Consider the following 72,089-nt stretch of genomic DNA (forward strand, 5'->3'; position numbering starts at 1 on the left):
TTTTTTCAATTTTTTAAATTTACTCTGATTGCCTCTTCACAGTATTTGTATTTGTTTGTTCAATGCTTTCTTCTCCATTTCAGATCATACGCCTAATTTAAATTTATTTTAGTAGAGCAAATGGATATGTCCCTCTCACCAGTCTACAGCAATAATGAATGAATAAGATAACTTAGTACTTAATTATATGTATTTTTCTTCAACATTTTTAAAAAAAGATTTATTTATTTATGAGAGAGAGAGAGAGAGAGAGAGGCAGAGAGAGAAGCAGGCTCCATGCCAGGAGCCCGACGCGGGACCCGATCCTGGCACCCCAGAATCGTGCCCTGGGCCAAAGGCAGGCTCTAAACCGCTGAGCCACCCAGGGATCCCCTTTCTTTGACATTTTTATGAAACTTTTATTGTTACAGCCAAAATGTAAACCTTATATAATAATAATGCTTTCTTCTCATTCTTTGTTATCTCCTATCTAGTATATCCTGATAATCATAATACAGTAAGCATGAAAATACTTATTAATAGAGTAGTTTGTGGAGGAAACAAAACACAAAATATATGCTCAGAAAACACATTGTGTTATACATTAAGCATTTAGTAAAAAGAGGATCCCCATGTTAGTCTAACAGTTTGCTGTGTGTCACCAAAGACAATGCAAAGAAGGATATCTTCCAAACTCCTAGCTTTGTGTTCATGCGTTAAAATGGAAGCAAATATTTTTGTTAGTTAGGATTTTGTTTCTCTTGATTCAATTGTACTAAAACTAATGCCTTTAGGAAAGAGACTTGGAAGCCAGGGTTACTTCCCTACCCCAAATTTTGTCATAATATTTAGTTATCTTGGATTAGTCATTCCTTCTGTCTGCATGATAGAATATAATAAACATAGCTATCACAAGTATATTTTGAATATTAAATTTTGTATGCGTGTCAGGAAAAATAAAGCAAAATAATTTCATTACCATTTAGAGTATAAATTGAATTGAATTTAGATTAAAACTATATAATGTTAACTCATAAAACCTAATTGCACAGAACCTAAATGAAATTCAGAATGATGTTTCATTTCCATGTGGCAGGTGTTTGGGTACCTAGTATTTTCTAAGCATTTGGCTGAGAACTAGTCAGAAACTTCAAATGTAGAGAATGTAGAGAAGACTTTAAATGGACTTTTTTTCTTTTTTAATTTTATTTATTTATTTATTTATTTATTTATTTATTTATTTATTTATTTATTTATGATAGTCACAGAGAGAGAGAGAGAGAGGCAGAGACACAGGCAGAGGGAGAAGCAGGCTCCATGCACTGGGAGCCCGACGTGGGATTCGATCCCGGATCTCCAGGATCGTGCCCTGGGCCAAAGGCAGGCGCCACACCGCTGCGCCACCCAGGGATCCCTAAATGGACTAACTTTATTGTTGTTATTAATGTTAGTAGAAAAGAAAAGGAAGTTAAGCATTGAATGAAGAGATTATCAGAAGGGTTTGCCATGTGAATATATATATGTCCTTTAGGACTGGGAAGCTTATTCATGATGACAGAGTCCCTGCTTAACCGGAATTTTGGTGAAATTTAAAATTATTTCAGAGCCATATTTGATATAACTAAAAGTAGGGAATAGTGTGATACATGGTTGCATTTTACTTTTTTAAAAATTTTTGCTGGGATAGGTACGTTTTAAACTAATCAGCATTCCTGAGGCTCTAATATCTTGTCAACCCACAAAATCCATGTTGACTTTTAATATATGTTAAATTCAGAAAAGAAAAATATGGATGTATAGTGATCATTTGTAACATGAAAATATACTACCATTGTTTTTCCTTACTATTTTAAAGAGTATAAATGTTTTAAATCATGAAAAAAATCTATAGAACTGCATGATCTGGAAATAAAAAACTTTAATACAAAACTGGTTATATAACTTGTGGTCATTTGCAAATAATATATCATTTTAGAGTCAGCTATGTCATATGAAAATTGTGAAAGAAAATATTATGTTATTATGTTATAAACTGTACAATGTTATATAAATATCATCCGTGAGTGCATATTTATGTGAGGGGGTGAAACTGGTTGATATAAACCACATAAAAATAAAAATGAATGACTAGAGGAAGGATGCATCGTATTTCTTTTATCTGTAAATACTTCTGCACATTTTATACATCGCTGAAGAAATGGTCTGTGATGACTAATTTTCATGAAAAGAGATATATAAACACCAGTTGGAGGATCCACAAGGGGTATATATTTTGAATAGGTTTCTGAGAATCTGGGCAATAGTGAGTGCTACAAATATGGTATAGGTCTACTGTAAACAACAAGCTGTAACAAGTCCTGCATACACATGAATCGGGACAACTCTATTAAGAAATAGGTGTTTAAAAAAAGAAAAAGAAATAGGTGTTTAAAAGCTCAGTGGCCTCCATGCAGTTGGTTAAATGTTAGTTTTTCCAAACTCTGATGGGAGGGGGTCTTCCTCCTAGGAGAAATGTCTGGCATATATATCCCCATCTTCTAGCAAATAACTTCTTTGCAGATGACATCTTTGTTTACCTTGTGTTGCAAATAGAGAGGCTGAGTTGAAAGTAGGAGGAGATATTTTGATTATGTCTACTCTTACTGGGTCCAAGTTGAAATCAAAGTAGGAGCATGGCCATGGGTCAGTTGGAAGTTTCTATATGTTTGAAAGGGTATGATCTTTCAGAATTAGATAGTACTGTGTTTCAATCATGCACACTGTATTTATTAGCTGTGATACATTGGTCAAGTGATTCAGTCCCCTGGATTTTGGTTTCCTCATGAAATCGAGGTTTTGTAAAATTTTAAAAGTTATAATGAGATAAAATATGTAAGCTTCTCTTATAATGTCAAAAAATGAATAAGCTGGGGATCCCTGGGTGGCTCAGTGGTTTAGCGCCTGCCTTAGGGAGTGAGCCTGCTTCTGCTTCTGCCTGTGTCTCTGCCTCTCTGTCTGTGCCTCTCATGAAAAAATAAATAAAATCTTTTAAAAAATTGAATAAGCCTTCAAAATCAGGTTATTCTCATACACTTTGTTTTTATTTTCCACTTGGATTTATACTTAAAACTGACCCCACATGAAGCAGTGTTATTAGCATGTATGCCCTGCCATACTGTGAACACAAACCTCTAGTCTTAAAGCTACGTTAGGTTAGGCTACTGTTTGCCTTGTTCACTGATTTATTTCAGCATGTAGTAAAATGCTTGAAACAGAAATGTGTAAATACCTGACAAAATGATTGAGTGAAAGAATATGGTACCAGAGATCGATATTTAATTGCTGTTATATACAGGAAAACTCTCTGGATTTTATTACAATCTATCAGTTATGTCCTATGTCAACTGAGCCAATGACTTAATGCTTGTACTGATATCTTCAACTATAAATTATGTTGTTGAATAATGTCTACTTCAGAGGGTTGTGTGGCAATCAAATGATATAATGTGCTGTAGCCCACAATTAGTATAATAAGTTTTATTGTCATCAGTATGAGCTGTTTATAGATTTGCATCAGGTTTAAAAGAAAACTTTTATTAAATCATTGTTTTTTCTTCACTTTCACTATTATATTAAGAGAAACCTTCTTTTGTGATTCATACAAGACACATTTAAGTAAGCAATTATTTGTATTCGGCCCTGTGCTGGATGCAGATGCAAAAATGAATAAAATAAGTAAGCTCCTCATTCCCCAAAGTAAGCCAATTTTTGTTTGGAAATGAGGACGTAGAAATTGTATGGTTCACTTGCAAAGACAATCCTGAGGTATGAATAAAATGTTCTCAAAGCATAAATTAAAGAGCCATACCCTGGAAAAGTCTATTTTACCACCACTACCACAACAATTATCAAAAGCTATACTTTATTCGGTATTCATTAGGTTTCAGGCTCTTTACTAAACAAATAGTATTCATTATCTGACTTAATGCTCTAATAATCTTATAAGATAGGTATAACCATTCTCATTTCACCTATAAGAACAACTGAAGTAAAAAACTCTGCACAGGGTTTCAGAAAGAGTAGAAGTGTTGAGTGCTTCAAGGTTACTTATGTTGGACTCCAAACAAGTGTACCCTTCAATCATTTTACTGAGGAGGGGACCTTTAGCTGCACCTTGAAAAACCAATAGCATTATTTCTAGGAATTGAGGGGAAGTACTTTCAAGCCATATATATTAATCATATTAAACATGGATATGGTATCTGAAATAATTTGAGATGTATGGAGAACGGTGTGACTTTTAGCAAGACTGAGGAGATATGGGCGTGTCAGAAAACAGGGATGGCAAATTGGGCACTGGTGACACAAGACTGCCACAGCTGAGGCGCTGAATATTCTCGTAAATAGAATCGTGAAACTATGGAAATGTTAGGCACCATCTTCCCTTTAAGGAAGGAATTAGAGAAAGTTTTGTAGCAAGGAGGCTATATGCATGTTTTTAGAATGTTCTAAGTAAGAAATAATGAGAAAGATAAGTTAATGGAATTTCGAACGAAAAGAAGAAAGTGAGCATGGGAGATACTTGTGACTTAGAAGCAGCCCAATTTGGTAACTTTGGGATTTGAGGATAAGAGTACCAGGAAGAAGAGCAGCGATAAGTGTTTTAGCCTTTGATGCTGTTTACTTGATGTTAACAATTAGTGAGGGGGCGGGGCAAGCAGGCGGAGGAGCAGGGCCTCACCCCACGCGCCCCACCAACTCACTAGGTCACGTCCAAACCATCCTGCACACCTACGGTTCGACCTGAGATTTAAAGAGAGAAGCTGGAACGCTACAGAGGCAAGGGTTTGCGCTTCTAGCAAGGTGGGAAGGAGGAAAAATAAAGATAAAAAAGAATCCAGTGGGGGAGGGCCCCGCGAGGAGCCGGGCTACGGGGGGCGGGAGCCCCGGGACAGGAGAGCCGGCTCGGGAAGCGGGAACTTTAACAATCCGCACCGGACTCTTCCCGGAGGGAAAGGCGCTCAGCGGGGAACCCAGGCAGGACCGCAGGAGGGCGGTGGGGCCCCCAGCCTCCCGGGGTCACTAACAGAGGAGGTGCCCTGGGGGGAGCGCCCCACACCCCGCAGCCGAGCGCGGTAAAGGGCTGGAGCGCCCCGCGGGGCCTCGGGGAGAAGCCGGGCGTCGGGGGCTCTGGGCGGAGGGGGCTGCGCCCTGCATGGCGCCCTGAATGGCCACTTGGCCCAGGTAGAAGTAGATGAAGTGTTTGGTTTCATGTGTCACATAACTACCGAAGTTCCTCCCCACGATGCAGTGCCAGGTGGGGTTGTACTTCTTGTCAAACTCCTTCTTAATATGGGCCGCAATGTCCTTCTCTATGTTATATTTCTCCAACGCCTGAGTCGCACACTCCACCGAGTCCACTGGGGGTCCACTGCCCTGGGAGCGATGCCAGCGGCGCAGGCACCGGACCCAGGGTGCTGGGGACACAGCGGGGATCCTGCACTCCCCCCGATAGGCGGAGGCGGGGAGGACACAGGACGTTGAGGACGCTCCTGCCATGGGAGCCCCCGAGCTGTGCAGGTCAGCGCCCCCCGCCCGTCCCCGGAGCATCCAGGCCCCTGCGGACTGGGAGCTGCGGTGGTTACTGCAGGAACTAACTCTAGGGCTGGAGGGCTGGCCGCCGCCAGTGGGGTTGTTCCTCCTGGTGTCACCCTGTGCCTGGGAGGGGGGGAGCCGCCAGGGGACAGGGGCCTCATGGGTAACCAGCTCCGACTGAGCCCGGTACCCGGTGGGGGGGGCAGCTCCCCCAGGTGCACACACCTGAGAGCCAGCACAGCAGCCCCTCCCCCAGAAGACCAGCTGGAAGGACAGGGAAGAGCAAGTTCTGGACAGAGCAGCGCTGGAAAGCTCCAGGAGAAGTCGAGGGATTTACAGTATATAGAACCAGAGGATACCCCCTTGTTTTTGTTGTTGTTGTTGTTGTTTGTTTTTCTTTTTTTTTCCTTCCTTTTTCCAGTACAACTTGTTTTTAGCCACTTCACACTGAGCAAAATGACTAGAAAGAAGATCTTACCACAAAAGAAAGAATCACAAGGGGTGATTATCACAAGAGAGTACAAACAGTACTCTCTGCCACAGAGTTACAGAATTTGGATTACAGTTCGATGTATAAAAGCCAATTCAGAAGCACAATTATAAAGCTACTGGTGGGTCTGGAATAAAGTATAAAGGATTCAAGAGACTTCATAACTGTAGAATTTAAATCTAATCAGGCCAAAATTAAAAATCAATTCAATGAGATGCAAGCCAAACTGGAGGTCCAAACGACGAGGGTTAATGAAGTAGAAGAAAGAGTGAGTGACATAGAAGACAGGTTGATGGCAAGGAAGGATGCTGAGGAAAAAAGAGAAAACAATTAAAAGACCAGGAGGAAAGGTTAAGGGAAATAAATGACAACCTCAGAAGGAAAAATCTATGTTTAATTGGGGTTCCAGAGGGCGTGGAAAGGGACAGAGGACCAGAAAGCATATTTGAACAAATCATAGCAGAGAACTTCCCTAATTTGGGGAGGGAAAAAGGCATTCAGATCCAGGAGATAGAGAGATCCCCCCCTAAAATCAATAAAAACTGTCCAATAGCTTGACATCTAATAGTGAAACTTGCAAATTCCAAAGAGAAAGAGAAAATCCTTAAAGCAGCTAGAGACAAGAGATCCCTAACTTATAAGGGGAGAAATATTAGATTAACAGCAGACCTCTCCTCAGAGACCTGGCAGGCCAGAAAGGGCTGGCAGGATATATTCAGGGTCCTAAATGAGAAGAACATGCAGCCAAGAATAGTTTATCCAGCAAGGCTCTCATTCAGAATAGAAGGAGAGATAAAGAGCTTCCAAGATAGAAACTGAAAGAATGTGTGACCACCAAACCAGCTCTGCAAGAAATATTAAGGGGGACTCTGTAAAAGAAAGAGGAAGTCCAAAGAAATAATCCACAAAAACATGGACTAAATAGGTATTATGATGACACTAAATTCATATCTTTGAATAGTAACTCTGAACGTGACTGGGCTTAATGATTCCATCAAAAGATGCAGGGTTTCAGACTGGATAAAAAAAGCAAGACCCATCTATTTGCTATCTATAAGAGACTCATTTGAGACTTAAGGACACCTCCAGCCTGAAAATAAAAGGGAGAACCGTTTACCATTCAAATGGTCCTCGAAAGAAAGCAGGGGAAGCAATCCTCATATCAGATAAATTAAAGTTTATCCCAAAGACTGTAGTAAGAGGGAGGGGCACTATATCATACTTAAAGGATCTATCCAACAAGAAGACCTAACAATCATGAATATTTATGCCCCTAATGTGGGAGCTGCCAAGTATATCAATTAATAACCAAAGTTAAGACATACTTAGATAATAATACACTTATACTGGGAGACTTTAACACGGCCTTTTCTACAAATGACAGATATTCTAAGCACAACATTACTAAAGAAACAAGGACTTTAAATGATACACTGGGCCAGATGGGTTTCACAGATATTTACAGAACTTTACATCCAAATGCAACTTTATTCCTCCAGAATAGACCGCATACTGGGTCACAAATCAGGTCTTAACCCATACCAAAAGATTGGAATTCTCCCCTGCATATTTTCAGAGCACAACGCTTTGAAACTTGAACTCAATCATAAGAAGAAATTTGTAAGAATCTCAAACACGTGGAGGTTAAAGAGCATCCAGATAAAAGAAGGGTCAATCAGGAAATTAGAGAAGAATTAAAAAGATTCATGGAAACTAATGAGAATGAAGATATAACTTTTCAAAATCTATGCGATACAGCAAAAGCAGTCCTGAGAGGGAAATACATCTCAATACAAGCATCCCTCAAAAAACTGGGAAAAAAATCAAATACAAAAGCTAACTTTGCACCTAAAGGAACTGGAGAAAGAACAGCAAATAAAACCTACACCCAGGAGAAGAGACAACTCAATGAAAGAGACCAGAAGAACTGTAGAACAGATCAACAAAACCAGGAGTTGGTTCTTTGAAAGAATTAATAAAATCATGAATGAAAAAGGAGAGATTGCAACCAATACCAAAGAAATACAAATGATTTTAAAAACATATTATGAGAAGCTATATGCCTATAAATTAGGCAATCTAGAAGAAATGGATGCATTTCTGGAAAACCACAAACTACCAAAACTGGAACAGGAAGAAAGAAAACCTGGGAGGAGCCCAATAACCAGGGAGCCCAATAACCAGGGAGGAAATTGAAGATGTCATCAAAACCCTCTCAAAACACAAAGTCCAGGGCCAGATGACTTCCCAGGGGAATTCTATCAAACGTTTAAAGAAGAAATCATATCTATTCTACTGAAGCTGTTCCTAAAGATAGAAAAGGATAGAATACTTCCAAACTCGTTCTATGAGGTCAACATCACCTTAATTCAAAACCAAAGACCCCACCAAAAAAGGAGAATTATAGACCAATATCCCTGATGAACACAGATGCAAAAATTCTCAACAAGATACTAGCCAATAGGATCCAATAGTACATTAAGAAGATTATTCACCATGACCAAGTGGAGTTTATCCCCAGGATGCAAGGCTGGTTCAACATTCATAAAACAATCAACGTGATAGATCATATCAACAAGAGAAAAAACAAGAACCATATGATCCTCTCAGTAGATGCAAAGAAAGCATTTGACAAAATACAGCATAGATTCCTAATCAAAACTCTTCAGAGTGTAGGGATAGAGGGAACATTCCTCAGCATCTGTAAAGCCATCTACACAAAGCCCACAGCAAATAATCATCTCAATGGGGAAAAACTGGGAGCCTTTCCCCTAAGATCAGGAAAATGACAGGGATGTCCACTCTCACCACTGCTATTCAACACAGTAGAAGTCCTAGCCTCAGCAATCAGACAAAAAAAAGAAATAAAAGGGATTCAAATTGGCAAGAAGAAGTCAAACTCTCCCTCTTGCAGATGACATGATACTATACACCCAAAAGACTCCACTCCAAGATTGCTAGAACTCATACAGCAATTCAGCAGTGTGGCAGGATACAAACATCAATGCCCAGAAATCAGTGGCATTTCTATATACTAACAATGAAACTGAAGAAAGAGAAATTAAGGAGTCAATCCCATTTACAATTGCACCAAAAAGCATAAGATACCTAGGAATAAACCTAACCAAAGAGGTAAAGGATTTATACCCTAAAAACTACAGAACACTTCTGAAAGAAATTGAGGGAGACACAAAGAGATGGAAAAATATTCCATGCTCATGGATTGGCAGAATTAATATTGTGAAAATGTCAGTGCTACCCAGGGCTCTATTTCGGATATACTGAGATTAAGGAATTTGGAGGCCAGGCAGATAAGTTCCCCAGCCAGAAATAAATACAACTTTATGGTTTGGGAAGATTGAGAAAAAAATATTTGTTGATCACAGAAGTCATTACAGCAAACAAGATAATCTCAGGAAAGCATATAAAACAAGAAGAAAAGGGACTCAGGGAAAAGGTACTAGAAGCCACTCCATCCATTTAGAGACCATCTAATAATTGTCAGATACTTGTCAAAACAGTGATCAACTTGAGCAGTGTGCAGCAATCCACAAGATGAAGAATTAAAACATCAGTAAGAAGATTTTCAGTTAATTGATGGGTGGGTTAATGTATGGGGCAGAGAGTGGAGATTATGAGTCCTGGCTGTTTTTCAAGAAGGCTGGTGAAGAATAGAATAGAGCAGATTAGAAAGTAGGTTAAAGAAAGAAAATCTTTCATGAAATATGGCTAATTCTACTTTTAAAATATCCAGAACCCTACCATTCCTCATTGTTTTTATTGTTAGCACCTTGGACTGAGCTACCATAATGTATGATTTATATTACATTAATATCTCCTAACTCAGGAAAGCATTTCGGAGGCTTTAAAAAACAAAACAAAACAAAACAAAAACGAAATTCAATTCACGTTTTTCCTCTGGTTAAAGTCCACTCAGAATAGAAGACTAAGATCCCTTCTCATTCCTAAAAAAACTCTGGGTAATCTGCCAAAACATATCGTTTCTGATGAGCTCACACAGGACTCTCCTCCCAACTCATTCTTCTCTAGGCCTCTTCACAGGCATTCTCCATCAATCTCATGTGTGTTTCCATGATGCTTCTTGGCCTCTGTCAATTTTAAAAATCCTATTTAAAATGTCACTTTTGAGTCCCTTAACTCTCTAACAGAAATTTGCTTATTTACTATCTTTACTGTCTACATTTGTCTCCACTTCTAGAATATGAGCTCCACAAAGATAGGAAATATTGTCTGTTTTGTATATTGATGTATCCCAATCTTATTACATTATAGCTACACATAGTAGGTTCTCAAGGAGTACCTATTGAGTGAGTAAATAAATGAGATATGGGGTGTGGAATGCAATCTCTAACATATTGTCAGTGTTATGAATTGACATTGCTCTTCTTGGAAGCAGATCTCATGTCTTACTCATTTTTTTAACTCTATCAAAGTGTATAGTTACTTAAAACTCAGTTTGTAATAAGTAAATATCAGTTCCTTAAGATAGGAGCTGTAATTTTTTTTTATTTTCAAATGCCAACCTGCAACATCATACCCAAGAAGAAGCAAGCTATTAGTCAGATGTTATCTGAGTAAATTACTATTAGAATTAGACTTTGTCCTTGTCCAAGGACATTGAGATGAAATAAATACTAAAATGGAACAGATTTGAATGTGTGATATCTTCTGCTCCTAGTCCTATATGGGAATATGATGATGATAGACCTCATTTCAACAGCATGCTTTTAACTGATTCAGGAGTGTATTGAGCTATTAACTACAATAAAAATACCCAACACCTGGTGGTGTTGACCCTATTTCATCAGGGTCACTACAAATCGAGATTCATAGAAAGCTAAAACTGAAGGAAAATACACTGCATGAAAATTTCAAATCTGGACTAAATGAGAGAAAAATGTAAAACTTTCAGCTCTTTAGAGCTAACTACAATTGACCCTTGGAAAATGCGGGACTTAGAGGCATTGACCACCACCTCCCATCTTCCCACACTGTTGAAAATACACATATGACTTCTGACTCCCCCCAAACTTAACTGCATATAGCCTACTGTTGACTAGAAGCCTATGGATAATATAAAGTCAATTGACATGTATTATGTATGCCATATATATCATATACTGTATTCTTACAATAAAGTAAGCTACAGGAAAGAAAATGCTATTAAGAAAATCATAAGGGAGACAAAATACATTTGTAGTGCTATAGTGTATTTATCTTAGAAAATACACATATTAATGGATTCATACACTTCAAACTCATGTTGTTCAAGGATCAAATGCAGTTTAATATTATCTAGTTGTTTTGTCAGTTAATCCAATGAAAGTTACAATGCATGAGCAAGAGATTTGCCAGAAATCTTTCCTTATGTATTACTTACTTATGTAAGTATTTAGCTTTTGTCCTTTTATGTTTCCTTTTTAGTTGTTGTAAACAAATTCTGAGGTCAATATGAATAATTAGTGACGCCTCTTTCTAAGTAAATAGGATGCAGAACTTTATCAAAAGGGCTTCTAGAATGTTTAGTCAATCTCACAGACAGCACACAGTTAAAAGGTTTCTGCAGGGAAGACTATTAATGTCATAGTTGATGCCCATAGGTTTATATTCTCCTTCAAGTTTGTCATATTAATTCCTTGGGCTGAAGGAAGGCTGGCAGATTGAATATACACTGAGCCATACAAGGAGAGACCAGTTCAGAAATGTAGATGGTTTTGGTTTTCTCTTTTAAGCACTGAGGATTGGAGGGTCTACCAGTACAGATTAGTTCAAATGCAGAGATGTCTTGGGTATCTCCCAGAAAACCTCTTATCATCTACTGCTTCTTGGTGGCCAATAAAAAACACAATTCTTTTTCTTTTTCTTTTTTTTTTTAAACTGAAGCAGCTTTTACTATATTTACATCCAACAAAACTTTGCAAGGAAAAAAACACAATTCTTATTTGTTCCATATTAATATTATATTAAGCTTCTCAATTCTACATGATAGGTCTTGATACAATGATAGTCTGGTTGGGTAAGTTAAAATCAAACATTTCATTTCTTCTCAATATGGCTACTATATTTATTATTCAAAAGTTGGGCTAATTTTTTTCAGGATCACCAATATATCATCTCTATCCCATATGTAATAAAATATGAAAATTTCAAATAGTTTTTATAAGACACAGAAAATGTGCTGCCTGAAAACATTATTGATTTTTTTGTTTCCATTTTTTTTTAATTTTTAAATTTCTGTGAGAATGGATGCTTATTTATAAGCTAGTGTTTCTAAATCAGGAGTGATTTTTGCTTCTAAAGGGGATAATGGAAAATGTAGATAGACGTTTTTGATTGTCACAATTAGGGGAAGAGGTGCTTTGGCATCTGGTAGGTAAGGGATAATAAGAAACATCCCATTGCTGCAGATACGTGCATAGGATAGCTGCCACAACAAAGAATTGTCTGGGTCAAAAAGTCAATAGTTTTCAGGTAGAAAAATTCTGTTTAAATAAATACTATAAAATATTTTTGAATACTTTTTTATTTATTATACTTGCAATATAAATATTACTGCAAGGAACACATTGATAACTCAAAGTCTATTTTACATTATTAAAATATGTGAAAGATAATGCATGTGAGTCTCCAATGTGTGCTTAGAAAGTAATTGCTTCATAATGGGAACTCATATTTTTATTGAAATAAAACAAAAAAAGTAAATAGCCCCTTATGATGGAAATATATAAAAAAACTTGATCTAAATAGTGAAAAATTCTTCCTTTCTCTGTGCATGTCACCATAATACATAATGCTTAGTATGAACACGAACCCCTGTATCTCATATTTGCGTTTAGAAGATGTAAAGAAATGCCGTAATAAAAACATCAAGAGATGGCAAATGGCAACTACACTACAGTAAGCACTTTGTGATGTCAAATTGTCAAATCACAATTAGTTTTACACCTGAAACTAATATAATACTGTGTGTCAACTATACCTAAAATAAAAAGAAATAAAAGAAAAAGTAGAAAGAAAAGAAGTAAGGATGATGGAAAGAAGGAAGGAAAGAAGAATAAATATATCCAGAGGGTGAGGCCTGGAAACTCTGACTTCTCATCTCCTCTGAGCCCAAGACTGGGTCACATATATCCACAAAATAAATTTCATTTTACTTAGTTAAATGATCAAAAATATGTTCAATTTTATTTTGGGGGAAGAGAAGTTACTGTTTTATGTCTTTGCTATGCTACTGATGATTTTTTTTTATAAAAAAAATAATTCCAAATTAATACCAATAACTAAGGTGTATTCCTAAACTCATAAAAGAAGTAGAATATGCATTTTCTAATAGCAACTGTATGATACATATGCATTGCTAAGAATGTTGTAGGGGAAAATACTGTGGCCCTTCAGAGGAAGTAGCAAGAGGAACTCAGGCAGAGTGGAGCTGAAAATTCAGGTTACTCCTCCTTTCTGTCACTGGGTGTTTCCTCAGACAGGATCATCTCAGGACTGAGGAGCCCAACTCAGTTGTTAGCCATAGTTTCTGTCTTTCTTCATCAAAAAATGTAATACCTTCATGGCACTCTTCTCTTTCATTTTTATTCACTCTTTTTTTTTCTGATACACATTTTTTTTCTCCACTAAATAATAAATAATCAGAGGGGTGCCTGGGTGGTGAAAAAAAAAAAGAGTCTGACTCGTGGTTCCAGCTCAGATCATGATTCAGGGTCATGAGATAGAGCCCCTCATTCAGCTCCATGCTCAGTGCAGTCTGCTTGAGACTCTCTCTCCTCCCTCTGCTCCTCCACTCGTGTTCTCTCTCTTTCTCAAATAGACAAATCCTTAGAAAATAATAAGGACAGAAATTGGACCTCATTTTGATTTAGCTCTTCTGTTCTTATACTGAGTCTTCTCTTTCTCTCATGCGCAGGATCTGCACTCTCAATATCTAGTCTCACAAGCCCTATGGATTTATATTGTTTCATGGAAAAATCTATAGAGCAGTGTTTAAAGATAAAATTAAAGCACATTTCTATTGGAGGCTTGCAGAAATACATTTCTCCCATTTCTTTGACCTAGGGTTTCTTATGGTATTACTTATGTCGACCAACACATAGCACATAGAACTTTGAAGAGTTCTTGAGGAACTTGCATAAAATAAATTCTGCTTACTTCTGGCACCAAGAGATCAAGAGAAAATGCAATATAAAGGCACCAGATACATGTGTGACATAGAACCACATCTGAATGGCTCGATATTAAATTTTATTTAATTGAGATACACAGGCCTTGAAGAATATTCTGAGAAGACTTAGTAACACTGGTTCTTTCTTCTTGGAGCATGTATCTCTTTCTTGTCTTCTGTCAGCTTTACTTCTGCAAGCAGCAATGAGTTGCAGGTCGCATGCAGAAAGCAATTCTAATTTCACTTTCATGGCACTCAAGTCTACATCGGCCATTACCCTTTCTGCACTGTCTCCTCAAATCCAAGCTACCATATTGGGGATATTTCTTTGTGGCTGTAAGAAGGAAAGAATGACTGAAATTAACAATTTAGCTATAACACACCTATATTTTAAAGGGAGAAAGTCCAAGAAGTAGAAAATTATTGTGTAGGCCAAAGGAAAATATCTCCCTTTTAATTAATGACTGGGAAAATCTTAGTGAGGAAAGTTTAGGTGAAGGTACCATCCCTTGGTGCAAAAGAAAATCCTGAAAATCAGAAAGTGTCTTGGACCTAAGTTAGACGTGCCAGCTTGCTTCCTTACAAGTCACTGTGTAGTAACTCAAGTATAGTTCCCCAAATCAACAGTTTAAAAAGTGCTCATAATTGACCTTCTCTCCACAATTATCCAATTGAATTTGAGCTCCCCTTTTCTGTTCTCACAAACATTATTTAGACAAAATGTTTTACTTTCTTGGTTCTTCGACAGATTTCTACTGCAGCTTGATTTTACTTTGCCAAAATGTTGAGTGGGAAGCAATGTTAAGCAATTTGTCTGAATTCGTACAACTCTCCTGGGTATTTTGGGATTTACTTCACCACAGAAATTATCTACCTTAGACACATGTCTGAAGACAGCATTGGTTAAAAAAATGGGAATGATTAGAAGGTGAGGCCAGCCATTATTGGGCATTACATGATTTCTAACATTGCCAGTGCTCTGAACTACATGTTTTATCTTGTAGCTTGTAGATTGACTTTCACTTAAGGTTAAAATTAAAGTAGCTGGAGATACTTGGGGAATTGGAAGATGTTGGTCTAATAGATTGTAAGATTCATTCCAAACCAAAAATACTTTAATTTTATATTTCACCATATGTGTTGACCCATGTGTTTTCAGAAAACCTATGTTTTCAAGTATTTTTTTAGACATATCACTTTTGATAAGAAATCATCTTACTCCTATAGTGAGATTGAGGGGAACTGGTGAGGGAGAATTCTAAATATTGCCAATAACTGACCAAAAGGCAGACAAATATTTTTTTATGTTCATAGTATGAAAGCAAATAAATTTTGCCACTAATTCAAACATTAATTAGGTTTGGTGTTCCAATCAGTAACTTTAAAGACCCAGCCTTTCTACCTAGACATGTAGTCTATGTTTCCAAGAGTTGGCGATGAGTTGTGATACTTCTTAGTGAATACCTAGACTCAGAGCTACATTATCTATATTATTAGTATAAATAGCTGATATAAAACTAGTTCTTCTATTAAAATTAGCTCTCTTCTTACTATAATTGAAGCAATGAAAAATATGACACAATTAACAGCAGAAAAAAAGTTACTTTGTGCAGAGTAAATGTTAACTTCTAAATGTCATCATTTATTGTACAGTTTCTGAGGAGTTACTGTTTTCAAACCGATGTATGAATTGCCAGTGACAGAAACCTGAATTATACTCACTTTAGACAAGAGGGCTATCACACTTATCACCATGTTGTTCAGTATTCCACCCTAAATTGGCCTCACTCCTTCTCTTATTCATTCTTTGGCTTTTTCACCTTTCTAAAAATATTATCTTCTTTTTCTCACTTTGAGCCCTACATATGTGTATTCCTCAGGCCTGTGTCTTTGAATCACTAATATTCATCCTTGTAAGCCCCCACCCACTCATTCAACTATAATATATATTCCCTGTTAAGCTCTAAACCAATCCCTAAGTGCAGGGTTTCTCACCCTAAACACTATTGAGTTGAATAATTCTTTGCCGTGGGATACTATCCTGTTGATTTAAGAATGTTTAGCAACATCCTTGGCCTCCACTCACTAGATGCCAATAGTACCAGTTGTGACAATTTAAAAAGTCTCCAGACATTGAACAATGTCCCTTTGGGGGGAAAGTTGCCTCTAATTGAAAACACTGCTTTAAGTGATTAAAATTACTTTTCTAGTGATGCCGTGATAAGCCAAACATATTATCTCCATCTTCAGATATATTGTTCAAATACTGTCTTCTCTGAAGTCTCTTCTGATCACTTTCAGGAAAGTAAGTCTCTTTACACTGCTTTCATAAAATCACTTCATACGTATCATTCAGATTGCATCTATCAACATGTTCATATGCTAAGGAATTTCTTTAAACAAAACATAAGGTTTTACCTAACATATAAGTTAGAAATGGGCAAGATATTTCCTAGAATATTTTTCAACCTATACTTTCTTTTTATTTTCACTCACCTGCTATTTTGTTCTTTAGGCTACCATTAAGCTTCTTGGAAAATGGGGGACAGGGGTGGGGAATAATCACTATTCTTTCAACACAAAATTATACTATCCTAGGGGCACCTGGGTGGCTCAGTCAGTTGGACATCTGCTCAGGTCATGATTCTGAAGTCTTGGGATCAAGTCCTGCATTGGTCTCCCTTTTCAGCAAGGAGTCTGTTTTTCCCTCTCCCTCTGACCTTCCCCACTGCTCATGATCTTGCTTACCTGCTCTCTCTCTCTCTCAAATGAATAAATAAAAAAATCTTAAAAAAAAAGCTATACTATCCCACATTCAAATTACATGTCAGATTTGAAGAGAAGTGATTATTGGCAATAACAATTTTTTTCAGTGTGGCAGATAAACTAAAACAATAGATGAGAGTGAAACAACATCCCAGTTCTAGACATTTGGTGCATTTATAAGCTCTCAAAATGAGGAGGAAAGTGAAGTGACTTCAGTGGAAATTTTCCTGTGTAGACAGTTTAGTGGCTTATATCTGGACATCTCTTCATCTGTAAGCATCCAAGTTGGAAAAAAGAATGAGGTTTACTACCTCAATTTTGAGTAAGGACTTCTATACTTTGCAGGTGAGATGCGAAAAACAACTGAAGAACTCTAGAAGAGTCATACATATAACATTTTATGCAATTTAAATCAACCACCATATGATGAACTGTAAGTTGAAAGACAACATCCTTATTGCTTTATTATTTTTTACAATGTCTATATTTCCTATCACAACTTTTCTAAAGTTGTAGAAAAAATATGTAACTTGACATATATATATATTTTTTTACTTTGAGATTTTTTTTGTCAGTAATGGTGGTTCTAAAAGTTTGGTTGATATGTGATTAACAAGTACAATGGCTTTCCTTTGAAAATAAAAGAAAAAAACATACAAAAAGTTAATAACACTGATGTTGTAATCTATGTTACTGTATCCCCAACTGGTTTTTAATCTCTAAGTCTACGGACACATGATTTTTCCAGTTTGTTGATGTACGAATAGCTTTCACTATTGGTAGATACACCTGATATAGCTCTTACAAAGGAAAAATAAGTTACTAAAACAGAAAAAAGCTTGACATAATTATCTATTCATGCTAGCTATTGTTGAAATTAAAAGAAGAAAAAGATTTATCACATGTTAAAAGCTGTATGAATCTGTATAGAATTTCTTTTTGGCCCTTTCTAGAAAGAGCTGGGAAAAAAATCCAGAGATCTTTTTGAATTTTTGAGTGGAGGGAATTTTTGAACAGAGAGAAAGGAAGTTATATTCTCTTAGTTAGATGAACAATGGATTGTAATTTTTTGTTACTTTAGTGATGCTGGTCTCTATTTAGAATTTTACCCACTTGCAATTTTTAAATGATATTTATCATTTAATTGTGTATATATTTTTAGATCATCAATATGATTATATAATATTTATAATGAAAGAATAAGCTAATTTACTCTCCTAGGCCTCTATTGTGATGTCTATTGGGGCTAAAGAAATCAGCCAGGAACTAAAAAGAATATTTTCTGAAAGTAGTAAAATTTGAATCTAATTTTAGTGCCAATTAGGTAAACTTGAGCTAATCCTTTCATCTTAATTTCTTTAAAAAAGAAGGTAGTAGACTCCATGATCTCTTCTTTTCCAAAATGTATTATTATATTTCCTTACAAGTCATACTTACATATTAACTCAGGAGGAGAGAATCTTGTTACATAATTGGTGTGAAAAGGTAGCCTTTGAGGGTAGAAAAAAAACTCATGAGAAACAGCTTGTGTACAAGGTGTTATACTCAACATCCATGTGATCTATAGCACTCAAAGACAGAGAGGTAGTGACCAGGACTGTATATATAAAAGCTAACAAAGGACATGATTTGTCTGTATACCTAGAGCAGAAGAGTAAGAAAGGCTTCTGCTCACTGGAAGTATTATACTGGTATAGAACGAAAGGAAGGAAAAGCTAAATAGATCTTTCTCTGGCACTGAACCATCTATCCCTTATCTGTTGTTTATCATACAGAATATTTTTCTTCCAGTAAGAATAAATTCTAACAAATTGTTTCAGGATAAAGCTGACAAGACTAATGTATTTATCTAATTGTTTTAAACTTTTTATTTCGAAGTCAGTTTAGATTTATAGAAGAGTTGCAAAGGTAATAGAGGCGAAACTCTCATTATGGTAACATCTCACATAACCATGCTTACATTATCAAAACTAAAAAAATGAACATTGATAAAATACTATCAACTAAATTGTAAATTTTATTCACATTTCACCAGTTTTCCCACTATTGTCTTTTAAAAACATTTTTTTTCCTCTTCTGGGGTCCAAGCCAGAGTACCACATTGCAGTTCATATAAAAATGTTTTAATCCCTATATTATTACTATACTTTTAACAAGAAACAACTTATGTCTCCTCAAATTCATTAGCACAAATAAGTCCATAAACATTTCATGTTACCTGGTAAAATTGTGACCCAAAAGAGCAGAATAAAGAAAAAGAGATGAATCTTCATGGTGGAATTTCTTAGGAAAAAAAATAAATGTCACCAGATCTTTTTAAAGTCAGGTGTTTCCAAATAAGAAAAGAGAGAATCCTTTTATTTTTATATTCTCCTAGGAAGTGGTTTTAACTACTGAGGCTTATCAACAGTGAGAACATTTGTATGCTTGGTTGAATTGTGTCATGCTCAAAGAACACAGTCACAAGAATTATTATTAAATTTTTCCCATAAAAGTAAAATCTGCTTCTGTTACCTTAAATAGATTCTCCTGAAAACACAAACTTTAAGAGACTTGTAGAAGAAATGTGCTTGTATTGCTAAAACATCAGGGTGGAAATGTTATAGCAATATATTCCTCTATTTTATGTTACATGATGTTAAATATTCTAATATTTTTAATATTAAATTACTGAAAAAAATAAATTACTGAATGTCTGAAACATTGGAATTTTATAGCTATACGTTTCCATTGAGATCACTTTTGTTTACAGTTGAGAACCAGGGAGGTGGAATTGTTTATTTAGATTAATATCTGTGTAATTATTTAAATGTAACTTGATCAAAATATTCTGGATTCACTAATGAATATGGGAAATACTGTACACAATAGATTTTTAAGTATGACTTAAAATTTCAAAGACTTAGGAATTTCCTATAATAAATTATCTGATTTCACAATTCTAATGTCTACTGTTTTTTAATTCTGCTGATGAAACTGAAAGTGTATTTAATCCAATTTGCATATTGCCCACATCTGTCATTTCACACATAGGAGGAAAAGCTGGAAGTTTTGCACAATACCCAGAAGCCGATGCTGTTAGCATCGGAGAACGGAGAACAGCTAATTGATCCTCTCCTACCACCAAGTCAAAAGATTTTCTAGGACAATGGTTCTTAAACTTTAGCTGCATCACAATCCCCTAGAGGGCTTGTTAAAAACAAATTGCAAGGCCCCACCTCCAGTATTTCTGATTTAGTAGGTCTAGAATGGAGTCTAACAATTGTACTTCTAACAAGATCCTGGAGTGCTAAAACTGCTATAAAGGGCCACATATTACTCCAAGAAACCTGATTCATTCAAACTACTAACCATCAGAAAACTGAAACCCAGGGTTGTAGAATCTGTCATAGATGGGTAAAGAATGTAAGGCTGCTTAGAGATAATCACACCCCCTCATGTTACAGATGAGAAAAGTGAAATCAAAAGAGATTAATTTACTTGCCTAAGATTCATTATTCTTTACCAAAAAATGTTTCAAATAATAAAGTTCTAACAGAAACTGGATTTAAATCAAATGTGAGGAACTTGAGATAGTTTTGCTTTTTTTCTGGAAAAGAAAAAAAATCCCTGAAAATTCAGCCTCAGCTGATAGGAAGAAGACCACTTTAATGTATCACTATGCAACATTTATTTAACGAATAGTTATTGAGCACTAAAATTTGCCAAGACAGGCAGCCTGGGTGGCTCAGTGGTTTAGCGCCTCCTTTGGCCCAGGGCCTGATCCTGGAGACCTGGGATCAAGTCCCACATCCGGCTCCCTGCATGGAGCCTGCTTCTCCCTCTGCCTGTGTCTCTGCCTCTCTCTCTCTCTCTCTCTCTCTCTCTCTCTCTCTCTCTCTGTGTGTGTGTGTGTGTATGTCTTTCATGATTAAAGAATTAAAAAAAAATCAAGGAATGGACAACCTCAAAGAGCTTTTATAAAAGATTAATAGAGTTAATTCAAGGAAAACATTTAGCAAAAGATTCAATACATGTGACTGGAAACACTATCTATTTGTGCTATTTTTAATGAAAGCCCCTATTAATGACTGTTTAAACCCAAAACTCAAGTAGTCATAGGCACAGAGACTTGAGACTGTTAGTACTGGGTTTTTGTTCACTAAAACTCAAGTGAAGCAGACACAAGACTTAGAGAAATAGAAGCATAGAAAAGCATTTACCCTGAGCACTCTTTTTAAACTTGTGTTATTATTTAACCTGTAATCTAGTTCTCAGAGGATGAAACGATTAAGCATGTTTGGAATCTTCTCAAAATTAGGAACCTGTTATGCTCACTTTATCAAACAAGGGCCCATCTTCTGGTAATTCTTTCTTTCCTTTTTATTTTTCTTTTTTTGAAGGGGGGAAGGGCAGAGGGAAAAGGAGAGCAAGACTTCTAAACAGGTTCCACATCCAGCACAGAGCCCCACACAGAGTTGACCTCACAACCCTGAGATCATGACCTGAGCCAAAATCAGGAAGTGTGCCACTCAATGGACTGAGACATCCATGCACACCTTCTGGCAATTCTTAATGTTTGATACTGTTTATCAGCAAGTCTTCCTGGAAACAATCTCATCCTTTGTATGGTTTATGTTTGTTCCTCCTTCACTTCTTTGAAAGTTCTTTACTTTGTACCTTTCCTTTTCCTGCTCCATAGATTGGGAATTCCTAAATATTGTGTCCCCAATTTTGCTTTTTTGTTCTATCCAGATATTCATACAGTCATTTCTTTAATCTTTATTGGGCTTTTACTATATGTCACATAATCTGCTGTCCCCTAGGAAGATGGAGAAACAAAACAGATGCTTCTGCCTTCATGGAACTTGCTTCAAACCAAATCTCATTCAGCGTATGTGACATCTTCCCTGAATACTTTTTAAAAAGTGAAAAAGAAAAAAAATAAATAATAAATAAATAAAAAGTGAGTATTTCCTCTTTTGAGAGCAATAGTATTTATTTGTTTTATTTTATTTTGATTTATTTTATTTTATGTGTGTTTGTATGTATTGTTTATAAGCTACAGAAATTTATTTCTTGCATTCCTGGAAGCTGAAAAGTATAAGATCAAGATGCTGGCAGATCTGGTGTATGGTGAGGGTCTGCTTCCAGTTTCATCGATGGCTGTCTTCTGGTTGTGTTTTCCCATGGCAAACGCACAGAGGGAGCTCTGTGGGGCCCCTTCTGTAAGGGCACTAATCCCATTCATGAGGGTTTCATGACCTCCCAAAAGCCTTACCCCCAAATACCATCACATTGGGAATTAGGTTTCAACATATAAATTCTGGGGGGACACAGACATTCAGTCCATAGCAGGCACCAGTGTGGTAGAAGGTATCCACAGGAAATATCCTTCATCCAGCCATTCTTTGCATGCAGAGTCACCTCCAGGTGACATTAGCCTCTGGATGTCAGGTTAGGTTAATACCCTTGACTGAGATAAAACAACCATCCTTCTTCTTATTTCCATGGGAGGTACTTTAAGGGTTAGAAAGCATGTCCAATAACATCCTTAAAATATAAACCATCTCAATATATATAATCTCCTTTCCTAGAGCACTCCTCACCTAGACATCTTAGGAGAGCTATAGTAGATACAGATGTTTTTCTATCTCTCACTCTCTTCTGTTGTTGTTGTTGTTGAAGTATAATGACATATAGCATGACATTAGTTTCAGGTGTACAACATAATTATTTGATATTTGCATACATTATGAAATGATCACTGTATTAAGTATAGTTGATACCCATCACCATACTTAATTATACTTTTTTTTCCTTGTGATGACAACTTTTAAGATCTACTTTCTCAACAACTTGCAAATAGGCAACACAGTATTATTAACTATAGCCATTGTGTTGTACATTACCTCTCCATGACATTTATTTTATAATCACAAGTTTGTATCTTTTGGCTCTCCTTACCCATCATAGTATTTTATTTGAATCACTGTAATGGCACATATTACATTTTACCTTGATATGGAATTTCTTTAATACACAATCATACAAACCTCAGAAAAGGAAGAAAGACAGTGAAAATACCTGATAGGAAATTTCTTCTCAGAAAAAAGGTAAAGACATCTGTCTAGACAGAGTTATATCATAGAACTATTTCAATGAAATTCCTACTTCACTTCTGAACAGGTTTAAACCTCCAACAAGCTAGAAGAAAAAATATAACATTTAAAATAAAATAATAAAACAAATGTTGTGTCAACCTAACCATCAGGTATTGGTTAACTATAAGCCATACATCACTTTCATTGTTGTATTTTCAGTTTTTCTTTTTCCCTTCCAGATCATGACTCTCCAGATTGTATGATGGAAATGAATGACTGTAGTTATTGCATAGAATAAAACACAGAGGGGAGAGAGAGAGAGAGAGAGAGAGAGAGAGACAGAGATTCATGAAATAAGGAAACAACCTTTTAATCTTAGGCATTCCCTAGCAAGTGGTTCTGACTACTGAGGCTTATCACTTGAGACCATTTGAATTTTTTGTTGAATAGTGTCATATACAAAGAACTTAGACTGAGAGAAAGTCTATTTTATTTTTGTGTGAAATATCATCTGTCTGTACTTCTCTTAAAATGACCCTTTTTGCAGAAGATGCTAGGGCCATTATAATTCCATTAGTAGTGGATTTAACTTACTAAAAAATCAAGGTAAAAATGATATCTCAGTGATCTCCTCAATCTTTTACACACGTTTCAAAGACACTTCCCATTCTAATATCAAAATGTTCAAAATACTTAATATTATGACACCTAGGAACCTAGAGTTAGAATTTACCAAAGAGAATTTTTTATTACATAGATGTACACAGTGAGATCCAGATAAGATGAGTAATTTATCATAGTTCCTTTTACATATATTGATTTTAAATGTATATGCTACTAAGTATGGGGATTTGCTAATAATTCAAAAGTCATCCTAACCCACTTAAGTATACCTTCTAAGCAGAACTATGCATAGCATGGCATAAAAGTCTTATTCACGAAACCCAGTACTATGCTCTGATTTTTGCTGTGTATTCTCAGAGATATATTTTTCTAAGATTTTATTTATTCGTTCATGAGAGACACACAGAGAGAGGCAGAGACACAGACAGAGGAAGAAGCAGCTCCATGCAGGAGCCTGATGTGGGACTCGATCCCGGGACTCCAGGATCACGCACTGGGCGGAAGGCAGGCGCTAAACTGCTGAGCCACCCAGGGATCCCCTCAGAGATATTTCTGATCCAGTCCTCATGTGAACCATTTTCAATATCTGACATGAAAAAATGAATTAACAACAGAACTAACCATAGAACATGGAGGCCACCATCAACTGTTGGATCAACTTGGAGTTCCACACCTACCAACCATCTGTCCATGTCCTACTACCTTGACTATAATAATATGGCTTTACCAATATTATGAAGAAAGAGAGCAAACTAAGAAATGGATAAACATCCAGAACAACGAGATGGCTGAATATTCCTTCAGGATTTCAAGAAACCAGAAATGAAGATGGAATAAGTTGAATGCAAGTGTGTATGACGCTTGGAAAAATATGTGAATTAGTTGCTAATGGAACTGTAAAAACAAGCCACTGAAAAAAGTGATTATACTTATGTGACTTCCTTGAGATTTATTAGGTGAAAGAACAGGTGAAATCCATTATGGAATTGGATGGCCACATAACCAACTTGCACAAGATGAGGCTACAGAATCTGACATGGCGATCTCTTCGACAGGTACACACAGGGAGATAGTGAAGACAAGAGCTCATTCTTAACTGGCTTCCCCTTGGCCACTGGGATATCTTGCCTATGCAGCATATGCACATTTGCCTTACCTTTTCTTTTTGTAAGTTTTCACAAGTCATTCTCTTGTATTTCCTTGTGCCATTCCTTTCAATAAATGAGTTTGATATCTATACCCCTATCCTAAATTTTATGTGTAAAACAAAAATTCTCCTTTTAAGATTTTATTTTTAAGTAATCTCTACAACCAACATCAGGTTCAAACTCACAACATGGAAGTCAAAAGTTGCAAGCTTTCCCAATGGAGCCATCCAGGTGCCTCAGAATAAAAATTATTCTTGAAAATCAGAAACCAATCCTCATTAGTTATTATTTCTCATTAATTTCTCTTATAACACCCTATACAGGATCCAGAAGTGAGATTAAAGATTAACCTTAGCTAAATGTCTCTCAGTAAATGTACCCCTCCTTGCTAAGTGTAATGGGAAAATCATACAAAGTCAAGGAATATTGGACAATATTTAGGTAGACTTTTTCTTTTGATTAGGATTACCAGGAGTTTATAGTTTATACATTTTATCAACGTAGTTAATGAAAAAATTACTACTTGCTTTTGTTGATCCTCTACTGTATCTCTATTTAATTAACTGATTTCTCTTCATATCTTCAATATTTCTTTCATTTTTTTACTTGATTTATTCTATGATCCTTTCTGATTTCATAAGTTGGATATTTAGCTCATTATTTTGAAATCTTTTTCAAAACATAATAATTTATGGGTATAAAATTTCTTTTTAAAAATATTTTATTTATTTATTCATGAGAGAGAGGCAGAGACATAAGCAAAGGGAGAAACAGGCTCCCTGCCTGATGCAAGAACTCTATCCCAGGATCCCAGGATTAGACCTGAGCCAAAGGCAGATGCTCAACCACTGAGTCACCCAGGCATCCCTATGGGTATACAATTTCTTACACCACAAATTTTGATATGTTATTCTTCCAAAAGGTAAAAAAAAAAAAAAGAGAGTGAGAGAGAGAGAGAATTAAGAATCTATCATATATTGTTTCACATTTGGATGGTGCCACTTAAGAAATGAATGATCTTGGAAAAGTAACATAATTTTTTTTCTCATTTTAATCTCAGGGTTTTGTATGCAAAAAAAGAAATCTCTTAACTATACTTTTCTTATATATGTGCTTAAAATTAAGTTAAATATTTATGTGTTTGCATACATATATGTAGTAGATCTACACTGTTAGGGCTCAAACCAATGATATTTAGATGCAAATTATCTACACTTTTAAGGAGTGTTATAAGTCCATCAGGCAAAAAAAATAGTCTATCAGTCTATCATTGTTATTTCAGTGAATCTTCATAGCTCATGAGAATTTGTTTAGAAATTATAAAAATTAAAATCTTAAAGATTAAGCGACTTATAAAGATTTTTAGGGAAGAGTGTCAGCATTCAGATATCAATCTCTGCTTGTCTACATCAGAACTAGACCTCTTAACTGAAATGCTATTCTTAATCAAATCTCATGGCATCTACATTTTAAGAAAAAGCAATGTAAAAAAAATCGTATTCAAATTTAAGCATCATAAAGTTATTTAAGTTAGAACTATAATAGATAGATATCTATCTATAATAGATATAAAATATCTTATCATGTCAAATATAAGGTTGAAGGACTGTTTTCTCATATTTTTTATCCTCATTCTATTGTTTTTTTTCTTTTCACATAGATTCAATTCTTTTCAATACTTAAAGAAGAAAACAAATGATCTATTCCATTAGTAGTATGGCATCCAATCCTTTGGGCCCATCAAAAAAACTCAACTGTCTTGGATAATAAAAATGGTACAAAAAAATAATAAAAGTACATTCTATTTGGTGGTTAAATGGAGAAAAAAAATCTTTAGGCCAATAAATGAGTTTTGTTTATGTATCGTACAAATTATTTTTGCACTTTCCTTATTAAGTCTTTGTTACTTCTTATCTCAATAAAAATGTTTTACAGACTTTCTAGAAGAAAATAGTAAGATAAATCTAGCAAGCTCATACAAGTAAGATTTTCTGAAAAAAAAATGTAGATATAAAATAGAGATAAACCTTCAGAGATAACTTTTATTTTCCCCTACAGGACCAAGCTGGTTTGTGACAGAAGAGAAAGCTAATTTATTATCTATTATATCTAGCTAAATCAAGCAGAGCCATAGGAAATTATTCTGTCCTCCCACATGGATTTAATTGAGTTCAGGGATAAGGAGAACAACAGGACCTCATCAAAGTTCCCTATCACTTCCTTTGCCTTGGGGCTACCAGCTATGGACTGTCTCTCCACAGTTCCAAAGTTCTAGTACTCACTTCTGATATTAGATTCACCATTTTGAAGTTCAGAAAATTGTCATCAGAGTTTGGAGAAATGTTTACAGACAACAAAGTAAAAGGTCAACTAATATATTTCTCTGTATATTTTTTCCCATTTTTCAAAGTATATTAGCCTCATAGATGTAAAAGACATCATCAAAAATTAGTGTACTTTGAATATAGACTATTTAGATAACGTGTTGTTTATCAATGTCACTCTCTTGTGTATAGTAACATAACTATATAACTATGGTTATAAAGGAAGATACCATAATATATAAGGGATACATGCCAAAGTATTTCATAAATTGTAAAGATAGCTAAAATTTATCTTCAAATAATTTTAAGAAAGTAGACAAGAACACCACCACACACACACACACACACACACACACCACACACACACACACACCCTGTACCAAAATATCAACATGTTAACAATTGGTTAGATGAATCTAGATGACAGGTATACAGGTATTCATTAGTAAACCAGTCTACAGCTTTTCCTTAAGTTCTACAATTTTTCAAAATAAATATGGCAAAAACAGGTAAAATTCTCAAACTACCGGGTTGGTCTTTGTTTTTATTTACCATATAAGATAGTACTCTAGATAATATTTATAATTTTCATATTTGCTGCCTACACTGAAATATGAGCTTCCCAAGTTAGTCCCAAGTCCCAAGTTAGAGACTGATGTTTTTCTCTCTGCTCTAGCAAAGTAACAGCATTTTGCACTGAAGTAAACTCATTTTTTTTGTCAAATAAATAAGAAAATGTGACAAGCATAAAGGGATCATGTAGCCACTGACCATCTACCCACGCCAAGCTGGTAGTCTTCCACCCTGTGCAGGGCTGTGTGTCTGTGTGTGCTCATATTCATGCTCATATTCATGTGAGTTTGGGGGGTTAACTGTTTCTTTAGAAGAGGCAATAATCACAAGGTTTGCAATTATCCAGTTTCTATAGATGCTGTATGGTACACATTTTCATAGATTACAGGCTTTTTAAAATAATTATTTTTGCTATTATAGCTAAGACTCCACTTGGCATATCAGTTCTTTCTGCTCCTGTAACAAGAATAAATGCAAATTGAAGAATCTTTGTATAAAAGTAAACTTTACCAAGCTGCTATGGACTAATACTTTGCTTGCCAAAGTTTTTGTCGCCTTTGTTTTTTTTTTTTTTTTGGTCCATGTATGACAGTGTCTAGAAGCACACTTTGAAATCTTTTGAAAAACTTAAGTCATGCATTACCTTTGAAAGCCTAATACTTTATTTTTTATTAAAGTATTGTAAGCATAGTCACAACTTTTAAATACACTTTGAGTTTCTTCTCTGAAAAAAAAAATTTTGACTGCAATATAACACCAGATCATCTCTCTTTTGTCTTATTATTTCATTACTTAGAATTGTAAAAGGTGATAATCCTGCATTGGAGGGGAGAATTATAGACATTACCAAATATCTTTTTCCATATTGATCTCAACTTGACTCATACAATTAGAACTTTCAGTTCCAGTAATTATGAATGTCCTGTTGTTTGATGTTTTCATTTTATTAATTTAACTCAAGTAGTTAAGCATTATTCTGCCATTTAACTACATTAAAGGTGTCATAAGCATTCATGATTTCAAGTCCAGACCAGACTAGTACTACCAGTATCATCACTCCCAAAATATTATTATTTAATATTTATTAGTTAATGATAGCTATTAATATAATTTTATTATTTTACATTCAATTTCATTTTTACTATTTATTATTTAATTTTATTATTCTATTTTATTAACTCAATGTTTAATAATTAATTTCAATTTATTAACACTGATTAATATTTAGTGACCATTAATTATTATAGACTTAATAAATGCTGTATCTTCTGGGATTTAATTATTAGACAGAATATGTAGTGTAACTATATCCATTCCACAGCTGAGAAAGCTAAAATCTTAAAATGTAAGCAAATTGCCTAGGGTCACTCACCTAGTAAGTAGCAGAGCCATCATTTGAAATCTGGAAATACGAGGCTTAGCCATCCACTTTACCAATATACAATATTCCCTACTATTGAAAGCTTAACTGTTTGAACATAGTGTCTTGGTGTTATCTGAGTAACTAATGGCCAAATTAATACAAAAGCTTATAGGGAGAATCTGGGAGTGTTACTGTATTATCTGGGGAGAACTTGAAATTTTAAATAGAAGAAGGATTCCTAGAGGCATCATGGAATTACTAGAGCAAGTTTATTGTTTATTCCTGATCCCTCAAATGACAATCCACAATGAAACAAAACTGCATGAACTCAGATTTGGATGATTATTAATAGAAGAAGAAATATTCCATATTAAAAATTCTCTATTATGAGTTGTTTGCTTCCCTGAAGTTATGGTCATTATGATCATTGTAATGCAAAGATCTTTTAAGATTCATTTATTTGACTTTAAGGACTAAACAACTTGTAACAAACTGAAGATGGATTACACATCTGAAAAATGGGTCACTATGTACAGCTTTGTCTCTGATAACTATGGTTCTTAGGACTTGATGTTCCCCTTCAGCTCTTATTTCCATGAAATAGTAGGTGGTAAGGAGAGTGCGTTAGGTTATAAAATTGAATATCCTTGATTTATTGTTGGATCTGGATTCTTTAACCCTTCTGTTCCTAAGATTCCTCACTTGTAGAAAGAGGATATTGGGATAGAATATTTCTAATAATTTTTCTCCCATTATCTCACATTCTCTGAGGCTTTTCTCGGGTAAGTGTATGGCATGTGTTTATTTTCATTAGAGAAAGCGTAGCTAATCTGATGGGAGAATTTTCCACATGTAAGTTTTCATGAAATAAAAAAACCTAATAAAGATACCTTGTGTGTGTATGAACATAGGTATGTATGTGTATTAAAAACAAGAAAATTTAAATTTCTGTTTCATTTATTCAGTTTAATTTACTTTTTAAATTTTATTTTTGTTTCAAGTTATTTTTAGTTTATCTATTTCCAATCAGGAAAACAAAACTTTCTAAATAATTTATCTGGGTATTTAAATTACACAATTTGTTATACTGATAATAGAGAAGTTGAGAAGCCAAACAGAATAGTTACATTCTACAAAGATTAGTACGGAAATGACTGGTACTGTGTCTAGAGTTGAAGAACAGAGACAAGTTGTACCTCCAGAATCTAAAAGCTATGGTTATTTAGTAGGATCTAGAACTATGTTGGGTGTTACCTGAAGGGAAGTGGAACCATGTCAAGAGGGGATCTGTAACCAAAAGGAGAATTAACCAGTACCAGGAAATAATATCTTGAAACAGAGGAGAAGGAAAAAGTAGTTGGGCTTTACCTATCCACCAGGCATTCTTCCTTGGGTGCTCACAACTGTCTAAACTCACTCAGAAGAGAGATAATAAAAAGCAGAAATATCGCTTATCCAAAGAAGGAAGAAAATTATTACAAAGAAAACAGATAATTAATGCACAATAGTTTTATTATCTCTAAACTCTTTATTGAAGAAGACTGCATGTCTAAGTGAACAGCTTATTAAATACCCACAAATTAATCCAGTATGTAACTGGTTGCCAGATCAAAAAGCAAATATATTACCAAGTACCTTGGAGTCTTCCTCAGTATATCTCCCAATCACTACCTCATCACTCAAAGTAAAAAAATCTTGACATCGAACAACATACATAAGCTTGATGATGATGATGATGATGATGATGATGATAATGATGTTGATATGAAATGATCATTTTACTTTTGAATAGAGTTAGGTTCTTTCATGTATTTTTTTTTGGCTTCATTTTTGCTTGAGATTATGTTTGTGGGATTCCTCCATACTGTGTGTGCAGATGTTTCTAATGTAGCCTTTTCAGTGCATGAGTAATAATATTGTGTTGTGGAGTTAATTTGCACTTCACTAATGAGGCTGAGCACATTTTTAAATATATTTAATGATCAAATGGTGAATATGAATATCCTCTTTTTGAAGTGTCTGTGCAACTCTTTATCCATTGAAAATCAGAATTTATGTCTTACAAAAACCTATTTATGAGTTTTTTCTACATATTTCAGATGATTCCTTTTGGACAAATGGATGTTTAAAATATTTTCCCACTGTATGGGTTGCATTCTCCCTTCCTAAATCTATTTGAATGAACAGAATTTCTTAAACTGAAAGGAGGGCAATTTATTAATTTTAGTTAGTAAATTTTGAGGGTTACTTATACTTTTTACTCCAGGCCATGAAGATGCCATATATTTATTGTTTTATCATTTACTTTATTTAAGTAATTCACCTAGATCTACATTATGAATCTATATTGTGAATTAGAGAACAAAATAAAATTTTTCCCATATGATATTCAAATATCATTTATTGAAAAAATCATTTTCCCAACTTCTCTGCAGTCTTATCTATGTTAAAAATCAAGTGACTCTAAGTCTATTCCTTGACTTCTATTTTGCTCTAATAGTAAATACTTGCACCTTTGTTTTTTTTTTATTTTTTTATAATAATTTTTTTAAATTTTTATTTATTTATGATAGTCACACACACAGAGAGAGAGAGAGGCAGAGACACAGGCAGAGGGAGAAGCAGGCTCCATGCACCAGGAGCCCGATGTGGATTCGATCCCGAGTCTCCAGGATCGCGCCCTGGGCCAAAGGCAGGCGCCAAACTGCTGCGCCACCCAGGGATCCCTACTTGCACCTTTGTAATCCACATTTAACTACTATTCCTATATATTAGACCTTAGTGTTTGATAGAGTAGTCTCTGTTTTTTCTAGACTGCTTTATCTTTTCTTGGCTCTTTACATTTCCTTACACATTTTAGAATTGAATTGTCAACTTATGGGTGGGCAGGAGTTTTCTGGAGTTTTAATGGTAATTTCTTTGAGTCTGAAGATGAATTTAGAGAAAGTAAAAGTATTTGCACTTCAATTTTACCATTACACGAACAGATTATATCCCTTCAACTATTTTGAAAATTTCTCTGCATATATGTTTTAGATTTCTATCTATACCATTTCTAAAATAAGGTTTTTATTATGTGTGAGGTACATTTTTCATTAGAGTTATTCCTAGACATGTAATGCTTCTCTAAATGTTATATATATTCTTAATTTTGTTTTTAGTTAGTTTTTGGTATACAGAAATCACTAAATCACTTTTTATAGATTTGTTTAGTGATTTTGCTTTGTTTAGTGATTCTGCTAAGCTGCTTTAATTCTAGTAGTCTGTAGATTTCTCTGAATTTTCTAGATACATAATCATGTTGTGTGTGAATGACAGCCTTCTTTCTTTCTTTTCACCCCTTATACTATTTGTCCTTCTTTACTTATAGTACTGGCGAAGTACTCCAGTGTAATGTTTATTCTTTTTTTTTTTTTAGGTTAAAAGAATTTTATTTTATTTTTTTTTATAAATTAATTTTTATTGGTGTTCAATTTACCAACATACAGAATAACACCCAGTGCTCATCCCGTCAAGTGTCCCCCTCCGTGCCCGTCACCCATTCACCCCCACCCCCCACCCTCCTCCCCCTCCACCACCCCTAGTTCATTTCCCAGAGTTAGAAGTCTTTATGTTCTGTCTCCCTTTCTGATATTTCTCACACATTTCTTCTCCCTTCCCTTATATTCCCTTTTGCTATTATTCATATTCCCCAAATGAATGAGAACATACACTGTTTGTCCTTTCTTAATCAGTTTCTGACTTGGATGAAAGTGATCAGCAATCTACGGAGAGCGAGAAAGAGCAAACAGGAGGAGTAACAGAGGGAGAGGGAGAAGGAGACTCCCCATGGAGCAGGGAGCCTGGTGCAGGGTTTAATCACACAACCCCCAGGATCAAGACCCCAGCTAAAGGCAGACGCCCAACAGACTGAGCCATCCAGGTGCCCCTCATGTAGGTTTTTTTTTATATTTATTTATTCATGAGAGACATAGAGAGAAACAGAGGCAGGAAGAGACACAGGCAGAGAGACAAGCAGGCTCCATGCGGGGAGCCTGACATGGGACTCGATCCCTGGTCTCCAGGATCAGGCCCTGGGCTGAAGGCGGCGCCAAATCCCTGAGCTACCAGGGCTGCCCTCATGTAGGTTTTAATATAGCAAAACACTATCAGTTTAAAAATATTCCCTCAATACCAAAACCAAAGATATTACAAGAAAGGAAAACTACACTCCAATATCTCCCATGAACATAGAGATGCAAATATCCTCAACAAAATTTCAAATCCAACACTGTACAAAATAAACAAAAATGAGTCTAGACACTTTTCACAAAAATAACTCAAAATGTATCACAGACCTATAGGTAAAGCACAGAACTATAAAAAAAATCTTAGAAGATAACCTAAGAAAAAATAGATGATCGTGAGTATAGGGATGACTATTTAGACATGTCACCAAAGACATGATCCATGAAAGAAATAACTATAAGCTAGGATTCATTAAAATAAAAAAAAATTCTACACTGTGAAAGACAATATCAAGAGAATAAGAAGACAAACTAGAGACTGGGAGAACATATTTTGCAAAAGACATTTAATAAATGAATTTAAGTTGAATTTAATATTCAAAATATACAAAGAACTCCTGAAACTCAACATAAGCAAACAACTTAATTAAATAATGTCCTAAAGACCTTAACAGACACTTTATCAAAGAAAATAAACAGATGTCAAATGAGCATGTAAAGAGATGTTCTACATTGTATGTCTTCAGGGAAATGCTATTTAAATGAGATACCATTCCACACTTTACTAAAATGACCAAAATCTGAGCATTAACAACACCAAATGACAATGAGGATGTGAATCAGCAGGAACTCTCATTCACTGCTGGTGGGAATGCAAAATGGTACAGTCACTTTTTAAAGTTTTTATTTAAAATCCAATTAGTTAACATGCAGTGTAATATTAGTTTCAGGTGATTCAACACTTCCATATGACACCCAATGCTCATCACAACAAATGCACTCCATATTCCCTATCACCTATTTAACTTACCCCATCACCACCTCTCCTCTGGTAACCATGTTTCTTCTCTATAGTTAAGAGTCTATTTCTTGGTTTGCCTCTCTCTCTGTTTCTCTCTCTCTTTTTTTTTTCATTTTGTGAGTTTGTTTTGTTTCTTAAATTCCACATATTTCTTTGACCAACTTATGTCATTTACTATAATACTGTCTAGCTTCATCCATGTTGCTGCAAATGGAAAGATTTTATTTTTTTGATGGACATTATATATATATATATATATATATTATATTTACATCTTTATACATTCGTCAGTTGATGGATACTTGCACTGCTTCCATAATTTGGCTATTGCAGCCATTGCAGCCACTTTAAAGACAGTTTGGCAGTTTGTTTTTTTTTAAAACAAAAGTTAACATACTCTTATCATACAATCCAGCAATTGTACTCCTTGGTATTTACCCAAAGGAGTTGAAAACATGTTTACATCAAAATTCACACATGCAAGTTTATTTGTAATTGCAAAAACTTGGAAGCAATCAAAACGTCTTTCAGGAAGTGAATGAATAAATAAACTTTGGTACATTCAGACAATGAAATATTATTCAGAGATAAAAAGAAATAAACTGTCAAGCCATGAAAAGGCTTAGAGGAATCTTAAATGCATATTACTAACGTAGCCAATTTGAAAGGTTGCATACTGTATTATCCCAACTATATGATATTTTAACATGAATTAATGTTTAATAACTCCTACCAATCAGTAGGAAATGAAGCACAACCAATAAAAACATGGACTCAAGGTCCAAACAGAAATTCACAAAATATCATATCTAATGGCTAATGAGTATGTGAAAAAGTTTATCAACATCATTTGAAAAAAACAAGTAAATGAAAAACCAACATGATATGCACTTACACACAGAAGAATGGCTAAAATTGGAAAAATGGGGACGATTCAGAATTCTCATGCACTACTTTTGGGTAAATATAAATTGGTCTAAATACTTTGTAAAATTGTCAGCTATCAGTAAAAGACAAACATGAATAACTTATATTGAAACCATTCTAACCCTTAGGTAGTTATTATATACCCCTGAATAATTAATGCATATGTAAATATTTTTAGTATTTTTATTCATAATGTCCATTTATGTTAGGATAGATACATATATTGTATTTTGGTATACTGTGGTATCACTCAAGTATGGTTCAAGACTTGAATTGTACATCTAACTCACAAGATCCAATAAGGCTTATTTAACTCCAGTTTGACACAGAACACAGAACACAGCATTATACATACTAGCAAAGTCACATATAACTGATTAACACCTAGATTTATTTTTCATTGACCCCAGCCACTGTACACAGGATACGTTTTGTTGTAAATTCAGCCCAAAGCTGATATGTATGCATATCAGAGCAGCATAAAAGAGCCACCAGGTATATGGTGCTGTAGCTTCACCCTGTTAACCTCTATAAGGTTAAGTGAGTAACTCCATTTTCCCCCAGGATTTAGTACATACAAGCAAACACACTAAGACTTCAATAACTATCAAGATAAAAATAGGATAAAAGTCATCTGATACATAAGATATATATCTTTAAAGCACAAGACAAAATAAAGAGAAGTTAATTGTAATTATAACACTATAACCAATAACTGCAGTTATGATTATGATTGTTATCGCTACAGGGTACAAGGACTTACCTTCCATCTCTTTCTTCTTATAATAATTCCCCTCTATTCTACCCTTTGGGGCAACTCTTCTCAAAGGGCTAGCTAAGCACTTGAATTATTTTTATTGTAAGAATTCTATTGGTAAACAGGAGAGGATAGCTAATATGAGAAAGTTACAAGGACTCCATGATAATTCAGGGATAACACATACCCTGCATCTCTCATCAGCTCTCTCCCTACTCCTGACTCTCAAAGAATGCTTGATATACATCACCAATCATTTACAACATGCTTTTTACATTCAGCATAGAATTGGCCCCAGAGTCACCTTTAGCACAGTAGTCTCATCATGTCTTCTCTAATGTTTCTATTCTTGAGTCCAAAGTCTCATTCTGTATTCTACTCCTTTTTTTCTAAGCAGATACAATGTTCAAGAGTGATTCAAACTGAAATACATTTTATTTAGCTCTTTATTCAGTATAGATATGTATGGACAGAAATACTAGGCCATAAATAAAGGAATAGAGGTAATGAACTGAAGAGAAAAGTTAGTTAATATTTGTCCTCTTTTTGTGAATGGATCTCTTCAATAACTCAAAGCGGTCACATTCTTTCATGCAGCAAAGAGTTGTAGGTCTTCCACAGTATGCCATCTTAAATTCTTTTTCACCACATTTATTTTTACATTGACTACTAGGTTTTATGCATGCATCCCACCAATTAAAGACAGTATAGTGTTCTTTACTTCTAGCTGAAAGAAGACAAGAATGGATGGAATTAAAAATTCAGGTAAGAAATGCCAAGATTTAAAAGAAGACTTACAAAGAAGCACAGACCACAGAGGGAAGAAAAGAGAAAGGGCTTCACTGTTTTTCGCCCCATTTAAATCTTTCTGTTCCTATGTAATAGCAAGCCAAAAAATCAGCAAGTATCCTATTCCTAAACTAGGTGACCCACCCCTACACATTTCAATTGATCAAGTCAAGATATCTGGAGGACTTGTAACATCTTAATACCTTCTACCTCTCTTGATCATCCCCAATGAATATGAGTGAACCAAACACCATCTTCTCTCTCATTTAATATTCATGCTTAGTTCTATTCTATTGTTAATCCTTTCCTCTTCCTCAAGATTTCATTATTCATCAAAACCTGACTTTAGTGTTCTAAAATACTAAAAAATACTGGTTTTTAAATTTTATTGAATATTTCAATTCCTCTTGGATCCGCATGCTACTTTCACTCCCAAGATATGTTCACCTAAAAACAAGCACTTTGGGAGGTTAACATAATAAATAGGAAATAAACAGAAGATACAAGTATAGTAAACATTTCAGCAAGGCTGTTAATTTTTCAGTACAACATTCCCTTTTCTATCACACTGAAGTTTATGAAGCTATAGAAACTTGAAAATTTTTCATTCTTTCACTTTAAACTGTAATTCCTTTGATTTTGTAAACTTCAACAACATAAGGAATGAGGTAATTATCTGCTGTTTCTAATATAAGTTCTGAAATGCAGGACAAGATTTTCATTTATTCCTCTCAGACTCAAAAACAAAACTATAAATAAATGGTGCAGATTAACAGAGAATCAGGTTTTAGCTCAATATAATAAATGCCTTTTTAACATTTAAAGCTTTTATAAAGATCATGAAATATCTTGTCTTAGGAAATACATATCCATCATCCTGGATAAATATAATCAGGCCCTACTGGACATATTTTAGAAGGTCAGCCAGAATGGGTGAGCCATTGTCACTGATGTCTGTAGGCAAGCTTTCATCCCGGAGACCTTTTAATTCCATAATTAATCAAGCACTTGTCCATATTTTTCCAGCAAAATATTTTACAGAGGTTTTTATATACATATTTTAAGTAAAGTAGAAATAATACTCATATGGTATTCTTTTTATTCATTTATTGCAATTTTGATGACCATATAAGTTATTAGTTATATGGCAAATAAAGCTGCTGTTAATATTCTTGTACTCCTTCCTGTACCATATGTAACAGTCTTCTGTTGGGTAGATTTATTCACAACAGAAATCCTAGATCATAGAATGTACACATCCTCAACTATAACAGATTATGGCAGATTGCTTTCCAAATTGGTGCTACCAGTTTCACTCTCTTCAGCAGTGCATGAAAATTCTTACTGTTCCATTTGCATTACCTAACTATAAAAATTTTACTATAAAAATTTTAAACATTTTTTTGAATGTATGGTATCTTATCATGGTTTAAATTTTCATTTTCCTGATTGTTAATGAGGACAAACACTTTAAATAGGTTTGTATATCCACTTTTACAAATTACCTAATATTTTCCCCATTTTTCTACTGAATTTTCTGTTTCTTTTTATTTATTAGAATTATTTATATATTTCAGATACAAGCACTTTGCCAGTTATTTATTTTGTAATTTTAATATTCCATTCTATGGCTTGGCCCAGCTGCTATATAAGAACTGAGGGGGGTTGCCTGGGTGGCTCAGTGGTTAAGTGTCTGCCTTCATCTCAGGGCATGATCCTGAGTCCTGGGATGGAGTCCCATAACGGGCTCCATGAGTGGAGCCTGCTTCTCCCTCTGCCTATGTCTCTGCCTCTCTCTTATTCTGTGTCTCTCGTGAATAAATAAAATACTTAAAAAAAAAAGAACTGAAGGAATTTTTCATCATGTGAGGTGTTGATCAGTTGCTATGGCCAAGAGGGAAGAACCTAAGAAGGCTATGAATACTAAAGCCTAGGTTTGAGATGAATATAACCAAAGATAATGTATGTTTTCTCTGTGTATTAGTGTAACTTTGTGATTAATGTAAATTAAATGATTTTGAAATTAAAAAGAATAATGTAATTATCTAAGTTCATATAAATACAGGTATAGGTAGAGAAATATTGACAGATATATAGAAAAATAAAAAAGAGACAATTAGAGATAAAGATATTACAAAATCAATGTATATTACGACCAAGATAATTTTGACTTTGAGGAGTAAGAACTACAGAATTCCAGATTACGGACTAAGGGAAGATTTAATCTTTTGCATATCTAGTCATAGTGAGTATATGTGATTTTTTTAAATTTTTATATCATAAATACAGGCTTTTCCACTTACACACATTACCAGCAATATCTGACAGCCAAAAAAGTGATATTTATTTTGTTAATGTCTCAAACCTACAGCTGTTACTGAATATACATAACTATAATAGAAGATGCCTCCTCTTTAAACTTACTTTCTTCATACCATAATTGGAGTGATATAGTATACAACAAAACTTAAACAAATAGAATAACCAAAGAACAAAATATTTTTGATATAGTTTAAGCATTATATCTGAATATAGTCTGACTTTACTAATGTCACCTCATCTTCAAAGAATAATCTTCAAATTTGGCATTATGTTCCAACAAGTCAGCAATTTCTTTCATGCTTCTGTCTTTTTTGTTTGTTTGTTTTAAAAATATCCTTGTCTTCTTCCTTTTTTCCCTCTCCGCCCTCTAAATATATGCATTCCTGAAAACTATTTTTTTTGTTTTCCTCTCTCCCTCTATCCATGCATCTGTCTGTCCACTCATTCATCGATTCATTAAATAAATCTTAATTGAGCACTTACTAAAACATGCTCTGTGGTAGATTTCAACAATGATATAGTGACTGAAAACAAAACAAAATAAAACATAATAACAAAAAATAAAAAAACCTTGGCCCCTCTATAAATTAACTTGACCAATGACCTGATCACTAAATCTTTTTCTTAACACTGTCACAAAGACAATTATCTTTATGTACCTTCCCATAGAAATTTATCTGTATCACTCACATGGTGTTTATAACATTCTAACTTGAGAAGATACTTTGCTAAATGACATTCTGAGATCAAGACTAAAACAGAGAATAATTCCTTTTTTAAAAAAGATTTTTTTATGTATTTATTTACTCATGAGAAAGAGAGAGAGAGAGAGGCAGAGACATAGGTAGACGGAGAAGCAGGCCCCATGCAGTGAGCCCCACGCGGGACTGGATCCCGGGTCTCCAGGTTCACGCCCTGGACTGAAGGCAGAGCTAAACCGCTGAGCCACCCAGGCTGCCCAATAATTCCTTTTAAAATAAATGCCCAACACCTACTCTATGCATTTTTTAAAAGATTTTCTTTATTTATTCATACCTAGTCTAGACTCTTTTTGCTCAATTGCCTTTTCAAGTTATCTTAATTACACCATCCTCAGGATTTATTTTATTTATTTTTTAATTTATGATAGTCACACACACAGAGAGAGAGAGAGAGGCAGAGACATAGGCAGAGGGAGAAGCAGGCTCCATGCACCAGGAGCCCGACGTGGGATTCGATCCCAGGTCTCCAGGATCGCACCCTGGGCCAAAGGCAGGCCCCAAACCGCTGCACCACTCAGGGATCCCATCATCAGGATTAATAACACCTTAATTACTCTTTCTATGTAACAATTATATTTTGGATTATGGACAAATGGACAGTGGTGATTGGCAAAAAGAAGTTTTGCTAGCTGTCATATAAGAGGGAAACTAAGAAAACTTAGAAGTCCCAATGTGACTACTAAGCATAGTGGCACTAACAACATTTTATTTTATTTTTTTTAATATTAAGGATTCTGGAGCAATGACTGGAGAATGTTACCTTTTGGAAATAGTAAGAACATCTGGCTAGATAGTTTCATAAAAAATAAGACCCTATGACTTTAAAATGATACTTCTTTTTCATTCTGAACATGAAATTCAACCTTCATAAAACTAGAAGTTGAAAGACAGGAGTTAAGCAAATGGGGAGTGGGATAGAGAACATAGGATATTTCCTCTATTTCATTTGATAGGTAGCGATTAAAATTGCAAGATATAATTCTACTTGTTTTATTTTACCTGGATTGTTTTTTTTTTGTACCATAATTTGCCTTTTCAAATATGGTGGAAGTATTTTGCCTCTCTGAGTATAGTATCTCAAACTTTTTTCTACATATGGTACTCAGTGGTGACGTAGAAGTGGTAACAGATTGGTCACAGCCCGCTGCAAAAGGAAAAAAGGATTACTTCTGAAGCATAAGAAAAGGATGCTTTCCAAAATAAAGACAATAACATATTTTCCTTTATTCCATGGTTCTATATACTATAAGAGGTTTTTTAAAAATGATAAGTTTGTGAACTATATCTTCAAAATTAGGTTGAATAAGTAAATGAATGACTTGGTTTTTATAAAGATCACCTCACTGACTATTGTAATGAGTAATAAATTAATAAGGGCAAAAAGCCGAACAGATGCTAGCTATTATCATCATTACTATTAAGAAAAAATCAGTGCATATTTAAATCTAAATAATTCTATATACTATTTCAGAAAATTTCTAGAATTTTAATGAACATATTTTAATAAATTTTTATAAAGATGATGAAGGAAAATAATTATTCTCATTTAAATTAACTCTAGGGATCCCTGGGTGGCACCGCGGTTTAGCGCCTGCCTTTGGCCCAGGGCGCGATCCTGGAGACCCGGGATCGAATCCCACATCGGGCTCCCGGTGCATGGAGCCTGCTTCTCCCTCTGCCTATGTCTCTGCTTCTCTCTCTCTCTCTCTCTCTCTCTCTCTCTGTAACTATCATAAATAAATAAAAAATTAAAAAAATAAAAAATAACAAATCTTAAAAAATAAAATAAAATAAAAAAATAAATTAATTCCTTGAGTTACATTGTTAGTTGAAGTTCAGGTCTCTTTTGGTGAGAAACTATCAGCTAAAAAGTTATTTATGTTTGCATGTCAGAGCAGAGTAGCAGTAAGAAAATGGGATACTATAGGTTTATTTTATGATGATTTCCTTTGATCTCAACAATGACAGATAGCTTGGTTACCCAAAAAAGTAGCAAAATAAAGAATTTAAATGGAGGTGAGTAGATGTATAGCTAATCTTTGGACTTCTGGCAAGCCATTTAACCTCACTTAACCTACGCTATTAATACTCTAAGTGTGAGACAGATAATATCCAAGAATAAATTCATTCCACTCTAAATATTTTTTGAATCTACTAATATATTAAATTTAGTAGAATTTGAATATTAAATAAGAACATGTTTCAGGAATTGATTAAATCATGGTAGTGCTAGTCTTTTCAATAGCTTACATATATATGTAATTATATGTATAAATGTAAAGAAATTTATAATATATGAATATATATTATATGTAAAATCTCATGTAGTCAAAGTGAATTGCAGGCTTTACTAGTGAATTGTCCTTGAAAAATTATTCATATATCTCTTCATCTAGGGACTGTAAATAAATATATGGTCTTGCCAATAGTATTAATATAATGATTCTATAACATTAATGAAATTTATTTTTTAAAAATCCTGACCTGACCTCACTTAGTGCTAACCCCTGTGGCAATAATATTCATGTTACCTGGTGGAATGAAGACACCAAAAGACAAAATAATGAAAGAAAGAAGGATCTTCATTGTAAATGACTTCTTAGGATATAACGGTTCACAGATCTTCTGTCTCAATTCAGGTATTGCTGAAATAAGGAAGAAAAAACAATCCTTTCACTTATAGAACTCTTCTGCACAGTCTTGATTACTGAGGCTTATTAAGAGTAAGAACATTTCTATGCTTGGTTGAATGTTCAAAGAGATAGTGACTAGAAAAAGTTGGTGCATTGCCACACAAAAATTCCATATTCTGATTTCTCTTGAGGCAGTTTCTCTAAGAAATTTTAATAGTTACAAGATTATGGGTATACATTGTTAAATGATCAAGGTTGAAAATAACCTTGCAATAATTCACATGATACTAAAGAAGTATGTTTTTTTATATAACTACACTTATTATTTTAATGTCCCTGATGTAAGAATCACAATGTAATGAGAAATCCAAAACAGAATTTTAGACTGATATTACCAATTGAGGATACTTAATTTTACACAAAAAAGTACTGAGATCTAGAGTGGTCAGGTGATTTCATAATCCACTAATTTTTTTGTTTAAAATATATATTAGCATTAACAATGACTTGTTTGAAAATTATCTTATCTAGCTTAGTTATACCCAAAAAAAGAACTATCCCCTCAAGTAAGTTTTATGATGTCAATGTATAAGCATCCTGTGTTAAAAAGTCAAATGCATTTCTATTTTTTTTCTATGTAGCATGGAGTTATTTCTGAGATCATAAGTTTTCCATGGCTTATTATAGCAGATTGGAGAAGAGCAGCTGAAATTGTTCCTCAAATCCCACAGGAAGCACCAAAGATAGGAAAGGTAGGTGTTTTCCTTCCAAAGATAGGAAAGGTGCAATATTGTTACCTCTAGGGACTGTAGCCCATGAGAAATTTATTTTGGATATTTCATATATTAAATCTCAAGTTAAAAAAAACACAGCAAAAAGAAAAATATAAATATATAAATATATATAAAAATATAAAATATATATAACTCAGGATAATTTGTGAGTTTGGTTTAATCCCTTGGAGAACATGGAAACCACTCCCTGTTATGAGCAGGTAAACATCATCTCAGTCTTTTACTCTGGATGCCCAACACATTAAACAGAATCTACCTCATGAAGTAGAACTAGACCATTCTTTTCAATAATTATTTAAATGTGAGAGTACCTATCATTTAAATTGTTTTTGTCTTACAGATACAAAGAATTTTAAATCACAGATAACTGGATAGTTTAGGAATGCTTGGATTCATTGATCACTATTCTGGGATCATGTTGTAGTTATTCCAGATATTTAGGAAACATAAAAAAAGACCTTGTCACTGCCTTGAGAAACTCAAATTATTTTTGAAAAGGCAAGCCAAGAAACATATGACAAATCAATAAGGTAAATGTCATAAAAGTTGTATTAAAACAATTTTTACATGTGTTCTGAGCGTAGTTTTTTCCCATCTAATACCACAATGTTCAACATGGAACAGTGCATATTACATTTCTGGATTAGGGATTTTGTGGATCTAATACAAAACACCTAAATTGTGAAAATTAAAGCAAAAACTAGTGCATTGAGTCCATTGGAGAAAGTATTCTATCCTGTTTCATTTTTTCTTCATTTCCTAATTTTCCTTATTAAATTATAAAGAAGCAATTTATTGCCACAATTAGTGGCCCGGGGTCTGCAACATTCACATTTATCAAAACCACATCATCTTGGACAGTGAAAATATACAAAAGGTGCCTATTTTGTTAATTCAATCAATTGCCAGTGGATATCTGGACTGCTGAGCAAGAGAGAATTCTAAGGCCAATTCCATGTTCAGTGAGAAAGAGTGTTGTAACTAAATGGTGACGTATATCAAACATTCCAGGCAAGAAGAGTTGCTAAAGAAATATAAGATATTTATTATCTCCAAACTAATAATATGAAATACATAGGATGATAAAATCTTTGTAACTTTCGCCTATGATATTATTTTCTCCATTCATACTTATTGCTAAAACTTCTAAAAAGAAAAGCAATGTAATAATTCTAGTATTTAAGGCAAGCAGCTTTACAAGTCTTTTAAGGAGTGTAATCTTGAGGGCGTAAGTAGTGAAAGACTCATGAAAAAAATCAATAGATTAGAAAGAAAAAAAGAGGAAGAATGGAAAGCTTATCTGTACATGAGAAGTAACCTTTTAACTTAGTTTATAAAAATTCTAATAATCCCAAACATTTAATTATTTTAGTTGATCATTAGAAATATGCTCTTTGTCCCATACCAAAAATCTTGGTACACTGTTACTGGATAACTTAAAATTTAAGTAAGTTTTACTCATATAGGCATATATAAATTTAAATATATACTGTATATGCAATTTACTTACCTGTCCTAACCTAGTGATTTTCTCAATTCTCTCTAAAATGGGAGCCAGCATATCTTTCCTTCCCTGATTCTATTCTTGAGCTCAGAGCTGCTCCCCTTCTTCTGATCCCATCTTTCTGACATCTTTTTCTATTTCTTAGTCCTGAGGAGGTAACCCCCTGTGCTTAATGGTGACTTGGAAGTGCTTAATTTTCCAGTCAGCAGCAGTTGGATTATTCTCACATGTCTATTAATCTAGGTGTAAATGTCCCATTGAGAAGCTCACAAAAAGTGGTCACTGCAATTAAAATAAGATACCCCATCTGAAGGTTTACATCTGTATCAGACCTTAATTCATGGATTAATTATTTTTTCTACATAATTTCTTCAAGATGAATGCCCTTCCAACCGTTATTCTATTGGCTAATTCCAATTATTTCTTTATTCTCAACACAGGGGTCATATTTTCATCAGCAATCATCATGACTACACAGGATTAGGTTCTACTCTAATACTTTTTCTCTCCTCTCTCCTGATCAGATACTAAGATCCTCAGGTTCTTCTAGAAATTAAGTTCATCCTCATATGTAAGTGAGACTAGCTCAATCCTATTTAATAGATATCCAGCAAACATATTTTAAGTTGAGTTCTAAGAGTTGCACTTTTGCTCTTTTTATGCAAGACCTGAATTTTGAAAAAAATACATTATAAGTTATCTAAAATAAATATTGTTCAACAATTGCTCAACATCATCTACCACATAAACATTTTTAAGTGTCAGTTGAAAAATTATCTAGTAGCTTTTGATGAGGAACCTTCCTGTGTATTCTGTTGATATGACAAATCAGAGAATATCTCAATTATTTTAAGTGGTTAACAAATATGAGCCTTCTCCAACCACCCTCATCCCTTACTCAAGAATACTGGAGAGTTCACTTGCTTTCCCTTAATTTTATTATTTTGATGTTATTTCTAAGCATTTTGAATAAAACAATTCAAATTAACTTCTAAACATATAAGAAATATCAAATGGGAATTTTTGATTGGAAAGTATAAGAAACAGATAACTTGGTGAGAGAGTTTGGGAAGAATACAAACTATTGATATATTACATTTTACAAGACATCTTAACAATTTCAATCCTCATATATTTTTGCTGTCTTATATATGAAGAAACACTTTAAAAGAAATATTTTTACTTCATTCTAATTAAATCTACATTTTATTGTGAAGAATTTTCTTGTCTGGTCAAGTGAATGGTAACACTTTTCTAAAAGTTTGGTGTGAGTCCACTGTAAAGCAAATGAATTTATTTGAAAGTATAAGAAAAAGTGCTTGCAGAAGTAGTAACACTATGTCTTCATCTTTAGTTAATATCTCTATGCCCCTCATTTAAAAATAAAAAGTCGATGTTGGGTTCTAGAAATTGACAGTGAAGGAGACTTTAGGTGGGACGCTTCATCGTAAAACTTAATATAGAAATAGAGAAAACCTCTCTCAGAGGGAGGCGCAGGATGGCGGAAGAGCAGGGTCCCCAAGTCACCTGTCCCCACCAAATTACCTAGATAACCTTCAAATCATCCTGAAAATCTACGAATTCGGCCTGAGATGTAAAGAGAGACCAGCTGGAACGCTACAGTGAGAGGAGTTCGCGCTTCTATCAAGGTAGGAAGACGGGGAAAAAGAAATAAAGACACAAAAGGCCTCCGAGGGGGAGGGGCCCCGCGAGGAGCCGGGCTGAGGCCGGGGCGAGTGTCCCCAGGACAGGAGAGCCCCGTCCCGGAGGAGCAGGAGCTGCACCAACCTTCCCGGGCGGGCGGAAAGGGGCTCGCAGGGAGTTGGAGCAGGACCCAGGAGGGCGGGGATGCCCTCGGGCTCCCGGGGACACTAACAGACACCTGCGCCCCGGGAGAGTGCGCCGAGCTCCCTAAGGGCTGCAGCGCGCACGGCGGGGCCGGAGCAGCTCGGAGGGGCTCGGGCGGCGGCTCCGCGGAGGGGGCTGCGGGGCGGGAGCGCGAATCCCACAGCGCAGGCCCCGGAGCACAGGGCGCCGGGACACAGCCCAGGATCCGGCCTCCCCCTGGGACAGGCAGAGGCCGGGAGGGCCCAGGACAGCGAGGACGCTCCTGCCCTGAGCTGAGCAGATCAGCGGCCCCGCCCCGGAGCCTCCAGGCCCTGCAGACGGAGAACCTAGAGCCCAAGCCCCGTAGTTCCTGCGGAGGCTGAATCCAGGCTTCCAGAGTTGCCATAGCAACTGCAGCTGTTCCTCCTGGGGCCTCACGGGGTAAACAACCCCCGCTGAGCCCTGCAGCAGGCAGGGGCAGAGCAGCTCCCCCAAGTGCTAACCCCTGAAAATCAGCACAGCAGGCCCCTCCCCCAGAAGACCAGCTGGACGGACCAGTTCCAGGGGAAGTCAAGGGCCTTAAAGTCTACAGAATCAGAAGATACTCCCCCATGGTTTTTTTTTTTTTTTTTTTGATTTTTGATTTCTGTTTGCTTCCCCCACCCTTTTTTTCTTTCTCTTTTTCTTCTCTTTCTCTTTTCTTTTTTTCTTCTTTTTTTTTCTTTTTTCTTTCCTTTCTTCCTCTCTCTCTCTTTTTCTCCTTTTCCCAATACAACTTGTTTTTGGCCACTCTGCACTGAACAAAATGACTAGAAGGAAAACCTCACCTCAAAAGAAAGAATCAGAAACAGCCCTCTCTCCCACAGAGTTACAAAATCTGGATTACAATTCAATGTCAGAAAGCCAATTCAGAAGCACTATTATACAGCTACCGGTGGCTCTAGAAAAAAGCATTAAGGACTCACGAGACTTCATGACTGCAGAATTTAGATCCAATCAGGCAGAAATTAAAAATCAATTGAATGAGATGCAATCCAAACTAGAAGTCCTAACGACGACGGTTAACGAGGTGGAAGAACGAGTGAGTGACATAGAAGACAAGTTGATGGCAAAGAGGGAAACTGAGGAAAAAAGAGACAACACTAAAAGACCATGAAGACAGATTAAGGGAAATAAACGACAGCCTGAGGAAGAAAAACCTACATTTAATTGGGGTTCTCGAGGGCGCCGAAAGGGCCAGAGGGCCAGAATATGTATTTGAACAAATCCTAGCTGAAAACTTTCCTAATCTGGAAGGGAAACAGGCATTCAGATCCAGGAAATAGAGAGATCCCCCCCTAAAATCAATAAAAACCGTTCAACACCTCGACATCTAATAGTGAAGCTTGCAAATTCCAAAGATAAAGAGAAGATCCTTAAAGCAGCAAGAGACAAGAAGTCCCTGACTTTTATGGGGAGGAATATTAGGGTAACAGCAGACCTCTCCACAGAGACCTGGCAGGCCAGAAAGGGCTGGCAGGATATATTCAGGGTCCTAAATGAGAAGAACATGCAACCAAGAATACTTTATCCAGCAAGGCTCTCATTCAAAATGGAAGGAGAGATAAAGAGCTTCCAAGACAGGCAGGAACTGAAAGAATATGTGACCTCCAAACCAGCTCTGCAAGAAATTTTAAGGGGGACTCTTAAAATTCCCCTTTAAGAAGAAGTTCAGTGGAACAATCCACAAAAACAAGGACTGAATAGATATCATGATGACACTAAACTCATATCTGTCAATAGTAACTCTGAACGTGAACGGGCTTAATGACCCCATCAAAAGGCGCAGGGTTTCAGACTGGATAAAAAAGCAGGACCCATCTATTTGCTGTCTACAAGAGACTCATTTTAGACAGAAGGACACCTACAACCTGAAAATAAAAGGTTGGAGAACCATTTACCATTCAAATGGTTCTCAAAAGAAAGCAGGGGTAGCCATCCTTATATCAGATAAACTAAAATTTACCCTGAAGACTGTAGTGAGAGATGAAGAGGGACACTATCATCATACTTAAAGGATCTATCCAACAAGAGGACCTAACAATCCTCAATATATGATGCCCCGAATGTGGGAGCTGCCAAATATATAAATCAATTAATAACCAAAGTGAAGAAATACTTAGATAATAATACACTTATACTTGGTGACTTCAATCTTGCTCTTTCTACCCTCGATAGGTCTTCTAAAGACAACATCTCCAAAGAAACGAGAGCTTTAAATGATACACTGGACCAGATGGATTTCACAGATATCTACAGAACTTTACATCCAAACTCAACTGAATACACATTCTTCTCAAGTGCACATGGAACTTTCTCCAGAATAGACCACATACTGGGTCACAAATCGGGTCTGAACCGATACCAAAAGACTGGGATTGTCCCCTGCATATTCTCAGACCATAATGCCTTGAAATTAGAACTAAATCACAACAAGAAGTTTGGAAGGACCTCAAACACATGGAGGTTAAGGACCATCCTGCTAAAAGATGAAAGGATCAACCAGGAAATTAAGGAAGAATTAAAAAGATTCATGGAAACTAATGAGAATGAAGATACAACCGTTCAAAATCTTTGGGATGCAGCAAAAGCAGTCCTGAGGGGGAAATACATCGCAATACAAGCATCCATTCAAAAACTGGAAAGAACTCAAATACAAAAGCTAACCTTACACATAAAGGAGCTAGAGAAAAAACATCAGATAGATCCTACACCCAGCAGAAGAAGACAGTTAATTAAGATTCGAGCAGAACTCAACGAAATCGAGACCAGAAGAACTGTGGAACAGATCAACAGAACCAGGATTTGGTTCTTTGACGAATTAATAAGATAGATAAACCATTAGCCAACCTTATTAAAAAGAAGAGAGAGAAGACTCAAATTAATAAAATCATGAATGAGAAAGGAGAGATCACTACCAACACCAAGGAAATACAAACGATTTTAAAAACATATTATGAACAGCTCTACGCCAATAAATTAGGCAATCTAGAAGAAATGGACGCATTCCTGGAAAGCCACAAACTACCAAAACTGGAACAGGAAGAAATAGAAAACCTGAACAGGCCAATAACCAGGGAGGAAATTGAAGCAGTCATCAAAAACCTCCCAAGACACAAAAGTCCAGGGCCAGATGGCTTCCCAGGGGAATTCTATCAAACGTTTAAAGAAGAAATCATACCTATTCTACTAAAGCTGTTTGGAAAGATAGAAAGAGATGGAGTACTTCCAAATTCGTTCTATGAGGCCAGCATCACCTTAATTCCAAAACCAGACAAAGACCCCACCAAAAAGGAGAATTACAGACCAATATCCCTGATGAACATGGATGCAAAAATTCTCAACAAGATACTAGCCAATAGGATCCAACAACACATTAAGAAAATTATTCACCATGACCAAGTAGGATTTATCCCCGGGACACAAGGCTGGTTCAACACTCGTAAAACAATCAATGTGATTCATCATATCAGCAAGAGAAAAACCAAGAACCATATGATCCTCTCATTAGATGCAGAGAAAGCATTTGACAAAATACAGCATCCATTCCTGATCAAAACTCTTCAGAGTGTAGGGATAGAGGGAACTTTCCTCGACATCTTAAAAGCCATCTACGAAAAGCCCACAGCAAATATCATTCTCAATGGGGAAGCACTGGGAGCCTTTCCCCTAAGATCAGGAACAAGACAGGGATGTCCACTCTCACCACTGCTATTCAACATAGTACTGGAAGTCCTAGCCTCAGCAATCAGACAACAAAAAGACATTAAAGGCATTCAAATTGGCAAAGAAGAAGTCAAACTCTCCCTCTTCGCCGATGACATGATACTCTACATAGAAAACCCAAAAGCCTCCACCCCAAGATTGCTAGAACTCATACAGCAATTTGGTGGCAGGATACAAAATCAATGCCCAGAAATCAGTGGCATTTCTATACACTAACAATGAGACTGAAGAAAGAGAAATTAAGGAGTCAATCCCATTTACAATTGCACCCAAAAGCATAAGATACCTAGGAATAAACCTAACCAAAGAGGTAAAGGATCTATACCCTAAAAACTATAGAACACTTCTGAAAGAAATTGAGGAAGACACAAAGAGATGGAAAAATATTCCATGCTCATGGATTGGCAGAATTAATATTGTGAAAATGTCAATGTTACCCAGGGCAATTTACACGTTTAATGCAATCCCTATCAAAATACCATGGACTTTCTTCAGAGACTTAGAACAAATTATTTTAAGATTTGTGTGGAATCAGAAAAGACCCCGAATAGCCAGGGGAATTTTAAAAAAGAAAACCATATCTGGGGGCATCACAATGCCAGATTTCAGGTTGTACTACAAAGCTGTGGTCATCAAGACAGTGTGGTACTGGCACAAAACAGACACATAGATCAATGGAACAGAATAGAGAACCCAGAAGTGGACCCTGAACTTTATGGTCAACTAATATTCGATAAAGGAGGAAAGACGATCCACTGGAAGAAAGACAGTCTCTTCAATAAATGGTGCTGGGAAAATTGGACATCCACATGCAGAAGAATGAAACTAGACCACTCTCTTGCACCATACACAAAGATAAACTCAAAATGGATGAAAGATCTAAATGTGAGACAAGACTCCATCAAAATCCTAGAGGAGAACACAGGCAACACCCTTTTTGAACTTGGCCACAGTAACTTCTTGCAAGATACATCCACGAAAGCAAAAGAAACAAAAGCAAAAATGAACTATTGGGACTTCATCAAGATAAGAAGCTTTTGCACAGCAAAGGATACAGTCAACAAAACTCAAAGACAACCTACAGAATGGGAGAAGATATTTGCAAATGACATATCAGATAAAGGGCTAGTTTCCAAGATCTATAAAGAACTTATTAAACTCAACACCAAAGAAACAAACAATCCAATCATGAAATGGGCAAAGGACATGAACAGAAATCTCACAGAGGAAGACATAGACATGGCCAACATGCACATGAGAAAATGCTCTGCATCACTTGCCATCAGGGAAATACAAACCAAAACCCCGCGTCAGGCTCCCGGTGCATGGAGCCTGCTTCTCCCTCTGCTTGTGTCTCTGCCTCTCTCTCTCTCTGTGTGACTATCGTAAATAAATAAATAAATAAATAAATAAATAATAAATAAATAAGTAAATTTAAAAAATTAAAAATCAAAACCACAATGAGATACCACCTCACACCAGTGAGAATGGGGAAAATTAACAAGGCAGGAAACCACAAATGTTGGAGAGGTTGCGGAGAAAAGGGACCCTCTTGCACTGTTGGTGGGAATGTGAACTGTTGCAGCCACTCTGGAAAACTGTGTGGAGGTTCCTCAAAGAGTTAAAAGTAGACCTGCCCTACGACCCAGCAATTGCACTGTTGGGATTTACCCCAAAGATACAGATGCAATGAAACGCCGGGACACCTGCACCCCGATGTTTCTAGCAGCAATGTCCACAATAGCCAAACTGTGGAAGGAGCCTCGGTGTCCATCGAAAGATGAATGGATAAAGAAGATGTGGTCTATGTATACAATGGAATATTACTCAGCCATTAGAAACGACAAATACCCACCATTTGCTTCGACGTGGATGGAACTGGAGGGTATTATGCTGAGTGAAGTAAGTCAGTCGGAGAAGGACAAACATTATATGTCTCATTCATTTGGGTAATATAAATAATAGTGAAGGGAATATAAGGGAAGGGAGAAGAAATGTGTGAGAAATATCAGAAAGGGAAACAGAACATGAAGACTCCTAACTCTGGGAAACGAACTAGGGGTGGTGGAAGGGGAGGAGGGCGGGGGGTGGGGGTGAATGGGTGATGGGCACTGAGGGGACACTTGACGGGATGAGCACTGGGTGTTATTCTGTATGTTGGCAAATTGAACACCAATAAAAAATAAAATTATTATAAAAAAACAAAATATAAATATAAAAAGGTCTTCAGTACACATTTCTTTGTTTTTATTTTTATTTATTTTATTTATTTTTTACATATTTCTTTGAAAATTTGTTGAATTAATAAATAAATGCATGAATGATTTTTTTTTTTTTTTAAGAATAGACAAAGGGATCCCTGGGTGGCGCAGCGGTTTGGCGCCTGCCTTTGGCCCAGGGCACGATCCTGGAGACCCGGGATCGAGTCCCACGTCAGGCTCCCGGTGCATGGAGCCTGCTTCTCCCTCTGCCTATGTCTCTGCCTCTCTGTGTGTGTGTGTGACTATCGTTAATAAATAAAAATTTAAAAAAAAAAGAATAGACAAACGGCTGGTGAAGAAATAGTGAGCTAGTATATGGAAAATGTTTAGTAGAGTACTCCATACATATTAGTTAGTTTATCAGTATTATAGATATGATCATCAATAATATCTTTTTTGAAAAAAATAATTCTTTTTTGGATATTTTTATATCTAGAAAGATTTTTTTCGAGTTTTTTTATTTATTAATTTAGGAGAGAGAGAGAGAGAGAGAGAGCATGAGCAGGAGTGAGAGTTAGAGGGAGGGGGAGGGGGAGAGGGAGAAGCATACCCTTTGTTGAGCAGGGTGCCCAACATAAGGCTCAGTCCCAGGATCCTGGGATCATGACCTAGGCCTAAGGCAGGTGCTTAACTGACTGAACTACCCAGGTACTCCACATCTTTTCTTAAAGATTGTATATATTTATTTGAGATTGCGGGAGAGCATGAACAGGGCAGGGGGAGAAAGGGTTGGAGGGAGAGGGAGAAGCAGACTCCCTGCTGAGCAAAGAGCTCTACGTGGGGCTGGATCTCAGGACCCTAGGATCATGACCTGAGCCAAAGGCAGACGTTTGAAGGACTAAACCATCTAGGTGCCCCATAGAGCTAGAAAGAATCTTAATGACCATGTACTGAGTATTGAGATTTCTGAGGAAAATAAAGAGAAAATTATTCTCCTGTTCAACATAAATGCGATAAATTGGTTTACACATTCAGAAGTAGTTTAACAATATTATCAGCTAAAAAGTGATTGGTATTTGAATTGGCTGCAGAATATATGATTCGCCTATTAATCAAAGTAAGAATAATCAACTTTTTATTTATTTTATTCTAAAGTTTGATGATTTCAGTAGGCTTGTGTGTGTGTGTGTGTGTGTCCCAAACAAAGCAGTAAAGAAAATGTCAGTTGAAGATTTAGTTTCAGTTCTAACATAATAAATTATGTGCTTCTAAGGATCTCACTTTACTTAACTTGTCTTTTCTACCTCATGCGAAAGATGAAGAGTCTGACGTAGAACATTTGTAAGTTCTCTCTAGCCTCAAACATGTTTTTCTATATACACATTATTAATTTTTGCCTATGTTAATATTAAATACACTTTTTCTATATTTAGACTATTATTCTTCATCTACGTATTAAATAAATACACTTTGCTATATTCAAAATATTAATCCTTACCTATGAATTAATTTCTATATCCAGACTATTAAGCCTCAAATCCATATTCCATATAAATTGATTGTTATGTAGACTTGTATTTCATTGACTGTAATGCTGTCACCTCATTTTCTAATTTGATGTTATAGTAATGAATATACACAGCCCTTGTCACTGCAAGGGCATTTACTTATAAATACTGTCCTTAAGGAATAACATATCCAATTTTAGGACTTTTTGAGACATAAGACTTGATATTTCCTTAGGAAAGAAAACTCAAACTAAAAGTATGCTTTGGAATAATATATTTGTATTCAAAAACAATCTCATGTTTTGAGAATAGTAATGACAAGTAAAATATACAGATCCTTGGTAGAAATGCTCTATCTCCAATTCCCGTATAGTAGAGTTGACTCAAGGGTCCTACAAATCTGAAATAGTGTATTGGCAATAACAGGAAGGAGAAGGAAGAGGTCAGTATTAAGTGAAATATATAGGCAGTGCAGAGGGTGAAAGAAAATATCCAAATATTTTTTTTTCTCAGTCAAGGTGCCTTGACTTGCAATAGTGAATTCTGAATAAATGTTGCTTGATGATAATAATTATCTTAACCACTCAATCCTATAATAGTGATTATATTACATTTTAGATATAAAATTCATGACCCTACTCCAGTATTATAAATAAGTCCACTATAAAATTCCATACTGCCTGGTGTAATTATAGAGAAATAAAGAAAAGAGAAATAAAGAAAAAAATAATTTTCACTAAAGATGATTTCTTGAATGTAAAGAATCCACTGATATTTCTCAATTCAGATTTTGCTTAAGTAGAAATAGAAAACTCTTTCATTCATAGAATCTTCTAAAGGGTTTTCATTATGCTAGTTGAATAATGCCATATTCAAAGAAATATAATCAGATAAGAAGATTTGTGTTATCTCAGAATATATACCCATCCGTTTACTATAACCTTGAGGAGACGATCTTGAGTACAAGCTTTACAGTTACAAAGGACGTATGTTCAAATTCTTAAGAGATCAAATTTTAAAATTATACTACAAAATGTAATTCAACCCTGAATATGTGTTTTATACTTTTAATATCAGAATGTTGAGTCTTAATGGACAGAGACATCTGAATCATAACAATTTGAGTTTGAGGTATTGTAAAAAAACACTTAATATTATAGCTGAAGACACTGAAAACCAAAGAGGTTATGTGATGTATATCAAATGTATATATTCATAAATTATGAGAAGCAGAGATTCACCAATGGTTTTGTAAGTGTCTCTAGTCAAGCTTAGATTGTTTTGATAAATTCTTAAAGTAGAACTTTTGACAAATAATAAACATTTCAGTTTTTGAAATCAAATTCTATGACTCTAATGCTTTCCTAAATAAATCAGAATTATCCAATGTATACTGTAAAATTTCTGCAGACTATTATGTAAAGATTTATCTCTAGTCCTCAGATCCTGGCACTGAAAACAGAGATCAATTACTTCCTTCAAGAACACTCCAATAGTGCCTGGAATGTGGGAATGAATAGGATCAGCCACAGGAGTGTCAATAATCTTTATTCATGTTTGCTATTCAGAAGCAAGACAATTATTACACTGAGCATAGCTATCTTCCAGAAGAAACACAATTATGAATCAGTGTCATAAAATAATAACTCAGGGATCCCTGGGTGGCGCAGCGGTTTGGCGCCTGCCTTTGGCCCAGGGCGCGATCCTGGAGACCCGGGATCGAATCCCACGTCGGGCTCCCGGTGCATGGAGCCTGCTTCTCCCTCTGCCTGTGTCTCTGCCTCTCTCTCTCTCACTGTGTGCCTATCATAAATAAATAAAATAAAATAAAAATTTAAAAAAAAAATAATAACTCAGGAATAATTTAGTAAATAACTTAGGATGCCTAAATATTCTAGACAGATTCACTGAGGTGAAGTGATATTCCTGAGATTGATTCCCTCCTCAATCAATGTTTCTCCATACAATATAGGAATAAGCATTCCAACTACTGAAATTTAGTACTTGAACTTGATTATGACATTCTTGCAGAGAAGTAAAGGATTGACAATTTTCCATCAATTGACATGAAGGTGACATTTTAGCCTGTTTCATGAATCAGATCCTGCTCAAAGTCTACAGTAAACAACATAGAGAATTTAATTTTGCTATGAATGATAATTAATGTAAGTCACCATATCCATGAACAAATCAATTAAAACAACCTTTTGTTATCAAATTCATGGACCATAGACAAAAAGAATAAGGAATATTTCATTGATTTTTTTTCTCCTATTCCTTTCCAAAGAGATAACAAATATAAGATTATTCCTTTACTCAGGGGCTGCAGCCCATTATTTATTTTTAAAACTTGTTTTCCAAATTTCCAAAGGAGGAAAATGGCAAAAAGAAAATGAAAAAAGAAAACTGCAAAAAGAAAAAAGAATACTAGTCTTAAATCCATGAAAAACATGGAAATTATTTTCTAACCTTATTGCACGTATAAGGCTAGCCCTGGAAATTAATTTGAGTTTATGATTTTTAACTCTGCAATGTTTAGTCTTTTTTCCCTATCAACATAGCAATCCTAATGTTTAATTTAGGTTTTGTCACATAAAAGGTGATTATTGTCAAAATCCTCATAATCAGTACCATTTCTTGAAAGCTTATGAGTCAGTGCTGTGCTTTAGAAGATGTTATCTCTTTTTTTATATTGTATCCATTGATTTTAATAAATTCACTTATTAATTCTAAGAATTTCCTTGTGTTGGATCCTTTGTTTTCTTTTTTATTATTATTTTTATTTTTATTTATTTATTTTTTAAATTTTTTTGTTGGAATTCAATTTGTCAATATATAGTATAACACCCAGTGCTCATCCCGCCAAGTGCCTCCCCAGTGCCCATCACCCACTCACCCCAACCCCCTGCCCACTTCCCTTTCCACTACTCCTTGTTCTTTTACCAGAGTTAGGTGTCTGTCATGTTTTGTCACCCTCATTGATACACAAGAACCTTATAAGGTAGATATTATTCTTTACATTTTCTAGATTAAGAGAAGGTAAATAACTTTCCGAAGATCAAATAGTGAGTCAAAGGGCTGGAATCCTTACCCCTGGTGTGTTTTATCCAAAATATGTAGTCATAACCACGAAACATTGGTCAGGTCATCATTTCTTTGCATCTCTTTCCTCATTTATAAGATACAGAATTGAAACATTTTTAAAAGATTTGTTTAATGTCTTTATTCTTGAGAGACACACAGAGAAGCAGAGACATAGGCAGAGGAAGAAGCAGGCTCCTTGCAAGGAACCTGAGGTAGGACTTGATCCTGAGACTCTGGGATCGTGATCTGAGCCAAAGGTGGACACCCAACCACTGAGCCACCCAGGTGCTTCCAGAATTGAAACTTTTGGACAATTCTCAAAATTTAAATTATAGATTTTTAAAATGAAATTGTGTGTATAACCTTGATTTATGAAAATCAAATTGCAGCAGGAAAAGAAGAAATAGGTCTCCACATATTCCCATCCTTATGGTGGCCTGAAATAATTTCACAACAATCTCAGCTCCTATAGAATACCCATTTTGAAAACTACTAGACTACAGGGCTTTGGAGGCCCATCCAAATCGTTTTCATAAATATACTCTACATTTCCTTTTCAAACTCTATTTTTACCAAAGAAATATATGAATCTGGCAAAAGACTTCATAGTGAACATTTCATAAATGAGCAGTAGTATTGGGCTATTTTTCTTTTTTTTAATGATAGTCATACAGAGAGAGAGAGAGAGGCAGAGACACAGGCAGAGGGAGAAGCAGGCTCCAAGCACCGGGAGCCCGACGTGGGATTCGATCTCGAGTCTCCAGGATCGCACCCTGGGCCAAAGGCAGGCGCCAAACCGCTGCGCCACCCAGGAATCCCCTATATTTGGGCTATTAAAAAGAAACTATGGTTCAAGGGTCCTTTCCATTTGATAACTCACCTAACATTTCAAAGACTATAAACACCTCTCTGAAGTCATTATTTAGACTACCCAAAAGACAAAAAACAAACAAACAAAAACAAAGCATATATCAGATTGACCTTTGGCCTAGCAGACAGAGAGGCAATGTTCAATCTGCACAGATTCTTGATCAATATGGCCTTACCGTTCCCCTCATCTTGGCTAAATTTAGAGAGATTTCTTTTTGACAATAGGTCCTTCACCCCTATTTTCATAAAGCATTTACTCTGGAAAATTTGCAGTAGAAATTATTTCTCTGCCCTTTGAGATGTAAATAATCTCCCAGTATTGTTAGATTTACAACCCAAGAATGTCTTTTTCAATGATCTTCTCAAGGAATAGATGGCAGTCAAGTTTTGGTAGCCTTTTATATCAAAGGTAGAAAAAAGTGGATTCTGATATTTTGATGCCAATGAGAGTGTTTTCAAGGAAGCAGATTGGAAGGAATATGATGTGTATATTGAGCAATAGCAAGAAAAAAATTCAAATGATAAGAAGATATCCATGACTTCCTCATAACGTTAAACATTATATGGTCTCATTCATTTGGGGAATATAAAAAATAGTGAAAGAGAATAAAGGGGAAAGGAGAGAAAATGAGTGGGAAATATCAGAGAGGGTGACAGAACATGAGAGACACCTAACTCTGGGAAATGAACAAGGGGTGGTGGAAAGGGAGGTGGGCGGGGAGTTAGGGTGACTGGGTGACAGGCACTGAGAGGGGCACTTGACAGGATGAGCACTGGGTGTTATGCTATATGTTGGCAAATTGAACTGCAATAAAAAAAAAGAAAAAAGAAAAGAATCTGCACAAGGGCAGAAAGAACTCTGCTTGGATAAAGGCCAGGACAGATATTATATTGCATCATTTGAAGAAAAGAGAGGTTTTACAATAGTAAGGTAAGTGATGGAAAAAGTAATCAAATGAGAAATAAGTTCAAGGTGAAGGAAACGTTGCCCAGAATTGATGTAGCAGAACAGGGTATAATTTAGGTGATCTTGAAGTGATAATGCTTTCCTGTGATCTCTGAAATGGAAATATGCTCATGCTGAGTATAAGGTGAAATTTCTAGGGCTGAGAACATTCTGTAATATCAAGCACAGATAACAAAAATAATTAAAGATAGTTCTTACTGAACAGCCTGTAACATTTCAACCCAACCACATGGCTATTTCCAAATAAACTGTCCATTAAAATTCTGCATTCTCTTTGATCCAAATCTATGCTCCACTGATACTCTATGCAGTGGTCATCATTAGATTAGTGATAGAATTTATCACATGGTGGAAATAATGAAAGTTATCTTTATGTGAGACAAAAAAGGGAAGAAATCAAAGCAGACATGTAACAAAGGCAAAGAGGAACCAAAATTTGAGGACTGACTTGAAGTTTTTGGTCATTAAACACTTCCTGACTTAAAGATTCCAGTAATATATATGCTAGCAGTGAAAGGTATTTGGCTACAAATAAGATGTAGATCAGGGTTGGAACTCTTTTTCAAGTAGGTAATATTTATTTAAGAATCTCCTGTGGCCTTTGTTGCAACCTGTCTTCACTCATAGTCACAAGGCCTATGAGAGTGGAGCAAATTTACACTAGTGTAAGGGCCCCCAGAATATTCCGGGTGGGGGAGGGAACAGAAGAGTCATAACATGATCAACTTTTTTTTCTCTTTCCCTTAACTCTGCTCAAGGTTAAGAAGTGGCCTCTCCATATTTGTAAAAGGAAGATGCTTATCAAAGCCTTTTCTTTTTAATATAGAGTGATTTCAGGAGGATAATGAAAAACCTTGATGAAAATTTTACTTTCCTTTTAGTTATACCACAACTTTATGTTCATAATCGTATTGGAAAACTATAGTCCTCAGGATACAAAAATGGTAAAAAATATATAATAATCCTTTACACATCCCAATGTTCTCCCCAAAAGTGGAGGAATTAGCTTGGGAGATGTCTAATGCCTCTTCCATGCTCAAAAACTTCTTAAAATAAAAAGGACAAGCATTTATTAAGCATCACTATGCTGAGTATTATACTAGACACTTTTCATTTGGTGCGTTTCTCATAATAGCTTTGCTGAATGGTTTCTGCTATCACTATTTTAAAGTGTGGGAGCCTTATTCCTCAGAAAGTTAAAAAAAATAGAACTATCCTATGATCTAGCAATTGTACTACTGGCAATTTACTCAAAAAATACAAAAATTCTAATTCAAAGGGATAAATGCACTCTTGTGTTTACTGTAGCATTATTCCAATACCCAAGATAAAGAAACAGTCTAAGTATCCATCGATTGATGAATAGATAAAGAACAGGTGATATTTATACACAATGGAATTATTATTCAGCCATAAAAAAAATGAAATCTTACCATTTGCAATGAATGAAAGAAGCTAGAGAGAATAATGCTAAGCAAAATCAGTCAGAGAAAGACAAATATCATATGATTTCACTCATATGTGGAATTTTAAAAACAAAACAAATGAGCAAAGGGGAAAAAAAGGAAAGAGAGAGAAATTAAGAAACAGACTCTTGACTATAGAGAGCAAATTGATGGTTACCAGGGGGGAAGGTGACTGGGGGATGGGTGAAATAGGTGATAGGGATGAAGGAGGGCACTAGTTGTGATGAGCACCAGGTGTTACATGGAAGTGTTGAATCACTATATTGTCTACCTGGAACTAATAATACACTGTATGTTAATTAACTGAAATTAAAATAACAAAATAAAGAGTGGAGACCTTATATTGAGGGAATGTTAAATGTGATAGCAAAGCAACCCAAACATGTGTAATGCCTTCAACATAACAGAAGTTCATTCTGATCTGAAGGGTCTTTCCTCCAGGCGTTTATTCAGGGATCCAGATCTTGCTCCATTTTAGGATTCTGGCACTTTCATTATGTGGGTTTTATTTTATTTTATTTTTAAGATTTTATTTATTCATTCATGAGAGAGAAAGAGTTTTATTTATTAATTCATGAGAGAGAGAGGGGCGGGGCAGAGACACAGGCAGAGGAGAAAGCGGGTTCCCCACAAGGAGCCCCAGGTGGGACTCGATCCCAGACCCCAGGATCACTCATGCCCTGAGCCAAAGGCAGACCTTCAACCGCTGAACCACCCAGGTGTCCCCAATATGTGTATTTTAAAGTGACTAAGGAAAGAAGAGAAAGTGAATCTCCTATGGGAGTATTTTATGGACCAGTCCTAAAAATGGTACATATTACTTCTCTTTACCAGAACCCAGTCAATTGCCCATTAGATTCTAAGATAGGCTGGAAAATGGAGTAAAGTTATGGTCTCAGAAGGAAGAGAAAATAAATTTCAGAACAGCTAGCTAGTATGAGGCACAACTGACTTTTTGGCCACCTAATATTCATGTAAATCTTGTCCATATGTAGAACAAATTCCCTCCCTCTCCAAAGGACGCAGCTCAAAATTCATTCCAACAAAGCCTCCATCTAGAGCAGGATCTTCTAGTCCAATGTAGTCTTTTCTCTCATGTCTGGATGTGATATATGAAAATGAAAGTCATCTTACAAGAGATGGGTATAAGAATAATCATAATAGTATCATTTGTAGTAGCATAACATTGGAAATAAACTTCATGGAGGAGAATGAAGAAGTTGTGAAACATTTAAAATCATTAATTAATAATGAATTGAATTAATTCCAGATACATCCAAAAATATAGATAAATTATAGAAGTCTAATATACATGACTTGAACACAATTTTAATGCATTTGTATAGGAATATAGATACATTATATTATATTAACAGCCAGTATAAAACTCACTAGAAAAAAACACCCTGCTTAATTGAGCGTCTTCTTTGAAATGTCTACTTCAAGTGGAAACTGGTTCTCTAAGCAGGAATATGGCTAGAGGTGTATGCACAAGCAGAAAGAATTTATTGTTCCAGGGAGCTGAGTTATAAAGAGCCCAAATACTGGGTAGCAGGCTGTGCATTACACAGTGTGAATCTTCCCCAAGACTCCTAAATTTTCACTAAGTTTGCAATACCATTTAAATGCAAGTGGAGATTTTGAAGTGACCAGAGAAGGGAGTTCATTTTAAAGCTCAATTAAATGCAGAGGTGCAGATGAGGGAGTACAGAGCATGAGATGCCAATTGTGGAAAACCTCATATATCATGAGAAGAGTTCTTACTGTCACCAGACCATGGATGTAGAGTTCAGACTGAATTTAACCAGATCATTGTGGGACAAATGGATTCTAGTGAACTTATAGGTTGAAAGTGATTGACACTTAAGCTCACAGTAGATCTTAAGCAGAGGAACAATTGCATATGAGAACTTTCAAGGCTGATATTCCCCATATTTTACTACATGTATGGCAAAGGCAATGAACAGTTAGAAAGGATGTCAACCACGATGTTGGACCAGACATTGAGCCTTTGCTACTAATTCCTGGGAAAGTCTAGATGTCCCAGGATAGCAGGCTGGGATACAGTAAGAACTAGGACAGTGGCCGTTCACCAACAAGTATAAAATAATTTCAATATTTTAACAACTACTATGTTCATATCCATGTGGACCAAAGAAATAGAAGCAGTAGGCACTTTGATACTGCAAGAAGTTATAGGTGAGAGTCTGAAAATAAAGATGGAAAGGAAATGCCTTTTATTCTCTTCCCTTAACAGGAAGTCATATTCTCCTTCCTTGCAATCAATGTATCATTATAACACCGGGGAATTGGTACAGTCATCTCTCACCTAGGGAAGAAAGAGAATATAATATACAGATGTATCCCATCCAAGCAAGCTAATTCCCTCCAGCTTCAGAAAAATGTGGAAATAAGTTAAACAAAAGAAGGACAGTTGGGAGAGAGATGCTTGTAGCCCAAACTTCCCTTCAGAGCTTCTGACATGGGCAGAGAGAACATGAACGAGATGGATTAATGAAATGGTTTTAACCCCACTTTAATGCTTAAGGAAGAGATTCCACTAAGGGTATTTTTGTGCCACCTTGGGAGCAACCATAATCACAACAAAACAAAAACAAAACAAAAAGCTGTCTACTTATGCTAGTTAGGCAAAGGAGGCACTTGGTATAACTTTTTCCAAGTATCCCAACTGCCATGCTAATCTCAGCTGGGTTGAGACTCAGAATTTTCCACATGCACTTGGGAATGTGGAGAGGGACCCACAAAAGGTAGCTAAGAGTCTAGCTATGATGTTGCCAGAAAATGTGGCACTTGCAGTAGCAAATTGATCTGAATTCAAAGATTGGTAGATCCTGAAATTAAATGGGAATAACAGTTGTGTATCAGAAGGTTATAATGCCAATGAGAACCAGGGTTGGTCCTAATAACTGGGGAGGCCACTGGGCCCAACTGAGTTGGGAAAGAATAAATCAAAAGTTCAGCAGTGGTAAAATAAAGATGCAAAATCCTGGATTTTGCAAACAGACCAGATGGGCATAGGACATGACTAAGGAGACCAGAGGATAGATATGTGAATCCCAACACCATTCTTTTGCTATCATATGGTCACATGAACCTGCCTTCCTCCATATATTCAGATGTAGTCTTAGTGTCAAGCAGGGGAAGTCAGTGGTACTTTGAAAGATTAAGAATTTCCTTAAAGAGTTATTCTAACATTATTGTCTGAGGCTGAGTTCCCTAAATGGATTGATGGGGAATGGAGTGCCCCGTTATCCAAGAAAATAGTACTCCTAAGATTTATTATGTATAACATAAAGAAAATATATCCTTTTTGTACATCTCAGGGCAATGTGAGTAAATATATGACTTCATAGGAAAATAGCATGCAAGTCAATGAATCATCAAAGCTTAGCAGTATGGAAGCTTTTCTGAAAAGTATTTTGTAATCACATGTAGTCCAAAAGTCTATAAGGTTCCACATATTGAAACCCACTATGATTATTATAATCAAAGCACTGATAACAAATGTAAAAAAAATAAAATATGCTTTCCTGTCCAAGAATATAGGCATTATGTAATTTATTTGATATTTTTATTTTCAAATATTAAATGATTTAAATATATAATGGTTTGTATTTGAAGTGAAAAACCCTATCGAAAGAAAACATCATTTTCAACTGAGGTTTCCATGAAACTATTTCACAGTATAGTTACTGTTTCATGGGAACCCATGATGCTTAAATCATTTCTTGTCATTTCATATTCAATATTATTATTCATTTAGTTCTTTAACTTATGTTCTCTACTGTTTTCAATAATTGCCATCAGATTTTGACTACACCATTAACCTCTCTTTTATCTTTAATGTCACTTTCTCCTTTAAGTGTACCCCCATTTTCTTCAAAGTAAGGAAAAGAGAAAAAAATAAGTGATTCTTCTGTTTAAGGTTCTGTTCTATGCAAAGAAGTATTAAAAAAAATCAAACAGTAGAACTTTGAGCTTCAAAGTATACAAAGTTAAGCCAAACTCTAAGTCACCTAAATTACTATTAACAAAGTTTTGTTTTTGTTTTTTTAAGATTTATTTATTTGAGAGAGAGAGAGAGCATGTACCAGCAGAGGGAGGACAGAGGGAGAGACTCTCAAGCAGACTTCCCCCTGAGTGAGGAGCCCAAAGAGGCACCATCTAAAGACCCTGAAAGAATGACCTGAACCAAAACCAAGAGTTATATGCTTAATGACTGAGCCACAAAGACACCCTGTTAACAAAGATTTCTTAACCTGTATAATAATTCAAAACAACACTTCATCAAAATTCAAAAAACCCTTGGATTCTAAAACCAGAAAGACTGAATCCCATTACTGATTGCATGGAACTATTTCTTATTGCCTATGTTTATAAAACCAGAACAGAATTTTCCAGATGTCTACCTCGCCATTTAAAAGTGGACATTTTAAGTTTTTAGATCTGAACATATTTTACCAAAGTATGTGATGGTTTAATGAGGAAGTTAGGACTAAAGGAGCAAGATAGCTTGGATTGCCTGTCCAGAGTCAAACATGGATGGACTTAATAAAATCCTTTTTAAGTTTTTTTTTGACTTAAAGAAATCCACTTAATGACAAGTAAGCTACTTTTCCTTTTTTTTTTTTTTTTAGACTTTATTTATTCATGAGACACAGAGAGAGGCAAAGACATAGGCAGAGGAAGAAGCAAGTTCCTCACAGGACTCGATCGCAAGACCCCAGGATCACGACCTGAACCAAAGGCAGGTGCTCAACCACTGAGCCACCCAGGTGCCCCTATATCTCTTTTTTAATAGGGAAATAATGGATTATGAACTAAAGACAATCTGCTCAAGACAATTTTCAATATCTAGAGACTTATAATTGACATGAAATGAGAGTAAAGCTGTGTTTGCCCTTCATTTGTCAGAAAGGTCAAGTGTCTCAGAGCATTTAATTTAAAAAGAAAAAAAATTACACAAACACAACACTATTTCACCAGTTGAAATGGCTCTGGAGTCTCCCATCAACTTCAGGAATTAGTTTCAAAATGTTGCCTGCTTTCATTCAGCCTGCAACCAGCATGGAGCAGACCACCTGCTGTGAAATAAGGGTGTAGCGACCAACAGTTATTATAGCAGTAGCCATAAGTTTATTGCTTATTGCTACTAAACTTAAATCTTAGTAATTTTGAATTACTAAGTTAGCTTAGATTTATGGAGATGCACAATCATTTAGAATGGCATTCATTCCAGAAGGGTATATTATCTAAACCAATTTTCTTCTAGTGATGCAATTGCAATACTATAGTTACGGTTGTATCAGCATTTCCATTATAAAGTCTTATTTTCAGGGTTTTATAATTTGACCATAAAAATTCTCTCCTTGTTGAAACTTGGCAAACAAGATCTGAGGCATAGAACTGAGTTGTTGGGGTTTTTTAATGAAATTTAAAAACATACACACATGTTTGATCCATTCAGCCATCTTAGGCTTTATCTGCAAGTAACAATAAAAATATACCAAGAATATCTAGACAGATGGAAAGAGTAGAGGAAAGCTCAATCACCAACCACACCAAGGTAATGAAAATGGTCAATTTCTATCAGTTGTACATTAACATCCTGTGAGAGTTAGAAAAACAATGGTTTGGAAAGAGGTTTGAAAAAGCATGTGAAAATCTCACCACACAATAGCACACCAGTGGCTGGGACAAGTCACTTCACCTCCAAGTACCAAGTCTCTCATCTGTGAGATGGAGATGGATTATACTTCCCATGGAAGAGTATAAGAGTCAAGTGAGTAGAAGCAGTCTGTGAAATTTTAAAAGCGCTCTATAATCATGCAGTGATATTTCTTGGCCGTAATATTTTCTTTTAAGGCTTACTGTCCATGCTATTTATTTGGATTTATTAGACCTGTATGGATCTCTCCAAATATGTCATAAACTCCTGGAGTAGAGTGCTTCTTTGTCTCCTAACGTGGCACATAAAAATATTTGTTGAACTCCTAGCTAATTAAATTGGTTTTACATTTTTCTTTCAAAACTGCAAGGGGTTGCTTGACTATTTTAGAGTTAGCATGTCTAGTTGGAATTAATCCACCCTGAAAACATGACGGTTGCCTTCTAGTGATCGACAGAGAATATGCACACGAAGTGCCAAGGGAAGGCCAGAATCCTATCTTGATGAGATAGATATGTAGGTGTTTATTCTGCATAGTTTATAGGGGATAGAAGATGAATCTGAGGTCCTTATACTTCTAAATTATTCAATAGAAAAGAGGGAGGGCATTTCTCAGTGTTCTATGATGGCAATTAATGGAAAAAAATAGGCTATGACAACAGACTGCTTAGGTTCCATCCTGGCGCTATTACTTGCCAGTTTTGTAAACTAGCAAGTTACCTAGTATCTCTGAGACCCAACTTCCCACCTATGAAATCAGGGATAATTGTAGCAACTGCAATCTTAGGGTTATTGTAATAATGACATAGGATAATCCATGACAATTCTGGTTTGTATTAAATATTAGAAAAATGTTAGCTATCGTTATGTTGTTCTTTCTGCCATCCCATTCTGAGCACAATATTCTTTCCAAAATTGTCATCAAGGAAGAATATCTTTTTTAAAGCATCTTTACATCTTGTTTCAATGAGCTTAAGTCAATGTTAAATTGAAAAAACAAAGTTAAGTGTTACTTGCTTAAACCTTAAGTGTAAGGTTTAGAATATGTGGCAGCTGTTACCTTCAACACCCTTGTAATTAATTCTTTCACTCATGATATGAAAATGTAATTAATAATCTTGAAGTCCTGGCCTGAGAGCTGCATGGGGATACAGAAGCAAGGTTATGGTCTTTCCTATTTCAAAATTTATATTCAACTGGTAGAAATGTTGGACCCTAGTATAACACCCAGTGTTCATCACATCAGGTGCCCTCCTTAATGCCCATCACCCAGTTACTACATTCTCCCCATCCACCTCCCCTTCAGCAACCCTCAGTTTGTTTCCCAGAGTTAAGAGTCTCTCATGGTTTGTCTTCCTCTCTGACTTTTCTGCATTCAATTTTCTCTTCCCTTTTGGTCCTTTGCACTATTTCTTATGTTTCACATATGAATGAAACCATATGATAATTCTCTTTCTCCAATTGATTTATTTTACCTAGCATAATACCCTCTAGTTCCATCCACATTATTGCAAATGGTAGATATTCATTCTTTCTGATGGCTGAGTAACATATATATATATAAACCGCATCTTCTTTATCCATTCATCTGTTGAAGGAAATCTCGCCTCCTTCCAGTTTGGCTATTGTGGACATTGCTGCTATGAACATTGAGGTGCAGGTGCCCCTTCATTTCCCTACATATGTATCTTTGGGGTAAATACCCAGTAGTGCAATTGCTGGGCTGTAGGGTAGCTCTATTTTTAACTTCTTGGAATTGTCATACTCTGTTTTCCAGAGTGGTTGTACCAGCTTGTATTCCCACCAACAGTGTAAGAAGGTTCCTCTCTCTACATCTTCACCAAGAAGTTGTTGTTTGAGTTAAGTGAATTTCAATCTGGTTTCTGTCATTCACTTGCTATATGAATTTTGGAAAGTTTCTGAACATTTTTGTGCCTCAACTTCCTTATTTACATTATGAGAGGAATTCCTATAAAGTATGTCCAGTAGTGTAGTAATTGGAATGTGCAATAGATGTTAAGCATTAACCACTATTTTTCACACATCTTAGATTCTCATCCTCAGCTAAAATGATAAATGTTCTCTACCTGAGCTTTCCTAGAGTTTGCATATTGGAAAATAAAACATCTAAGAAACCCACCTTATTAGGATGTGCCCTTAGCAAACATAGAATCTATCCTGGCCAGTCAGTGAGAAAGTATGTGTTTTTCTTTGCCAGGGGATGGAAAATGTAGACCCACATAGCATTAACTCCAAAATGTATAGAAAACAAACAATCTGTCTCTTCTCAATGGTATCTCAACTTTCCGGGCCTTCTCACACTCAGAGAACAGAAAGGATCTCGTATGAAATTGAGCTCCAAAGGTATGTTAAGTTTTCTGAAAGTATCTTATGGCTTGGGGGGGGGAGAACAATTTTCCATACATTTCTGAAGGAATGTGAACTTTTTCTACCGATCTTTATATCCAATGAGTAAATTCTGAGGTCAAAACTTCAAAGTGAACTCTATGTGAGACTGTTCTGTTAGAAAGAAAAGAAGAGAGGCTATAGTTTACGGAGGTTGTCATTCTCTAGGACATGCTAGAGAACTGGAGATATATTGTTTTCTCTGAGTCAAGAACATGGAACATAGATGCAGGCAGGGGGCACAATAAATAGGGATATTATCTAGAAAATGGTAAATTTCTTCTGGAAGGTTTTTTGTCTCCTTGGCAAGGATCATCTCACTAGGACTCAAGTCCTCAGAAACCAAGTTCTATCTAGTTACCTACTATGAGATAGGGCTACATGGAGGAGGACAATTATGCAAACAAAAGAAGAAACACTGAGAGAAGTGTTGCCTTAAGGAAACTATTCTATGTCCATCAAGGAAGACACGTGATGTAATGAACACTGGATATTCTATAAGACTAATAGAATCACTGACATCTACCTCTGAAATTAGTAATACATTATATGTTAATTAATTGAATTGAAATAAAATTTAAAAATAATTTAATAAAATAGAAAAGAAAACTTCCAGGGGTGTGCCTTGATGAGGGAGAGAGAAAAATCTGATGATGATGAACCCTGCCCACTTGGGTTCACCTTTGTGGTTCATTTCAATTAACACTATGAGTGGATGGCCTTCAATTCTGCTATTTAAAATTCAACAGGCATAGATCCAATATATGTTATGGATAGGTGCTAAATTTGATCATTGGAATTTAAGCATAAATTAAAACTAAATCCATGATCTTAAAAGGATTATGATTTGGTGGAAGAACCCGAAAAAATCTAAAGATTCTAATAAAATATGAAAAGCACTTTCATAGAAAGCAGGCAAATGATATTTTAAGGATACTCAAGAGGGACAAGAAGCATTGAGAGGAAGTCTGAAAATATTTTCTGAAGGAGAAGAGAGTTTATCTAAAGCTTTTAGTGTGAACTAGTTTTCAACAATTGATAAGGGGAGGGAACATGTTACCGACTGAATAGAAACACAATCAAATGTTTTTTGGTAGCATGGGTCCCTGACCTCCAATCCCATGTTCTCTCTGCAGCATACTGGGCTGGGCCTCAGGCACAGACACAGGGCTATTGATTAGTCTTTACTCACGATCATCCATCCTCATGTCAGATGACCCAGTCGCCAAAGGTGGGAAAAACATGACTTTGGTGGGCTTTTCTGAAATACAGACTTTAATAGATCCCAATACTATGTTGTAGTAAAACTAGCAATCAGTCCATAGTTGTTAGGATTTGGGCTATTTTTTTGACAGAAGAGGATAGAGGAAATTCATTTACTTAACGACTATTTAGTAATTAACTATTCCAGAATCAATATGTAGTCCCTGCCTTCATAGAACTTACAGTGCAGTAGTGAAAAATTTACATTAGCAAATTGATCACTAAAAAAGGACCAATATCCCCATCTCAGCTGGCTCAGTCAGTAGAGCATGGGACTCCTGATGTTGGGGTTGTGAATTCAATCCCCACGTTGGGGGTAGAGTTTACTTTAAAAAAAAAGGAGCAAGATGATCTGTAACATAAATATAGCATAAACTGGGACACTGGGAGTTTATAACATTAGGCATTTAATTTAGTATAATTCAAGGAGTCTAACCTACAAAAATCCCATAAGTAGTGGTAATTAGTAGGAATTAGCTATAGTAGAAATAAGCTACAAGTTAAGCAAGAGATAAAGCTGGAAGACAGATATTAAATGGTAATAGAAAGCAATAGAGTGCCAAGTGCATGGCAGTCAGGATAGTTTGCAATAGGCGCAGACAATAAAGAGTTGCATCAACTGTAGATTGTTTAAAAACAATAATGAACAAAAGTCAATTTCCCTGTTATTATCACCATATACTAATGATTCTAAACAATGTCAGTGATAAAATAATCCTACCCAAAAAGTCTTTTGTTGATCTACTTCCTAAACTATTACTGCAGATTTCATTCAGTTAAAAAATCTAATTACTAAACTTTTCCTTTCTTAAACACTTTATATGAAAATTATTTTGGAGAAATCCCAGTTATACACCCAGCCCTCAACACGTTCCAATTTAGCTACATGTTTTCATTTTAAAAGTAAGTTAATAACACACAGAATCATCTGTGCTCATTTTCAAACACAGTCACTGTCTCCAACTCGAGTGGCACAAAATATTCCTCTGTACAAACAACAGATTTGAAATAAACAATGTTAGTACCATAATTGTAAAGATGAAGAAACAGGACTTGAGTTACTGTAATTCTGTAATTCTATAGTCCTATTTGAAGTTTTAATTTGAATTTAATATTGAAAATAGTAAAAGAATACAAACTGTAAGGTGTACTATAAATGAATACATACATATATATGACCAAATTATATACAAAACATGGACAATTTTCCTGAATTACTGATCTAGGCCTCAAATATATAGGAATCCTACCTGAGGGAAGAACTATCTTAGGCAGAAGGAACAGCATAAGTGAATCCATAGAGCAGAGGGATTGCAGTATGTTCTCCAGAGAGCAGCAAGTATTTCAGGGTGACTGCATCAGGAAATGCAAGGGGAGTGGATACTGAAGAGTTAGAATTTGTGCAAAATCATGCAGAAACCTGGGATCTATGTTTTGAAACCACAGAAGAATTTCAAGAATGGAATTAGCATGATCATTTGCACTTTCTAGAGATAATTCTGATGACATTGTAAGAATGGGTCTTGGGGATGATATTGAGTGGAAAATCAGTCATGTGGAATGCTGTCATTTAAGTAAGAGAAAATGGTATTCTGAATTAAGGCATGGATCTGGAGTTAAAGAAAAACAAAGGTGGAGAGAAACAAATTTGGGTGTTGCCAGTATTTTGGCTTGGATAACTGAGTGGGTGTCAGGGCAGGACATTCAGGAGAGAGGATCACTTTGGTCAGAGGTTATGTGATTTTCCACTGGAATCTAGAAACAGAGGTGTCTTGGAGGCATCTGAATATATCACTCAGAGGCTGAAGACAGACCCAGAAAGATAGGCAGATTTGAGAATCTGAGAAGAGAGATGTTTGGCTAGCTAAAGGTTTTTGGGCTGTGTCCTCTCATTAGAAGTTCTATGTTCCAGGTCCCTCGTGCTGTACCTTGAGTCTCCACCACTCTAGCAACACTCTTTACTGTGTCCTTTGCCAGGACATTTAATCTCACTGGGCCTCAATTATCTGTACCCCATACATTAGGGGGAGATCATATTTTGAGAGTTCTTAAAATATTTGTCCACATTTTTTTTCTAAGTGCCTCATAAACTGTCTGCTGTTTCCTCAATTAGAAAGTCTTTTAATTTAGATTGCTGGCATCTTGAAGAATTCCTATTGGAAAGCAAATTTCCCTGGGATGTTAATAAATAATAATCAGTTAATGACCAAACAGTGTTTACTATGTCCTAGATACCATCACAAACAATTTACGTATTTTAATTCATTCAATCCCTTACATGACCCTTAGATGGGGACTATTTTTATCATTCATTCTACAAATGAGCAAACTGAAGAAAGAGAGGTCGAGAAACTTGCAGGAGGCCCCACAACCAGTGGCTATATATGAACCTTAACTCCAGAGTCCATGACTA

The 72,089-nt window shown here is 35.6% G+C and overlaps 3 protein-coding genes across 3 annotated transcripts in view; all 3 read right to left on the reverse strand.

Annotated features, from left to right (window-relative positions):
- The window catches only part of LOC129512863 (beta-defensin 110), a 2,872-nt gene extending 706 nt beyond the window's left edge, over positions 1-2,166 (reverse strand). The window contains exon 1 of the mRNA XM_055330423.1: positions 2,148-2,166. Coding sequence (XP_055186398.1) covers positions 2,148-2,166 — 19 coding nt within the window. The remainder of the gene's footprint in view (positions 1-2,147) is intronic.
- Positions 2,167-14,419: 12,253 nt separating this feature from the next.
- On the reverse strand, positions 14,420-19,273 carry LOC129512473 (beta-defensin 110-like). The gene is made up of 2 exons (XM_055329710.1): positions 19,219-19,273; positions 14,420-14,568 (listed from the first exon to the last, which is right to left on the reverse strand). Exons 1-2 carry the CDS (start codon positions 19,271-19,273, stop codon positions 14,420-14,422), a joined length of 204 nt encoding a protein of 67 aa, XP_055185685.1.
- A 17,078-nt stretch (positions 19,274-36,351) lies between these two features.
- Positions 36,352-42,285, reverse strand: DEFB112 (defensin beta 112). Its single transcript, XM_055330424.1, has 2 exons — positions 42,231-42,285; positions 36,352-36,554 (listed from the first exon to the last, which is right to left on the reverse strand). The coding sequence occupies exons 1-2, from the start codon at positions 42,283-42,285 to the stop codon at positions 36,352-36,354; spliced, it is 258 nt and encodes an 85-aa protein (XP_055186399.1).
- Between the last annotated feature and the right edge of the window lie 29,804 nt (positions 42,286-72,089).

Source organism: Nyctereutes procyonoides, unplaced genomic scaffold (assembly GCF_905146905.1).
Source record: "Nyctereutes procyonoides isolate TBG_1078 unplaced genomic scaffold, NYPRO_anot_genome, whole genome shotgun sequence".
NCBI classification, from domain to species: domain Eukaryota; kingdom Metazoa; phylum Chordata; class Mammalia; order Carnivora; family Canidae; genus Nyctereutes; species Nyctereutes procyonoides.

Coding starts and splice junctions, on each gene's coding strand:
- LOC129512473 (XM_055329710.1), bottom strand. CDS start 19,273: ATGAAGATTCATCTCTTTTTCTTTATTCTGCTCTTTTGGGTCACAATT. Junction 14,569..19,218: donor TTGGGTCACAATTTTACCAG/GTAACATGAAAT, acceptor TCCTTCTTACAG/CCACAAAGAAATATCCCCAA.
- DEFB112 (XM_055330424.1), bottom strand. CDS start 42,285: ATGAAGATCCTTCTTTCTTTCATTATTTTGTCTTTTGGTGTCTTCATT. Junction 36,555..42,230: donor TGGTGTCTTCATTCCACCAG/GTAACATGAATA, acceptor GTCTTCTTTCAG/CTAGAAGTAAAGAACACTAT.